The sequence below is a fragment of the Corapipo altera genome, unplaced genomic scaffold (genome assembly GCF_003945725.1).
Source record: "Corapipo altera isolate COAL_440 unplaced genomic scaffold, ASM394572v1 61286, whole genome shotgun sequence".
NCBI classification, from domain to species: Eukaryota; Metazoa; Chordata; class Aves; order Passeriformes; family Pipridae; genus Corapipo; species Corapipo altera.
In genome coordinates, this window is record NW_020884907.1 from 2,887,707 (window position 1) to 2,938,302 (window position 50,596).

The 50,596-nt window shown below is 39.3% G+C and overlaps 1 protein-coding gene across 4 annotated transcripts; it reads left to right on the forward strand.

Annotated features, from left to right (window-relative positions):
• Window positions 1-14,865: 14,865 nt before the first annotated feature.
• LOC113951550 (zinc finger protein 474) lies at window positions 14,866-35,484 on the forward strand. Of its 4 annotated transcripts, XM_027652638.1 has the most exons (6): window positions 14,866-14,941; window positions 15,043-15,126; window positions 23,515-23,520; window positions 25,044-25,167; window positions 31,781-31,961; window positions 35,136-35,484. In XM_027652638.1, exons 1-6 carry the CDS (start codon window positions 14,892-14,894, stop codon window positions 35,285-35,287), a joined length of 597 nt encoding a protein of 198 aa, XP_027508439.1. In that variant the 5' UTR covers window positions 14,866-14,891; the 3' UTR covers window positions 35,288-35,484. The 4 variants fall into 4 exon arrangements, with proteins under 4 accessions (XP_027508439.1, XP_027508436.1, XP_027508438.1 ...); XM_027652635.1 differs by lacking the exon at window positions 23,515-23,520 and having other exon boundaries at window positions 14,913-14,941; window positions 24,290-25,167; XM_027652637.1 differs by lacking the exon at window positions 14,866-14,941 and having other exon boundaries at window positions 14,948-15,126.
• The last annotated feature ends 15,112 nt before the right edge of the window (window positions 35,485-50,596 follow it).

Sequence of the window (50,596 nt, forward strand, 5' to 3'; positions counted from 1 at the left end):
AATTTGTTCATCCACTTTGGTAACGATCTGTGTTTAATCTGGTGAAAAAGAAAACAAGCTAAGATATCTTATGCTGCTCATCTTTATGACAGGTGTATCAGCATGAGCAGTTTATTTTTTTTTTTTTCAGGTGTATTTATTGTTTCAGAGATATCCCTGCTGCGTACTAATGCCCTATTTTCATGTGAGGTTGCAAGCTCATTACACCAGGATGTTTTTCTTAGCTATTCTTGTGACAGTAAAAGCACCTACAGCTCAGTTTAAACATGCAAAATATTATTCATCTGAGTAGTGGCAAGAAGTGTTGCTTTAATATTTCACAATAAAAAAGTAAAAAATGCACAATGAAATATATGTAAAATCTTTTTGTTTACCCAGCTGGACAAGGCCTTTGTTAAAAATTGTTTGAAGTGGATGGGCACTGATGTAATTTTGGAAAATGCATTAAACAGGGAAAAAATGTTTTTCTTTTATTATAAGTCAATACCAGGAGGGAAGGAAATACAGTAAAATTTGCCGCAAGCAGTCTCTCAGGGGAACAACAAAAACTGACTGTTTAATGGACATGGCCTTTTAATAAATTCAGACAAGAATTTATTGGATTTTTTAGAGATATGCAGAACCTTGTTTGTAGACAAAGCTGTCTGATGAAGTTAGTATTTTTTGTGTAGATCTTATGTGTAATTTTATATAAGGAGAATGTTTAGTCATAAAAGAAGTCTCTCTCTTAATAGTCAACATTTTGATTTAGTAATTGTTCTGTAAGAAAAAAAATTGTACAGAGCAACATGTTGAAATATGTGGTTTCCCATATGATATTACTGTTTTCTAAATATATTTGTTATTAAAACTTCAGTATATTTTTTCTTGAGTACTCTTTTCACAGTGAGACTGCTTGAAGATGTTACTAGGGTCTCTGCTTGTACTTTGAATAGACAAGTTTTCCAAAACAGAAAAAATGTTTTATTAAGCAATACTGAGGTCAGACATAAAATGGCAGTGGCTTCTGACTGACTGGCTTTACGTGGTTGAGGAAATCTGGACCCTATTCTTGATGAGAAGATACAGAGATAACCTACACAAAAGTTTTCCTTGAGGAGTATTGCCAGGAACTATCATGCTGCGCTGTGTTGGATAAATGAGTCAAAGATACTGAGAATAATCAATCTTTTGATCTGTTTATAACATAGAGTATGCTTGTACGTAAAACTCTCCATAGTGACACTGTATATGCCAGGTTACCCCATGATGCCTGGGAAGATGAAACTTCTAGAGGACCTCTGATACATCAAAGTTACTCTGTATTCTCTGATTATAGGAGAGAGAAAACTTGTCCTGCCAAGTTCACAGTTCAGGTGTGTGATCAGGGACAAAAGGTATGAGTGGAGAATTCTCATCAGACAGAGTTGTTCTTAAAACCCCGTCTATTAGAGTGTGTGAGGATCACTGCTTTTATTGAAAAGCCAAATAACTTTTGAACCCAGGACTGTTGAATTTGGCCTTTGGTTCCCTATAGACCTGCAAAATGCTGAAGCAATAGGGAGAATGAAATGCTGGCATTTGGTTGACTTCACACCCAGTGAATCTGAGACTCTTACTTCCCCTACCGGCCAGCAAGGAGTGCTTGTCCACTCAGAAGGCAAATAAGAAGAGCTCAACACTGATACTGTGCTAGAGTTAAATCCCTCAATTTTTAAATTACACAGGGAACTCAACACATTGAGATAACAAAAATGACACTATCTAGACTGAGAAGTTATTTTCAAATTCTTGCCTCCAGCAAGGAGTCTCTGTGAAAGCAATGAAGATGGGGTTTGTGCAGCTTATTCTATTAGAAGGTTTTTGTACAACTTTTTCTATATGGAGGTCATCGGCTTAACATTTATCAAATGCGATGTTTAATGGCTTAACAGAGCTGCTTTATCTCAGAGGGTACATGAAAAGAGGAAAAGGGTAGACATCTAACAAGAGCTGATTGAGAATGAAGGAGGTAGGAGATAGCAAGTGGCAGGAAGTTATGGTCCAATGTTGCTTTAGATATAAATACAACATGTTCATTACATTGTTTTTGACTTCAAGCAAGTTTTTTTGTATGCATTCCATTATTCTATTTGTAACCATGCAGCTATAGGATTACATATAGGAAAGCCAGACTCTGAAAAGTTAGAAATCAACTGTGAAAAGATTGTGAAAACTGGATGTAATATAGAACTGAAATAACATGGGAAAGAAACTCTTAAGAAACTCCTATGAAAGCTGTAGTGTCATTAACTGCCTCCAGTGGAGTTGCAGTAGTTTGTCTTACTGAGGATATAGCCCATGACTTTTAACTTGGTAATTTCCCTTTAAGGATCAGATAAACAAAAATGTCAATGACCTTGGCAACATGACCTGAGTGTCTCAGTTTCACTAGGATGAACTGTTCTTGGAAAAAATTCTCCCCTGTCTGAGTCACAACCAGGTTTTTCCTTCTGGAGTAGGAATGTGTGCTGTTCTTCCTCTTCTCCCTTCCCAGTTAGCAACGCAGGCAAATTCCAGCTCACTAGTCTGGCATTTCAATTTCTGTAGGGTCTTCTCATGTTATGCCAGTGTAGAAGCTTTCACATTTTTTGTAACATTCTTTCAAAACAGAACTTCTCCAGAGGATCTTGCTAGAGTCCAGTGACTAAATTTTGAAAAGGATGAGGTTTTGTCTTTGTTCATAAAATGGATGAAAGTAAATTCCATTGATTGTGGCATTTTAGGGAGGCCTGTAAGCAATGATTGCAGAAGTTACTCTATGTAAGCTTAAGAATACGGCGGTAGAGATATTCATGTAAGAAACAAGATGACAGCTTACTATGACACCTAAACAATGATTAGGCTGTGAAAAATAGATATTTTTACCTTCTGATGAACAAAATAAATAAAAATATATGTATTTTTCAGACCAACTGCATTTAGTGACTTTTTTTGTTGTTGTTTCTTTCTTTCCACAGGTATATAAACTCCCTATAAAGGAAAGAAATCATGCAGGGGGTTCGTGTGTTTTTGAGACAGGGAATGCTGATAGCAGTACTTTTAATCATTATTGAAGTCTTCAGAGCAATTGGTGATATGGAGGATGTAGATCTGACACCTCCCTTCAGGTCACAGTAGTCATGGTTTGAACACTGAAGCAAAGAATATCTGCTGCTCAGGAGGGTAGGAAGTACTGAGATGGATCTGCTCTCAAATCCCTTGGCCTGACACTGCTTTGTCAGGGAAGATAATTAGGTTTACCACCAGGCTGGAAAGTCCTTCTTTCCCAATAGCTGTCAATGCATTTTGAACAGAGTAGGTTAAGGCTTTCCTTTAAACTTGCCTTCCCCAGTGCTAGAACACTGATGTGACAAGTAGGTAACAGTGTTCCAGTCCTTTTCCTGCATCAGGTTGATTTTTACAGGGGTTTCTGATCTCTTAGTCTGACCTTTAGTAACCATTTGCTCTAAACCAAAGGAACTATACTCTGGCATGAGCCCATTCTGCATTACACCTCTTTGAAATAGTTCTTAGCAGCAGTACTCTAGCCAAAAATAATTACAGCGAATTCTCCATTACCTGATGGAAAGAAACAAACATAGCAGAAAAAAATGGATGATGCAAGTACTGGGAGCAGTCATGGAACCAGTTCTCATAAGACTAGCCAGACCTAGGAGTACTGCTGCACTGCATCCCCCTGACACTCCAAACTGGAGGAGGACTTATTCAGACACAGCAGCCGACCTGAACTGCTCTCTGAGTGCACCACATTTCAACAGAGCTAACGAGCTTTCTAGGAATCCAGAGTGCTCTGCAGCATAGTAGGAGCCAGATCATGCTTGATATGACATGAATACAAGTACACTACTTTTTCATTTTGCCCCAAGGCAGCAATTCAAGGAGACTATATAGGTTCTTGCAGAGTCAGCACTGTCTTGTCTTCTGTGGCACAATTAAACAGCTGTACAGATCCATTACATGACAAGTAGCCATGTGAGGAAAATAATATGGAGAATGTGCTATGCTTATACCTCTTGGCTTCTTGATGTTCACTGTCTTGCCATCTACAAGGAGGATATGGGAGTCAAACAGCCCTGTGTTGTCCGTGAAACCTTGATACAATGTTGTCGCTCTCTTATTACCTTGTACAACCTACTCAAGCATTTTAAAGTCAAATCTGCAAGAGTCTGCCACTAGCAACCCATGCAAATAGAAATATGGGAGGTGAGAAGGGAAAACCAAATGTGAAAGGATGAGAAAAGTAATCTACCTTGAGCATATATCCCAAACTGCCCAATTTATTGGTCAAGTTCTCTGATGTTTTATTAATAGACTCTGTCATGGTTTGAGAGCCTCAAAATCCAATTCCCTAGTCCAGACTCCCTCCTGCATCTCAACCTGGTGTGATATGAGTTTTCCAGACAACCACACGACTCAAAATGGGGGAAAGGGAATATATTACAATGACTGTACAAATAATTACTACAATACATTATATACAATCTTAATTATCTCTACCATGACATAAGTATTTATAATGGATCAAATCTCTTCTCCTCTCCAAATAAAAGTCCAGGAGGGAAGAAGGAAAGATCCTTCTTCAGAGCAGCAATGTCTCTAAGGCAGCAGGTTCTCTTCTTCTACGCAGCATCTGGATCTCTGCCAGTACACACGAGGGGTATCCAAGCCCCCTCGGCCACTCGTTTCAAGCAAGGGTCTTCTTCTTTAGGCTGTGTTCACCAGGACAAGGGTCACTTCACTACATCATATCACGAAGCTCAGGGGTCTTCATGACGGTCCTTATCTTCAGGGGATTCAAGCCCCTTTGCAGAGCTCCTGTGCTCTGCCTCAAGCAGCAGGGGGGCCAAGGTCACCTCCCTCCACATTCTTTCTCTGAGCTTTTTAGCTCCTCTCTGCAGTGCTGCTGCAGTTGTAGGACTTCATTCAGTAGGAGTCCATCCTTTCCACTTAAGAAAGATCACAAAAGGAGTTTGGGGTTTTAGTTTCAGTTCTTACCCCAACTTCCTCTCTCTCCGCTGGCTCTCTCTCGGCTCTCTCAGACAACTCTGTCTTCCTTGCTCAGCTGCATGCTGTTTCTGCTGCTTCTCCTGTTCAGTTCTTATCTGTTGACTTTTAGCCATAGCCTCTGTTCACTGCTGCCTCTGCCGCTGCTCCGTTTGCCCACTCACGGTGGAGAAAACTTCTTTAGCTTTCAGCCACAGGCACTTAGCCCAGCTTTATGCTCTTCCAAGTCCCTGCAGCCCCAGCTGGGGGCTGGGGGGCCCAGAGGCCCCAAGGGGCTCCGAGTCCCTTCCTCGTGGCATTCACAACATGGCTACCTTCTAACGCCAAACTACAACTACCTTCTCTTCCGTTCTGGTTGTGATATGTTTATATTTCACAGAAACACTCATTGGCTAAAACTTCAAAACTTCAAGGGTCACTACCCCCTGGGATTTTACCATTTTATAACTTCAGAGGTAAAACTGTTTCCTCCCACCACAGACTCAAAACTTTTCATCATGGTATTGCACTGATAATATAACTGATGTCAAGCCAATAAGAACATGAGCCCCACTCTTACTGCTAAAAAATACTGAAGCTGAAAATGCAAATGTGTCATAGTATTTTTACAGTTGACATCTACCTATTGCAAGGTGGCTGTTAATATTTCTGTTATTTGTAGTACAAGCAACATCAAGGAGATGTAATAATACTGAGTTAGAGTGAGATCTGAGCTACACTGCAAGTTTCTTCATTAACACAATTAAAAAATAAACAAATGGAGCATATGCCAATAAAAGCAATAAACAAACAAACAAGCAAACAAAACCACTATGGAGATAGGATCTGTAAAATTTTCAGTGGGATTCTAAACATTGTAGAGCAAACCTTTCTAAACTATCTGGCCATGCAAAGTTCTTTAAAAATAAACTCATATGCCCTGTTTAATTTGTATTGACAGCATTCAAATCACAGTACAGAGTGAAATTAAAGTGAAATGGCTGAAAAAACCACTCATAGTCTCAGTTCCTAGAAAACAATAGCACAGTCTCAAATTATATCTCCTTTAAAAAATAAGTTTCCTGTATAGACAATATCTCTCTTTTTCTTTTCAAAACAGGTGACAAAAATTCCACTTTTCCAAAGGCTTGTGGAAGTGCTTGTTTAATTCTGGTAATACCAAAAAGTACTGTTCATACACAGTCAGAAGCAGAGCAAAGAAGTCTGCTGTAGAATTAAGGATGAGAAGAACAACAAGGGGATAAAGACATACAGAAACCTGCTGCCCATACCACTTGTGAACAATTCAACAAAAGGCAACTATAAATTCCTACCTGGAGTGTCTAAATAATACACAGGTACCCTCAGCCAAGTACAGAAAAAAAATCAGAGCAAGTAAACAAAATACCCAAACCGACTGCAAAATGAAGTGAAATACTGTTCTAAATCCTTTATTTTCTTGTTATTAATATTTCTGTTTGTGTCTCCTCCTCCAACAGTTCAGTGTTGGCAAACACTGAACTTAAAATATTTGGAAAAGTGTTTGGTTCTTCCCACTTCATCCGTGCCTTTTCTTAACTCTCGAAATCATTAAGCATTGTGGTGCTTACTGGAATTATGTTTACTAACATTGCTTTCTTACATGAGTAATTTCAAGCTTGCAAAGGAACTTTTTGTTCCTACAAAGTGGTCTCCTCATGCTGCAGCCAAGTTAGCCAAGGTGCTGATAGCCCCCTGCAGTGAAAGAACATGAGGAGAGAGGAAAACTGGGGAAACAGAGCAGCCTTTTCAACCGTCAACATTTATTTAAATGTAATCATGAAATTTGGCTGTTCCTTGGGCCATGTGGTGTCTGCCCATTCTGCAGGGTGGGGCTGGAATTACTGCTGGCATGAATTTGTTTGGCCTCCTATTTTCATAACCCTTCAGAGCCACACAAGGGGAAAACAAGAGGCCACATAAGTACATTTGAGGGCTAAATGTTTGTCTGGCATGCTTGCATCATACAGGACTTGGAAGGGCTGAGGAAATCCTCTGAGCTTAGGGAACGTGAAGTGAGCTGCTTAGTTGAATATGCAGACAGAAAGATGAGGAGGATAGAGAAAGAGAAAAATACTCAAGCAGGTATTGAAATGCATCAATATGTGGGGATCAACATCAGAGGAGAAAATGGGTAAAAGATTAACTCTGTTGTCTTCCACTATAATGGCTTTAAATCCACTTATCCACTGGTCAGATTATGTGACCAAATCTGTTCTAGAACAAGCAGCAGTCACAAGCATTGAGGCCATGTTGCTGAGAACACCGCTGCGTTGGGCAAGGCACGTCTCCAGGATGAAGGACCACTGCCTCCCTAAGATCTTGCTCTATGGTGAACTTGCCACTGGCTGCCGTATAAGAGGAGCCCTGAAGAGAATATACAAGGACTCCCTGAAAAAAACATCTCAGCCTTGGCCACACTGATCATCATAACCGGTCTACTCTGGCCTCCAATCGGGAGGTCTGGAGACACACCATCTATAAAGCTGCTGATGCTTTTGAGAACGCACACAGGATCACCCTTGAGGAGAAAAGACAACGCAGAAAGAATCGTGCCTTGCAGAATTTACCACCTAAGGAGTCTTTCTGCTGTACCTTTTGCAACCGGACGTGCCTGTCTCGTATTGGCCTTTTTAGCCACCAGCATGCTTGTGTCAAACATGGGTAGAGACCTTTCCCTAATCTTCGTTTGCAAAGCCCAGCCATGATATGATATGATATGATATGATATATGAAATCCACTTAATAGCAAGAAGATAAAAGGGGCTTCCCTTCCTTCAGGAAAGGGATAAGCCCCTTCATTTCAGTCAGGCCTCTGATTTCCAGAAGCCTTTTGTGGCCATTTTTATTCCTCCACAGACCCTCTGGTTTCTCCTGTAGTACCTTGGCCCCTACCTTCTCAGAAACCTTGTGGTATATCACTCACCTCATCTCTTTGCTGGTCCCCTCCTCGTGCTTAACCAGATTGTGGTGTTCCCCACTTTTCCTAATTAGGCTATAAAGAAGGGTGCAGCTGCTGCTCCTGCTTCTCACCAGACAGGATGACTTAAGCAAGTGATGGCAACTCGAAATGGCTCCTGTGGCAGTTTGAGCTACATTAGAAATCCAAAAATCCAATTTCCAAGCTTCCCCCACCCCTTCCCACAATTTATCCTAACACCGGAGAGAAACTTTCAGACCAGAGGCTTCTGTAGGGGAAGGAGGAAGTATATACATTTATTTACACAAATAAATATACTGTACAAACTAAAAGCAGATATATATATATATATATTACATTTCTATCAGTCAGTCCTTTCAAGTCCCTCCTTTAACTTTAGTCCAAGAGCAGTTTTTCAAGGCTGATACATAACACAGTCTTTTGCTGTGGGAGTGTTCTGGGCTCCTGAATGCTCCCCCCTCACCAAGTTCCAGTTGTTTGTTGCAGTCTCTCCTCCTCATGAAGTCCAAGAAGATAGCTTTGAGTCCTTGCTCTTCTGCTGCTGTGTGATTTGTCTCTCTTGGTGTCATACCTCGGTTCGTAGGCTGCTGCAGTGTAGTTCAGCTTATCAAGCATCCACGTCCTGGAATGCTGATTTCTCCTCCGGTTTTTGGTTGTCCTGCATTTTAGTTCATGGCAGAGACATCCTCCAGGCCCCACTCTCTCTCTCTGGGGTCCGTCTCCAATTTCGCCTGGGATTCCTTTCCCAAGCGCCGAGCTGATTTATCAGCCTGTCCACTGGGCTCTGCTTAAATGCTGAGCCTCACATCCACTCACTAAACAGCGAGAGGGAAAACCAGCCCTCCTCTGCAGCTTGGCTGCAAAGGTGGGGGGGAAGGAAGAAGAAGGCCTCTCTCCCACTTACCAGTTGTTTCTGAGTCGCAATCCTCACAAACATGCACTCAATCCAATGCTGTCTCTAACTCTGGCCTAGGCAGAGTTAGGGGGGCCACAGGGCTCCCCTCTTCCCCCAAGAGGGGGAGAGGGAGCCCAGCCACCCCCTGGCCTTCTTCACCTACACGCAGCAGACACCAACAGCAAAACAACCAAGACAGAACTGCCAACAGCTTCCAGTGCTGTGATATATGATTGTGAGCAGAAGTGAACAACAGGGAACACTGTGCTGGCACCCAATCACCTCTGAGCCCCCTCAGCCTCTCAGGGGGGCCAATTTCAAACTATGACAGCTCTCATGCTATGTTTTCGATTCCTCAATTCCTGCTTCTCTCCAGCAGCAAAAACTGTGTACAAAATAATGAGGAGGATGGAAAATCCTAGAGAACTTGTGGGCTGTGGTGGTATCTAGAAAGGCTGAGAGAAATCTAGAAGATGACTGAGAGGAAGTAGCAGAAATACTGAAGGACAACTAGGAGTGTTTTTCATGTGGGTGAGTTAGGAGATCAACAAAGTGCTCCCAGTTACAGGTTACTCACACATATTGAATAGTAAATGGATATGGGCCAGAAGAAAACAGGTGTCTAAAAGAGTATCCTTGACAAAGATGGATGGCAGGTGTAGATGTTTGGGGACATGAACATATGACTGAAATAGGCAAGTGGATAGAAAGGAGAAAAAAACTGCTCAAACAGTACAGCTGGACCATGAACACAAAATGGTGAGCATGCTGAAAAGTGAAATGAGAGGGAAAGCAAACTGTGGGAAGACAGAAAAGAGGATGAAGAAGGAAGCTGGCACTGACAGGTATGCCACAGAAGAGAACATTAGAAAAGTCAAGTGTTAGGAGGATATAGAGTACAAAAATAAAAATAAGTAAGAGACAAGGAAAGATTGCAAAATGGGAAAGGAAAGAGGAGGCAGAGAGAAGAAAGAGAGATACTGAACAATGTGACAGTGACAGATACTTTCATTCATTATTAATTCAAAGGGACTGCTGATCTTGCAAAGTGGACACTCTCTGCTTCTCACACAAAGACTTTGTTAGTCCTGTTTCAGAATATAAATCCAGGTTCTCAGGAAAGACCTCGTTGGTTGTTTTACATATTTGGCATATGCGTACTCTGATACCTTGACAGATTGAACATTGGAGGGCCTTCAAGTGTTTTCAAACCCATCTGAAGACTGGAGAATCTCTGACTTTCTCCACTATTTGTTTGAGTGCAGAGAGATTTTAGAGTCCATGTTACATTTATAATATGCAGCTGTTGTTTTAGTGACATCTTGGCTTAGAAGTATGGGATAAAAACTTGTCTAAGTGCAGTTCTTGACTTTTTTTGGCTGTAATTAAATTCTGGATCTTACTTGTGAGGGATTTTTAAGGAAGATCTGGAAATCAATCCTTTCTGCTGGCATTATTCCTGGCTTATTTATTTCCAATGAAGTTAATGAATGGAAAAAGAAAGAGGATAGGATATCACTTGTAGCTATTCTGCTTGTAGACCCATTTTCACAGGGTACTGTGAAGAAATAGGAAGAGAAAGGCCGATAGATTAAAAATAAAAATCTTTAGCATGTAATTGCAGAAAGAAGTGGTAGGGATTTAAGTCACAGAGGCTCAAATCCCTTGGGGACCACTTAAGAAGAATTACTGGACTCATAGATTTTAGAGCCAGAAGGGATCAACAGATTGTTAGTTTGACCTACTGGGTAACATGCTCCATAGTAATTCATCCAGCTAATTTTGCTGCTAGCCTAGAGCTTGTCTTTCCTGAAGTCAGGTGAGCTTCATGTGGAGGTTTAAGGTGATGAAGAACTCAATGCATGTTAACAGTTTGTCCTCTGGTAGTTCCTTCCCTGTTGCTCAAAATATGTTGATTCTATATTTAACTGCACTTTATATAGTTTCAGCCTCCTTTTTCTTTTTGTTGTCATTGCTGTTTTGTTAAGCTTTTTCTACTCTATTAGAAGCCTTCGTTACCTATTATTTTCATGATGTGAAAGATGCTTATGAACTGAAGAGTGTATGCTAGGTACAAAAGATGGATGAAACAAAGGGCATACTTCCAGACGGCAGTAATATGAGTGACTGGAAAGAACATCTGTTGTCAAGAAAATTGCCTCATTCTAAAGTAATCTGTGCGTAGCTGGGCTTCTCTGCAGCTGATGGATTGCTGTTTCAGTTTGCCTGTAGGTATTGGTGCCAGTATGCCAAGGGCACTGGCTCCCCTGTGGCTCAACACTGCAATATCAGGGTAAAGAGGTCTGCCCTGGAGGCAAGGTGATTCCAGCTCTTGGGACAGCTTTTGGCAATGGTGGCTGCCTATTTGGGATGTGATGCAAAGGGAGAAGGAATGAACATCAGACTGTGTGAGGCTGCAGTGAGTCAACCCCTCCGAGAGGGCTGGAAGAAATGTATAGTCTGTATAGAGGAACATTGGGCTGCCCTGAGCAGGAGGCGAGGAGTTCAGTTTTCTGCAAATCCAATTCATCTGAAGATCTTGGCAGTCAGGGGAGGAAACTTGCAGCAGAGTGCTCTGGTGTGTGTGGAGTGATGACTGTCAGGCTGCCTTCTGGGAAGGCAGGCCAATAAATGTGGTTACCATGTCCTGCAACAACAGTCCTGAAGAGGGAGCATAAACTAATCCTAGCATTCAGGGCAATATAAACTGCCTCCTTTGTGATGGAGTGAGCAGTGTAAGACTAATGGCTGAAGTATTGCACAACCATTGACAGAAAAAAATTTATATATAGGTGTCTTTAATAACCAGTGATTTTATCCCTTTTTGCCAAGAGAGAGAAATTTGATGCATCAATTAAAATTGTTCTTTCTGCAAGATTTTTTTGAGAAGTTCATCATCTTACAATCTTCGTGCTGCTATTTATTCTTCTGTTACTTCTTCTAAATACTGGATTTGTTCTTTTTGTGTCCAAGAACAAGGATCCTTCCTGTCTCTTACTGCATTTTGTAGTTTCAAAATTCTTTCTCAGAATTTCTCTTCCTGTTGTTAATGATATTAATTCAGAGGATCTGACATTTCTCACACAAGTCTCTGTTACTGAGAAGTATTATCAGAGGTATCATAGGATAAATATGGTAAATATGGTTTTGCAGAAAAACAGCACAAGGTATTTTCAAGTGGTCACACAGAGGAATGTCATTAGCACTGTGTAATTTGCTTGGAATAGTCCTGCCTTGGAATGTGTGGCAGTATTTCACTGAATGAAAAATGATTGTTGCTTCAGCTGCAGCCATATCTATCTTCCCGGAAAACTTCCAGCTTCAAAGGGAAATCTGGTTGTACAAGTTTGAACTGTGTTTTTAGCTGCAACATCTTTTCTGTCTTCTGGTTATCCACTGGAAATGGTAATGAAAACATGGCACATGGTCCTTTCAGTGTAACCTTTCTGTTTTTCAGGAAAGAAAAGTTCCTGAACCCGGAGGGTAATTCATTTCCTAATACCTTTTCAGATGTCAGTTGAAGGTATGCTTTGATGCATGCTAATCTGTAGAGTAAAGCAAAAGGATGGCACCTACCAGGGCAATGTCAAAAAATAAATACACTTGTCTCCTAAGTAATGCCTTCACAACAACTGAATCATATGAAGCACAGACTGATTTAATGGGTTGAATAGTCAAGTTCTTAAATTTTTAGTTAACAAAACATGTTGTCATAGGAAAATCTTCAGTGAACCTAACATTGCTGCTTTACACATAGTAGAAAAAAAAGACTGGTAATGGGAAAGACATATAACAAACATTTCCAAACTTTCAGAAAAGCAAGCCGGAAAGTAAAAAAAATGTATAACAAAATGGACTTTCCTAATTTGTTTTTTCTTCATGGGCAAATGAGCTATAATAAACAGTGAAAATAAAGAAGTCCTAGCAATCGATGACCTCTCACCTTCACCCCATCAAAGCTGCTCTTTAAGGCATTTTTCATACTCAGTTTGTTTATTGTTCCTCTGCTGCTTCCAAGTTGACTTTCAGGATCCCACTCAGAGTTTTGCAGGAAAAAAAATAGGGCAACAGAAGCAAAAGAGTTATTAATTTAAATGATGATTACAAAAATATGTGCAAAGTAATTATATCAGAGCTGTTCCTGTCTTGCTGAGATACAAATATTTTTATTGATGTTTTCCTCAGACCCTTTGGGAAATTATCAGACACATTGATATCTTTTGATAAGTTTCCCATGGCTTCTGAATTACCCTCCCAGTGTTCCAGGATGCCCTAATTAAATATGGAGATTAAATGTAAATTATTTCATATAATAAAGCCTTTTCCAGGAGCATCTCATCCACTATGTGATTGAGTTTGGCTTGAAGAAGATACGCAATGGAAAACAATTCACTTATGCTGTTTTATTTCCTCTGGTAAAAGTAATTCCTGTGTCTGTTGTTTGTATTCTATCTAGACAGCGAGAGTTGACAATGGAGTACTGAAAAGATACAAACAGAAAGAGATTAAAGGCAATTTTGTACCATAAGTGAATGTAGGTGTTTACAAAATGCAAGCATACTTATATTTCTGTTCATAAACTTTCTATTAGATCTATGAGGCAAAGGGTAACTTTAATCTTCCTGGATTTCAATTCTGTAGCTACACTATTCTTTATGATTTATTTACCTGTCACATACAATGATCACAGTTTTGTATACCTCAAGTAACTTGAAGCCAACAGTCTTCGGTGATAGCATCAGTGCCAGAGGTGAAATAATTTTTTCATGTATTTTTCCTGGCATCAAAGCATTCTGCAAAGACTGGTAAAAAGACCATCTGCATTTTAATTGTGTTAAACGGTGTGAGCTCTGTGTCATGCTAACAACAAATTTTGTGCAATACAAATTTTGTTTAACCCCTAAGGCCAAGTGGAGGTTAAATGGCATTTGCTTTTGATCCAAGTGCTAGTCATTTGATAAACACCTTTTGCCATACATGGCATAAAGGTGAATTAACTGTTGATCTTACTGGCATTGCAGTGTCAGAAGGCCTAGACTGCTATCACTTTCCTCCTTTGCATACTGGTTTTTTGCAGTGTAACTCATTCTGACCAGACAACATGATTTTACTTCTCTGAAAGCCTTCTGTAATTTTCCTTTTTGTGTCTCCAGCCTTGGAATTCACATGGTTGAAGGATGCAATGTTGTAGAAGCCCATTTGACAGGTTTGCTTCACATCTGCTTTAGCAGCATACCTGCCACACCAAAAGTTTCAGTCTGAAACAGGTACTAAAATTTGTTTGCAGTAGATCTCCATTGCTTAGCAGAACACACGACACTGCTCTTGCCAAGACTGTAAGCAAATGATGCATGTTCTGCATTTTAAGGGTTTCAGTGACAACTGAAGTTTGTTAAGCAGAAAGGGGTAGCATGGAAACAGCACTGTTGGCTTGCTCTTAGAACCGCCATCAGAGAACACTTGCCATGGGAATGTTTGAACCAGTGGTGTTTTCTTGTAGCAATTATTTATCATTGTTTCTGTAGAATTAATTTCCATGGAAAATATGGGTCGTGCAAAAGTTAAATTTCAAAAAACGTGAAAGAGTCTGACCAAAAACTGAATTTTTGCATGAGTAATTTTGCTTCTGTCGAAGATGGAGTTCGGGCTCCTTATTCTCTTATTTTTCTCTGTTGCCTGAGCTTCGCAGCGATGCCATCTGTCTCTTCTCACCTCGTCAAGAGCAGAAAAGGTTTGAGAGAGAGGACCCCGCTCATGGATGCAGAGCTTGGCTGGGGACCCTTCCCACGGAACAGCTCGCAGGTGTTCGGTCGATCAGACTTTCCCTACACACATACTCCTGCTTCTCTGGCAGGAAAAGCCCCATTTCCCCCAAAGCCGAGAGCTGCACGCATCCCTCCAGAAAGACGCCGAGGAGCGGGCGGCAGGATCCGAGGGCGGGGCCACCCCCCCGCCAGTGAGCGACAGCCGCGCGGGCCAATCAACGGCGGCGCATCCGGCATATATTTGCATATGTTTGCGCGTTGCCGTGGGAACGGCACGGGCGCGGTTCCGGGGTGCGGGTACGGCGGGGCCAGGGGTGGGTGTGGGGACCCTAAATGTGCCCCGCGCCGGGAAACGTGTGCCCGACTGTGCTGCTCAACTCTCTTCTTCCTTCCGTAAGGGGCAAACTGAGCCAAAGCATAACATCAGAGAAGCCCGGGTCTTGGGGACATGAGGGAATTTTGACCCGCCCTTTGGAGCGAAGGTAATGGGAGTTTAGGAGGACACTAAAAATGCGATGCCTTCCACGGTCTCCTGCGCGTTGGATCTGAATATGCCTGTGGACTTTTTTCATGCAGGGCAGTGGAGCAATGGTTGGGTGAGGAGGCACTGTGGTTTTCCTTCTCTCCTGAAGTTCAAGCACCTCTTGTCCCTGGCAAGTAGACACGGGCGGATCCTTGGGATCCTTAGCTCACAACCCAGTTCTGCTAGCTTTCACCTCATTTCCCTGTGAAACTGTGGTGATGGTACTGGTAACAGTCCTGGCCTGAAGGTCAGTCAGCCAAGGCTCAAATAGTGCAGTCCTGTGTGTTGCCCTCATCCCACTGTACCAGTGCCTGCTCTTAATGCCAGATGACTGAAGTCCCACAGAGATAAAGAACCCAGTTATAAATAACTAGGTCTATCAGCAACGATTTGGGTGACTTTCAACCCTCAGACCAGCCAGCTGGTAATAAATGCATGTGTAACAGCGCTTTCTGCAAGGATAGTGCATTTATTCTCTGGATTTTTTTTTTTCCTGCAGAAGTTTGCCTGGCAAAAAGAGTGTGTGAGCATTTACCAGGTCAGATGTTCTGGCTACCTAGTTCTGCACTTCTCCAGGGAAGTGGATGGAGTTAATTTATAGATGTGTTTTAAGGACAGGAGAATACAACTGGAATAATCATGGCCAACCATTCGGATATTGAGAGCTAGAAATGTTATCTTTGTAAAAGGTAACTCTACCTGACACATAATTACTGATTCTCCAGTATAACGGAAGTTATCTCTTCCAGTTCTATTCCTGGAAAATATGTGATGCTCAACAGTAATGAAAAGGTTTACTAAAAAGCCAATTTGTTTTGCTTTGTTTTGCTTTAGTTTGTTTTGTTTGGAAAGTGCAAGTGAAACAGAAAACTTTACTGTCATTTCCAAATGGTCTATCTTAAAGCTTATTACAAAATTTATTTGTGAGGTACTGTCAGTGAACTGATTGCTCAAGTTACAAATTAACACCATTGCCTTCATAACAAATTTATACACTTTACTTAAATTTACTTTTCTATTTACCAAATTCCTTAGGACATTGATCTATTATCGGATACACTGGTTTCTAACCAGGTGAAATTATGGTTACTTAGTAAGGACCTCAGACATACATATCACTTCCTTTAAGCCACATTATCGGAGGATATTTCAGGCTTATATTCCATATGTATTTCTATTGGCTCATGAAATTTAGTTCTGTTAACTAAAGATTTATAAAACAGAAAGCAGGACTATATGGACAGATGTGTAGATAACAGCTGCAAAATACAAAGTGGGAAAAAGATCATCATTAAACATAACAAATATATAATCATCAGGACCGAGGGGTACCAGGTAAAACTTGACATTTTTCCACCATGTCCTCTCACACCAATTATAAATTACTATTGATTTAATCTGGAGAGAAGAACAATAATGTAAAAGAGTGATGTTTTTTGAGATTTGTTACGAATAAGAACCTTACAAATGAGTGCTATAATGCTGTCAGGTATCTTGCTGGACATGATGGATGTTTTGATAACACTCCTAGCATGCTGTTGTCTCTAACAGATTCAGTATGTGGCCATTTCTTTTTTGTAACGCTGTGTCATGACTGTTCTGCAATGTTTTAAGATGTGCTGTACTGTTCATGCAGAATACAATGAGCAAAATAATGTCTTGTTAGGTGTACCAACATTTCACAAAATAATTGGGTTGTCCAGAGTTTTGTTTTTCTAGACCTTTTCCACTTTGGATCGCTTCATCTGCTTGTGTAGATTCCCTCTGATTCTTTTCTGCTGTTGTGGTTTTCTGTTCATCATTTAAATTTCATATTTTAATAGCTGGTGTATCTTGCTGGGGATACTAATTGTCATGGTAATCAGATTATCTGTTTGAATATCCTGTTCATAACAAAAGTAGCAAAAGCCTTAGTTACAGAGTCATTTATCAGCTGGAGCACTTTCTTTCTATTCAAAAATTATTAAGGTTGATTTACACCATAAAAGATGAGAACATTTACCCTTACTATTTTCTCCTGTATAATGCAACTGTGTTACTGCAGATAATTGAAAAAAGTGTCTTTCCAATACTGAATCACTTTACACTTCAAGTGATAGGCTCTCAGCACATGTGCAGTGTCATCCTTCTGCTGATTTCCACTGACTTGTGTCAATTTGTACAAGCTGACATGCCTGGCTTCTATTCTTTTGTTTCAAACAGGCTGAGAACCAATTATGAATTTATCCATCCACCTATTTTTTCTCCCTAACAATTAGCATACTTTCTTGAAGTAGTTGCATAGTCATCATCAAAATCACTGGGAACCAGCCTGATTCTGTACATATAAGTTCCATAAATGGAAATGTTGAACAGAGACATGAGCTAGAAAGTACAGGTACTTTGAGCTGTGTAAACTTACTTGCTTCAATGCCTGCTTTTTCTCATACTCCTGTGCTGTGTGCAGGTTGAACATACCCAATCTATTCATTGTTTGATGCATATCCAATATGCCGTTTATGATTTCCAGGGTGTTAAGTATCACAGATATACCTCATTAATTGAAGATTGTTAAGAATATGATGCGTAAGTATCCCTAGTGTCACACATATTGGGAATATGTCTGTGCTGAGTTTCACACAAGAGCAAGTGTGAAGGCAGAGTAACATTTGTTTAAAATATGAGATGTGTGTTAAAGAATTATGAGTCAAACAAAGGTAATCCTTGTCGTGATGAGTTGTGATGCATCACTAAGTAAAATACAAAAAGCAACAACTTTATTTGTAGAGCATAAAGGAGATCTGAGAGAGAATGGTGTTATTGGAGCAGGTCCAGGATTTTGAATGTTGAAAGTCTGAAAAATTACATTTTTTTACTAAAAATGTGTCACTTTTCCCATATATTTTAATTAGTAGGAATCATAATTCCTTTATGTAAAGGATTTCAGTCAAATCAAAGGAATTATTTCTTATGTTTGGGCAGAAGACATAGTAACATGAAAGAACTTATGTGTCACTAGAAAAAGTCTCCAGCTTTCTCTGGTAACAGTGTCATCAACTGAAATCAAATAGAGCTAATTAAATAAAATAAATTTAATTACTGCATAATTATGCATAAGGCCTTCTTAAATACCAAGTATACAATGACTGCTGTTGATGTGATTTTTTGATTGATCCATAAAGTTCTAGGTAGGAAGATTATCAGATCCAAAGAAAGACATGGTCATTTTCATAGGTCAGAGGAAAATTACAAAAAACTTTGACTAGAATGATTGTCTCATCACAAAAATCACCTTAAATATTTCTATAGAAAACCTCTGGGGTTTATATTTTCCTTTTCTTACATTGTAATGAACCCACAGCTCACAGACACAAACAAACAGACTTCTCTCTTGTGTACTTCGTAGAGGTACATCTTTGAAGAAAGTTTCAGTTTTGTCTAACCAACACTTCGAACAATGGGAAAAATGTTCACTAGAAAATTCCCAGGCAGTTCTAGCCTGTTTGTATATGGCAGAAAATAGTGGCTTTTTAGCCTGGTATATTTGGGGTTGGGTGTTCTTGCCTTGTCCTTGTAGCTGGCTGCATCCATGTTTAACGAAGGCGTAACCACCAGCCTCTGGGCTGCAGATGGTATGGGGGAAAAGGTATTGCTATATGTGCAGCTGATCCCCTAATGGAACAAGCTCCACACTTGGATGTTTCTGAGTGTACATTACTCATAAGACATTTAAACCAGGTTGCTGCAATGTTAGATTTTACAGACTTACAAAGTCTTGAAGCTGCCAGAAGTGGGGGTGCGTGCCAATACTTGTATGTTCAGAGATTGCAAATAGTTTTTTAAGATAGGAGGATGCATAAAAGTATGGATCATGCTCAGCTGTGACAAGATGAAGCATCCTGACGTAAAAAACTATGGATTTCCTGCATCTCAGGGGTATTTATTTAAGTTCAATCAAATAATAGATTATTCTTTTCACATGACTGAAGGAAATGATTAGTCTCTAGGACTAATCAAAGGAGACTCCTCCAGCCAGAAACTGTGGAGAAAATGCAGTGCTGAGCTGGAAAAATGTGAGGTTTTTAATGTGTGGTTAATTTGCTAAAAATATTGTTGGAAACATGAGAATGTTTTTTTTCCTTTTATCTTTCAGTGAAAAACAGATCCAGCAGTAAGATGCTACAAATTGTCCAATATTTTAGTCCAGCTTATGTTTGAGTACTGTGTCTTAACAGATTTCTAAGATGATTTATAATTGAGCAATACAAAACAATATTTAGTACAAGAAAAGGTAAAGCTTAAGATGTTGGTTTAATTTAATTTGTTTTCCCTTAGAGAATAACAGGAAGCCTCATAGAAGACATTTTATTTGGAAAGAGCCTGAAGCAAGGCTTTTTGGCACTCAACAAAGGATGTCAGTTTGGTCCTTTCTGACACCTCTTTTATATGTAAATATAATGAAAACCCAGTAGAGTGGAGAAAAAAGACTTACCTTCATCTTGACTGTAAAGTTAGGAATCAGCCTTAGAAAATCCTGTGATTGGCCTGATTTAGTATTGGGGTGCTAGAAAATCTAGATTAATTTCCTTCTTTTTCGGACTTGCTCTGTTTTACTTAGCAGATCACTTACTTCATCTCTCTCTTTCTGTATCTTTCATCCTGAGTTGTTGTTTAGACTGAGTTGTCGTTCTCCTTTGTCTTTATAGACAGTCCAGCCCAGACTGGGAAACCAGGATATGTGGGTACTATTGTAGTGCGGGAAGTTTTGTTTATTGCTTCTTATATAAAGCTATTTGACATATTTCAAACTTATGTAACAGTGAAGTTAGGTATTACAACTGAAAAACTTTTCCTTTAGAATACTTGCAGATTTAGTCCAATATATATGAATCATCCTTATTAATTGACCCACATAACAACAACTGTGATGTCACAAACAGAAAGCTTATGGCTCCAAGCAAGGCATGATGAACAGGCAGAATGAGTATACAACCCTGAGTGTAGTATTGAAGAAAGGGAAAACAAAGGGAGAACTCAGAGTGAAGTGGGGCTTTGCTTAAACAAGGGTTTACACAGCCAAGAACTCTTGAATCTGAGGTACTGAATTAACCAGTAATTTTTGGCAAGCTAAAATTAGTTTCTTCTTTTTTTTGGCACTGACAGCGTGATCTATAGCTAGGCTTCCACCAGGCTGTTGTACTCAGATGGCACCATTTTGGAGCATTACATTTTCCACTTCATTTAATGTATTCTTATGGCTTTCATACTCTTCCTCAGGCAGATCAGCCAATGCTGACCTTCTCATAACTCTGTTACAGGAGTTCTGATTTTGTAAGTACTCTCTAACTATAGATGAACTCTTCAAAGAGCCTCATGGATTTAAGCCACTGTAACCTCAAGCAAGTACTTCATATAAATCCTTTTCATAGCTTTTTTGAGAACTGTTTTTAAAAAAGTAGTAAAGGAATCAGTTGTTCCCAGTTTTTATTTTGCTTGTTTATGGTCTTCTCTGGAAATTGTCTCTGCTTTTGGATGGAGTCAAACATAGTTAAGAGGGGTTTTGGGTTTGTTTTGGTTTGGTTTTTGACGTGTATAAGCTTGAAAGCTGTGTGACCTTTGTTTTAGCTCTATTTTTATTTGGTGCAAGGATTTATCTCATCCCTTTCTGTGCTGGCAGATGAGAACAATGACAGTAGACCAGCCATATAGTTTAAAGAGAGTTTACAGTCTGTTACAGCTACACATGGAAAGTCTGTGATATCAGTCAGCATCCATAAACTGTACAAAATTGTCACAACTGTTCTTTTATTTTGTCCATTTAATAAGCATGGTTATGTCCTGGTAGTAGGAGGCTTCATACAATGTGTTCTTCCATAAGGTAAGCTCTGTTTTTTTCAGCTGAGAGGTCTCAATGTGGAATTCTAGCTAAGTCAAAAGCAGTAGTGTTGAGAACTCATTGGAAACAGCCAGTTTAATTCCCCAGCTAACACAAGTATGTTTTCTTCAATTCAGTCAAGGAATCCAGGCTTATAAAATGACCTTATAATGGGTTTTGAGGAATTGTTTACATGAGAGAATCAAGATAGATGAAAAACAGAGAGGGTCGCTCTTCAGAAATGGGCTGCATACAGGAAATAGGAAACGTATGTGTCAACTTTGCTTCCAAGTTCCAACACTGACATAAAAGAAGACATAAAGAAGGCCATTTCAGGGAAGAAGTTTCCACTTACTTGTATAGGTTGAATCACACATGGCAGCTAAGAGCAGGCAGCATTAGTGAAGCATGGATAATAATGCTATTGCAATTTCTGGTTAGATGAAGCTTAAAAACAATGTGCAAGAGTTCCAGTTCCCTCTTCAGGACAAGAAGATTAGAGATGAACTGAGATATTTGCACTCTTGTCATTCTGTTCTATTTTGGTTCTCAGCCTGGTGCTGGACTAGCCATAGTATTTCACTTGTTTTTAATTAAATTTAACTTCACTAATTGTAAATGACCTATCACTGCAGTTCATGAGATTGTTTTTAAGTATTGTCCTCAGTGGAACTGCAGAGGAGAGAAACGTTTTCCCACAGCTATATGCAGTGATCAACTGTACCTTCCCACTTTATTGAAAAACATATTGCAACATTTTTAAAAGGAAAACATAGGGAAGTTTTATGTTTTGAAATGTAAAATCACAGTCTGATTTACTTCCACAACTTTACCACTGATCTCAAGAGAAAATTTGCACTGCTCATATTCCTTTTCATTTCACACTGAATTTATAGGAAGTTTCCAAATAATAACAGTCAACTTGGCAGGAATAAATGTAGACCAAATGGTGTAATCCCCACAAGGAAACATAATTCTCTTATGAAGTATTTACAATAGCAAGCTTGGAAATCCAACAATAAGATATATTGTTAATAGATTGTTTATAGCATCTTTTATTGACTGATTCATTCCTAATGGCAACAGATTTAGTCACCTAACATTCTTCATGTGGCAGGCAGTTCAATTTTCACTGTTGCTTTAAGAATCCTCTCAGGTAGCAGAAAGTTTCAGTCTGACATAAATCAATAAATAGGACATAAATAGGACCTTACAAAGTTCAGAAGTTCCCTGAAATGTAACTGAACTTTCTGATGCTCTCTTCCTGTGACCCACCAATAACCCTTATCTCCCCTGCCTTCATGACCCTTTAATGTTTCCCTGGCTCTCCATTCCCTTCATCCTCCTAAAGAGCTTGGCTACTTCCCAACTTGGATTCATCCAACAGGCCACCCTCTTTGGAAACTGTCCCAGTCTTTGAAACAGCATTGCAGTACAGTAGCCTCAATACTAGTTTGCAGATTTAAATTTCGCATACTGCTGAACCTGTTATTTTGATATCTGAACTAAAAATTCCAGCGCTACAGTTTTGTGTAACCTTCAACATACATTGTATGTGTACCTGATAGCTTGAGACATCAGAGGATACTAAATCCTTGTACGTTACCATATTTTTCCACAAACTGCAGTTATCTAATAGAGTTTTAGATGAGGTGTTAACTTTGAGTGCGAAGTCCCTCAAGAATTTTATTTTTAACAGCTAAGTGCAACATATTTATTCACAGAGATTCGTTCCAGTACAAATCACACATTGGGTCTGATGGTCTTCACATTTTCCAATTTGCCTACAAATAAATCTGAGCTTCACAGAAGATTTTTTTTTTTTAAGTAAGAAAGTATCCCAGGAGTATGTAGCTTTGTGAGTATTTAAGCAAGCAGTGTCAATGCAGCAATCTAAACACTTTATGTGCCTGGCAAGAGGATGACTATGTACATGAACCTGTGTGACGACTTTTTTCACTATTACCCATGTCCTTAAGACATCCCCTAGAACATTTATGAGAGACTAGAATGAGGTGAGTGTGTCTCTGTGGCACAGATAAAGTTTAAGTTTGTCATCTGAAAAACTGCGTCATTTCCCTTCTGGATAGTAAAATTCAGCCCATGGGTTCAGAGGTGGGAGTGATAAGGGTGAAAAGGCTGTTGAGTGGAAACAAAGTCTTCCATGGTAACATAACAATACAGCAGTAAAGAGCAGATCCAGGTTGGTTGGTTGCAGCTGAGAAAGTGAACCGAGACAGGTCAATGGAATCTCTGGATAAGTCTGTGCGTTAGAAATCCCCTAAAAATTTGGAAGGAATGAGATGAAGTTTGGAATAGTTGGTAAGGGCAAGGTGACCATTTAGCCAACCGTTTCTTCTATTACAGAAAACATAGGCTGTCCTTGGCAGTTGCCTACCTGTGCAACATGCTACCTACTTTTTTTCTTGCAATAAAGCAGTAGCCTCTACCATACATGCGTATGGTCTGAATTTTATTTTCTGATCCTTAGAGGACCAGGTTAAAATATTATAAGAATGAACTTTTGAGGGATACAGCATGGATTTATCTGTATACAGGGATAAACTGCACAGTGAAAAATTGAAATATATTTAGTACTGTGTTGAGACTAAACAAATGCAGTGGCCTTACCTTCTCCTCATATTGCATGTGCTTCAGCCCCCAAAGCATGTCACTAGCTCTTACTAATAAACCTGCTCAATTTTATTAGTAGCTCTCCTGTACTGGGAGAATCAAGATTGGTTACAGAATTTGAACCACCACCTCACAAGTGCTGAATAAAGGGACCTAATAATTTCCTTCAACATACAGACTGGAAACACTTTGCTTTCTGACAGTCCCTTTGTAGATTAGAAACTAACATCCCTCAGCTAAGGGACTTTTTCTTATTTCTCTGGAGAAAGGGAAATTATGTTTATCAACATAAAAAGCTTATTTTTATAAAATTAAGGACTGTGCTAGAAATACCAGTTCTGTCAATAACTCAAAATAAATCCTACTGAGTATACTCCAAACCACTTGCATTTCATCAGCTTCACTTTGTGCAAATTCATCTTCTTTCATATCCTTCACGACTTTCTGTCCTCTGAGGCTAGAATTTTAGATTTACATTGTTCAACTGCTCATTAAGGGTAAGGATATATTTTATGTTATTTATCTGCTATTTAAAAGTACAAGAGTATTAAGGTTCCTTGTGATAAACCACTGGTTGGTAAGCTTAACAAGGAAGAAGACATTTATTAATATGTACTAATTTCATTTGTTTCAGGATCATGTAAGAACAAAAGACAAACGGAACACACACAGAAACCCCCCTTCTCTACTGAAACAGCTATTAGGTGTAGCGTTCCAGCTTTGAAGTCCCTAATATATGTTGGCTCATGAAAATGGATTAAGAAGATGTAGAATCATTTTGAATAACAGACTTTCCCAAGACCTTTATGTGCAGGAGAGCACATACATTTCCCAAAATGGTATACCCTTCATGGAAACAAATACCAGGAAAAAGAATGTGAACAAAACTTGTAGTGCTCTGTCAGGTCCTGGAGAAGCCCCTAGTAGTATCTCTAGTACCTTGCCCTCAGAGCATCATCTGGCACCATCTAACGTGCAGATCCTCCCAGAAATTTTCCCAAAGTAGTACATCTAGAAGCTGGACCCCAGTAAAGGTGACCAGGCACTGGATTAGCATCAACACTGTCAGATTTTTCAAACATGTCTCAAACGCCCTTCCCACCAAGGAGACCTGGCTTGAAGGTATGCTATATCTGTGGCAGAGAATTTGGATCACAGTCTATTTCTATACATGAATCCCAGTGCCTAAAGAAGTGGCATATTGAAAACAATCAACTACCAAAGCACCTTAGAAGACCAGAGCCCAGGAAACCTGAGGTCCTTCCTGGTGGTTCCTATACACTTACAGATGAAAATGAGGCGGCTTATCAGAGTGCTCAAGCTCAGCTCGTGCCCTGTGGAAACTGTGGCAGAACCTTTTTTCCTGAGCGTCTTCCTGTGCATGAAAGGTGTTGCAGAGGAGGTAGCAGCGCTCATAAATCCGGTAAAGGACCAAGATCTGGAGCTGGCTCAGAAAGATATGATCAATCTGAGAACCATCAAGGAATGAGTGGGGCTGCATCAACTGCACAGGTAAATTGCTAAGCATGTGCTGTATGAAAGGGTGTGGATGCATCTCGATGCTTGGATCTCCAGGGGAGACTGGTTTCCCATCAAATTTAAAATCACTTCCCTTCCGAAAGACCTTTTGGCTCCATGAAAAAGTTTATCTGCTGAATAGTAGAAAAAGAAAAGTGGAATACTGGGTGCATGGGGAAACTACTTATTCTTATTTGTTTCAACTTTCTTTTTGAAAGGGAGTAGTTGGGTTCTCCTTCTTTGTGGTCCTGTGAGAGTTATGCCCTAAGAGGGACCATTGTTTGCTATAGCTCCCTAGACAATTCTATTGAGTAGCTTAGGCAAGGTTTGGATGTTATATGTTTTAGCAGATATTAGGTATTTTTATTTAGTTAACATGAAAAGCAATGTTTCATTGTCCCGTAAGCACTCCAAAATGATTTTCATATTTTACCATTTTTCTTAACCTTGGCATGGAACATGAGTTTACTGAGGACTGCATGTTCAAAGGCAGCAGCTCTGGGTTTAACAACAACAAAATAAGTAGGACTGCACATTTCTTTCCACTGAATTTGATTCAAGATCCAAGAATAAAGAAGCTGATTCACATTATCCAAAAACTATACAGAGTTTTGGAAAATGGCTTATTTTTTTCTGCTATTTTTTCTGCACAAGCTGTCTTTTGGCCAGGAGTTTTGTAAGATAGTTGTCTAAATTTAGGCCCAGTGTCTAAATTAAACAACTTTTTTTATTTATTTTTTTTAAATGGGGTTTGGAATCCTGTTTGCCTACCTTGCTTTTGAAAATGAGATTTAGCTCTTTCAGTCACCAAAGGAATGCAATGGTATGCAGAGCATTTCTAAAGATGCTTTAGAAATCAAAGGGTGTTTACCTGTTAGTTTACCAGCTGCTGAATAAAATAAAGATAATAGCATTACCCTAACTCACATGAGACTAAGACAACAGGAACTATTTTTTTATTATGCTATATGAGGCCACTAACTGATAGATACTGGCAAATAAAGGTTCACTCCTTAGGTCTTCTATCAGCAAATTTAAAATAATTCCAAGGAGTTCAAAGTGCTGCACAGCTGCATCTATAGCTGTAGGAAGGGTGATGTTCTTGTTTTACACTACAATGTACCCTTTACCAAAGAACTGGCTTTGCTCTAAAGGTGATTGTTCAATGAAAGGCATGGGTGTGAAACAGAGAGTTTAATCCATCGCACGTAATTCTGTAGTTTAACAAAAAAAGGGGCGTGGGGGAATTGGCTATAGTTATAATGCCATTAAAAAGAAAAAAAAGAAAAAAGTTTAGAATGTGGTTTGGCATTGACAGTGATTCTGTAAAAACGTTACCCTCTTGCACAACATATCTGCTCCCTGTGTGGATTCAGTCACATCTGCTGACTTGTTGAACAACAACATTATTACCACTTTTTAGTTCTGTGAGCTCTGCAGAGCCAGAGTGAAATCTGTTCAAATCTGTTCTTCCTTCTGTGTGAACGACAGGTTTCCTCATTTACTTCCAAGCAGTTACAGTTCATCAGTTGCAACAGAACTAATGAGGCTGTACAGCTTGCAGTTTGTAATAGACTCTAAGCAACTTTATTATTAACAATGACTTTCAAGAAGGGGTGATGGATTTTACCTCTCTGAGGTCTTTCATTTTAATATTTTTAGAGCTGTTCTTTTGTACAGAGGCTCACCTTAAAGGCAGAACAGAAAGACTGAAAGAAACATCCTGTGATCCAAATGGTTCTTCAGGACTGGCAGACAGCTTATAGGAAGTGGTCAAAGGAAGCCTCTTTTCCATAGGTTTAAATTCTCTGCATGAGGCTCTCTATTTATGGTTGAAAATTTTGAAAGGTCCACAGATGGAAGGATGTGGAAAAGCACTAAGCTTATGGAAGAACTGCAGATTTGCTATGAACAGGGACAAGGTCTGTGTCCCCTTTACAGTCTTCATCTTTTTCCAGCGTATGTTTTTAGTTTTGTTCACCTTACCAGCTCCTCAGCTACTTATTAGTTCTGTTAAAAAATAGTACTCCATTAGTGCTGGAGTGAAATGGCAATATATTTTGGTCCTGTCTGGAAAGCATTTGGGGCATCTATTGTCTCATTTAACAGACTTACTTGCTGTGATCATGAATTGTTTAAGTACTTATTTTAAGTCCTGATTCAGCAAAACATCAGAGGAAAAGACTAGCTCAAAAAAAATCCAACCCTTGTATAAGTGTATTTAAGAGAAGTAATGCTGCAGTCAAATTAATTTATGCAATGAAAGATACCCTAAATGAAAAAGCTGAATTTTCTTCATTTGCAAAATAAAAGTTTTGACTGATTTGGTAGTACAGCATGTGAAGAGCATTTTAACTTTACAACTGCAAGCACTTCTGTCTGTGTGCCTCTGTCCTGGAGCTCCCTCCCCTTTAGCAAGTGAAGGGCCAACTAGACCAGTATCATTACTGACAAACTCTTTCACAATTCTGCGCTAAATGTCTTTAGAACTGGAGGCACAACAGCCTCTGTAAGCCATCTCTTCCACTTACTGCCCTTGCTCTCAGAATCAGTGAACACATCTGAGTTGATCGTGTGTGGCTTTGTAAACCAAACCACTGCCTATGCTTAAAGACTCAGAAATTCTGCTGTGATACCCCCAAAAATAGAAGTGATGTCTGGAGCTACTGAAACTGAGACTTGCACTAAAACAGAGTCTATGTTTTATTCTTTCATAGAAAAAAATGTGTGGTATGTGTAAGTGAGCACCAGTGACTTGCTGTGTGTATGAGTTACAGGTTTTTTGACAATAGATAACGCTGATCTTGGAAGCCTATTGATGTATCGCTAGCATCTGGTGCTGCCATCTGCTGTTTTCTTATCAGGTGAACTACCTAAAAAGATTTCACTAATCTTCCTTTGCTGTATTGCAGTGCATTTTAACACAGCATAAACCTTGAAAATTCATGTAGCAACAATGTTGATGCTGTATTTTGCTCTAGCATAAAACCATCTAGGCATTTGGTAAAAGGAAGACTCCTTCAGATACTGTGTAATTCTAACGAAGGTGGAAAGTCAATGAAAAGCTTTGCGTACCTTGATTGCAGTGGTTTTGAACACCTTTTTAGGAGAATACTGACAAACAAGTTTTCAAATATGGAAAGTTAGTTGAGAATGGAGAGTGAACAGATGGTTCGAATGAAACTTATCATTGGGAATGATTGAGTTTCTTGCCTTTCTTTTTGTACACAAAAGCCATGTTCATTATGCTGATGTATTTCAATTAAAATAAAATACATCAGGAGCAAAATGGGATATTCTAGTGCTCCCAGCATAGTAATATCTTTAATTACCAGCATCATCTGGCAAAATTACCTTGCTTTTCAAAGAAATTTTATGCACAGGCATATAGGACACCAGTCCTAACATTTGAGCTGTTGTGTTGTGGCTGAAAGTGCTCCAGTGGGGTGTGAAATGCAACTTTGGATAGTCATGAGACCCATGCCACAGCTTGTCCCTGTCCCTTATGCAAAACGCTTTCTATTTTCCAGAGAGGAGTGTATGAAAAGGGCTGCTTTCATACAACAGAATGGTGCTTCTAAGTGTTTGCATCAGTCTTGTCTTGAGCCTCTGTTCCCTGGGCAATTCAAGTCTATGATGAGAGCTCTGTCCTAGAGAAAGATGCTTCCCCTCTTCCCATTAAAATACGTGGATAACTAAACAAATAGGAGAGGCAGAGGTGTGTGCAGTCCTGGATGATAAATATTTATGTAGTGGAGTTTGGGAGACAGTCTTATTGTGTGTACTTAAGAAGAAATTAAAAGCTTTGTGCAGTATGGAAGGATTTGACCTCATGTAACACCATAACAGCAGCCTGGGGCTAACCTCAAGTAATGTCAGGTCTATTGAAAATACATAGTTGCATAGCCCTCTGAGCTAAATAACTTCATTCATGGTCACGCAGACATACTTAGCAGTCTAGGAGAAAAAAAGAAAATACTGAGACACCAGAGGAAAGCCTAACTACACTGTTAGGTATTTGTAGGTATTTTTATAATAACACATATCCTCAGGAACAGACCTTCCCTACAACCCTTTTTAAAAGTTAAAAACAAAGCAGTGAGCAGACAGCCTAGCCACTGGCCTGTGAGTAGTTTGGGTTGGAAAATTGTGGTGTTTCCAAAAATAGTTTCATTTCAAACTGCAGGCCTCCAGATGTGACATTTGGGATAAGCACACTCTGAAGAGAAAAAGAAATGAAGGGTAAATATCATCAGCTGTAGAAATTCCAAGTAAAGCTTATCATATCTTGGATTCCACAGTTAAAAAATGAAAAACCTGTTACTACCAATTGTAAGGCTAATCTCCTTCAGGTTTTATTTTTCAGGTTTTTAACATGTGTGCAGAAAAGGATTTGGGAGTATAATTTTATGTGTGGTGATGATTCAAACTCACTATTTCTCTGGAAAAAAAATAATTCTATCCTTAGAGTGACCTGATTCCTTTTAATTAATTCTGGTCTCTGCTATTGTTTCTGTACAGTTTTTAATTGTGGAAGTTACAAAAGACAGACGTATCTACTTGAACAGAGTTCTACAACATTTGTACCAGGATTCCTTTTTCGCTTTCTGGTGGTATATAAAGAGTACCTACAGACCGAATACAAATCAAATTGCTCTTTCCTAGTTTTCAGCCAATAAATAACCTATTTTAGTGAATGGCAGGAACCTAGCTAATGAAACTAGTGAGGAAAATGTGTTCCCTGTGATTTTACACATAGCATTTTTTAAGGAAACCATTTCTAAAATGCTGTAACATGCCCAAAACAGGAATGCACACTGAATTGAGTCCCCTGACCTCAAGAATTCAGATTATAGTATCCTCATCTAAACCTCTCCAGAGCCTACAAATAAGCATATAGTCAAACAACTCCATCTGGACCCAGGGTCTTATCTCCAAATCAGACAAGATTTAGCTCAAGACTTGAAGCAAAGAAGTAGATGAAAATTGATAGTGAAAAATCAGAAGGTGTTCTTACAACAGCTGTTGATATATTCACCTACAAATAGGAGAAGGGTATGTTTTTATATTTATTAGAAAATATACATGTATAAATACTGTGTAATCAAAGGTAGCTAAGGAAATTCCATTTGAAAGTCAAGAGCCTGAATATCTCCTTGGAGAGACTGTCTTTGGATGTTGTATTTCAAGTCACTGTGAGAAATTTCTAGATTAAGTCCACCTTTTCCCGGCAAAAATATACTTTATAGAGTAGTATTTCTTCTTGTAATTGAGATTACATGTGTGATACAGGAAAGCAAGCTTATGCAGATTGTTCACTAATGACATTTTCAGACTGTAACGTAAATCCGAGAAGAAATGCCCAGAATTTCTTGAACACACTGATGGGCTGACAGAGTTATAAATACTGGAACAGGTTACTCTTTGTCTTAAACAGCAGCAGAGGAAAAAATTAAATCCCCACCTCCCTTGTTTGAGTGAGAAAGGCTTCCCATGTTTGGTCTGGCATGGCTGTCCTCTATGTTTAGGAGGGCAGGGGATAGCTCATCTCTTACTGGTATTCTGCAGTCAGAAGTGTAGGAAGTGCTGGCAGTTGTGAGACCCATTTGTGTGCCTCCAAGTTCTGTCTCTACAGTGTGTTTTTACTCTACTTCCTGGAACAGGGCTGGTATTGACACCACACCTAGTCCAGGACACACCTAAGGACACAGCTGAGTCCATAATCTGCCGTACCACGGTAATTATACATTTTTCAGCCTTAGAATATGTATTTGTGAGGTCTGGGGCTGAGGAATCTTTTTCTTCCATTGTTGGGCTGGTTTTTTTCTGAGAACAATAGCATATTTGAAGTGTGAAAACAATAACTTGCTTAGAGTCCAGTTCTGCACTCGCTACAGTCACTGGCAAAGTTCACACTGAGGCCTTCGGGATAAACAAACAGCAATTCCTATTTTGCCCCTCATCCTGAAATATCCTGGGTTGATTTTAATCCTTAAAGGCCAAGAATTCCATCAACTAACTGACCTGTGGCGAAGGTAACATAGGGTAAGGGACCACAGTCACTGCTTGGGACAGCTGCCCTCATTGTCCAACTTTAGAGAGACACTAAAGCTGGACACAGTGGTTTGAGCTGTGTTCTGCCAGAAGATGGAGTCTTTCTGTTACTGCAGCTGTGTTCAGCTGAGGAAGATTTTGTTGCTGCTTTACATGTTACTTCTGCTTGGTCCATAAAAAAGGGCTTCAACCATTTAAGATGGATGCTGCTCCTCAACAACTTGATGAAGCAGAGCTGTTTCTGCATGTGAAGACTGAGCATTTCCATGACCTTGAAGGTGTGAAAATAGGAGATGAAGCTTACATAGCTAAGTATTAGTCACACACATGAATTTTCAGTCCAGTATCTGCAGAATGAACCCACCTGTTAGAGGCGATATCTCTTACAAGCTTCAAGACTGAATCCAAACAAAATGAAATTGATAGAAACAGTTACACTGATTTCACAAGTATCAGGTTCCTTATCTACATGACTGTTTTCATCCACAGTCATTCTGATTCAAAATGAATGTTGGAAATAGTATTTATTCTTCTTCACCATTGTTACTTGCAGGCAAAAGTGATAAAACGACCACCAACAGTGATTTGTTACATATGTGGTCGTGAGTATGGAACAAAATCTATTAGTATTCATGAACCACAATGCCTGAAAAAATGGCACCAGGAGAATGACAACCTACCCAAGCACTTGAGAAGGCCAGAACCTAAAAAGCCTGAAGTCAGAATTGTGCAAGGTAAGATACATACTAAATTAAGATATGGGACGAAGAAAGTGGGAGGAACAGGAAAAAAAAAAGAAGAGGTAATTTAAAGTAGTAGATAAACTGTTTGCAAGAACTTCTTTCTTCAGTTTACTTGTTTTAAGCTTTTTATTAAGTATCCAGTTATTCTGTAAAGCATCCGTGAGCAGTAAGAGTAGTCCCTGACTCTGGAACATGGCTCCTGGGGCAGTCCCCTTTATGTGTCAGTATATTCTGAATCAAAACACTGCATCACTACTTTTTGACTCCTTTCAACACTGTAGATAGGTATGTTTTGAAATAAGCAGAAACATCCAAGAATAATGTGCAGACTTGACACATACAGTCATTAAAATAAAATACCCTCAGGCAACATAGGTATAGATGCTTCAGCTATGTTCTTCTACAGTCAACATCCAGTGGATGTTATTGATCCCTTTTATTTAAAAGTATTAGAAGCTTTCATTGTGAGATATTATAATATAAACACGGTGGAGAAGAAATACAGGTAGTAAAAAAAAAAAAAAATTAATTCTGCCAATTTGGCATGTTTGTGTTGTGGATTCTGTTTTGTAAGATTCCACTTCTTTGAATCAACAAACACTGATGATCCCCAGCACCCACAGAGATAGGCTCTGGTGTGTATTCCAGGGGGGATGTGCTCACTGTAGGACCAAAAACAAAGCCTTATCTGCGCGTTGCCCAGAAGCTGTTCCCAGGACTTCCCTATTCCCATGTAAAGTTATTTCACCTTTTCTTCTGGATGCTTTCCCTGGCCCTCCCAGCTGGTCTGAGCTACTTTGGGCCAAGTTTGGACCACTTCCTCACAGGCGTTTAATCCACACATGTTTTTTTTTATATTCCCCATAATTTCCCTCAGCTTCCCCTAATGTCTGGAAAAGTAGACAAAGTCTGCTACAACTCACTGTGAAGGAGTCATACACTAGGTCAGTTTACAGCAGTATAAAGAAATATGTCCTCAGAAGACACACAGAGGAGAGCAGGATCACGGAGAACACTAAACAGCTGTTCAAAATAATAATCAAAGATCAAATAATATCAAATCAGAACTTGGTTAACAGATGCCAAGTGGCAGAGTTGAATCTGTAGTAAAAGATATGTTCAAAAGATGTTTTCATTGTATTTGCTCATTTAGATGTTAAACACTTTTTAGTTATTACACATTTTGGGGTAAAACAGATTGGAGAAAATGAGAATTCCATGTGAAAGAGAAGGATGCAAAAGGACAAATCTGGGGTTTTTTTAAAACCACTGTTCTTATTTTGAAGGAGTGGAAGCAGAAAGACAGCAATTCTTTGAGAAAACAGTCTAGCAGAAAGCTCCCAGATATGAATCAGAAAGTTGTCTTATGCAGTGAGTCATATCAGGCGCCTCTCATCTCCTGTGAAGTGTTGTGTGCCCATGGTTCCCCAGGGGACATTGACCTGCTTCCAGCATATGTCCCCAAATGCCTGCTGATGCAAGCCTGATCAGTTCTGTACCTTGAGCTAAAATTTTTGTTCCCCCTGCAGTTGCCTCATACTTCTGGCCTCAAGAAAATAATCTCAGTGTCGTTCTTTTTCCGTAAGAGTTACTCTCGATCATCTGGTAAATGCTATAACTGACCTTGAGACCACATGCATGTACTGCATGTCTCACAGTTTCTCAGCTCAGGGAGAAGGGATTACCCCTGTTGTTGAATGAAACAAATGTTGAATGTTCAAAAAAAGCTCAGAAATATTAACTGCTTACATAAAACTTTTTATAACTTACATAAATCTTTTTCTGAAAACTCAAGTGTCACGGGAAGACAACCACTGCCCTCATTACACAGTGTTTTGTTTATGGAATGCCTAACACATGCCTGCAAGGAGAAAGTCATCTCTCTTTCTCCCCCCCCTTTTTTTTTGTATTCCATAAACTCACCAAAGTACAGAAAATACACATTCATTTCCTGCAAGCAAAGGGGATATTTGTCTCAGCCAAGAAAAGAAACACTACTTGGTTGCTCTTCTAACAAAAAGAACATTAGGAACAGGCATATTAAGAGATCTAAGGCTTATTGTGGTTATGTGAACCATTGGATATGAATCATATTAAAATTGTATGGGCCTTTAATGAAGGGCTCTATCATGTGCCAGTGACAGAAACCATGGAATTTTTTTTAAATGCACAAATGCCTTTCTTTTAAAAATTGAGCACTGCTAAAAGTTCAAAGAAAAAAACAGATTTTAAAATCTTTCTCTGTATTGTCATACTATTTGAGAAGGGTGAAGCAAGTACATCTTCAAGCCATGTGGATTTTTTTCTGCATGTACTTCAAATGAAAACTCTAAAGAACTAAATCCAGGTATTAAGCAACCTGCCTGGCCTTTTTGCAAATCAGTTTGAGACAATAGTATGTGAAAAGAAAAGTCAATTTCAAGATGAAAGTAAACAAGATTTTTTTTATACCCAAATAAAATCTTGAAAATACATCTGAGTGTTTGAAGAATGCTCCCGTGTTTTCGAAGCAGTCATTCTTCCCACAGTGGAAAATAACTGAGGGCAAGACTGGATTAGTGTTTAGATCACAATAGATGCATCAGTGCAATGACCTCACAGGAAGCTGTGGCTTAAAAGTACTGTAGGTTTTGTCTGTAAGGTTTTGGGCTTATCTAAGATTTACTCCAATTTTTAGCAAAACTTGCATAAACTTCAGTGGGAAGAAAATTGAACCCCTTGTCCAGAGCAGTGCAAAGAGCATATTCTCAAGTATGATACGTTCCCGCCCATAGCCATGGTCAGATAACACATGCTCATTAAACAGAACTTGAAATGAAGCCAAAAAGTGAATTTGCTGATAATAGTATGTGTGTAAAGATGTTAGTAATTAACTTAGAATGCACATCATAACACACAGCATGATGTTTTCTCTGTACTCTCATACAATACAAAATTATTCAGTTTGAAGTTAATTTAATTCAACCCCTGGGACAAAAAACAGAGTCTTTTTTATGTATTTTTTACTCTTTTGCTTCTTTCTTTTCTTTTTCATTTGCAAAAGCAATATGGTTTGGTTAAACTGAAAGGCTCAGTCAACAGGTATTTCCTGAAAATATTTTCCATAAAGAGTTGAATGTGGGTCTCCAGAATGAAAGCTGATACTTTCTTTTTCTAATTTTCCAGCCAAAGGTTTCTATGATCTTGATTCTTTAAATGAGGCAGCCTGGAGCAGCGCCCAGACCCAGCTAGTTCCATGTGATATTTGTGGGCGTACTTTTCTTCCAGACAGACTGATCGTCCACCAGAGGTCCTGTAAACCAAAACCTGCAAAGTGAAGTGGATGTAACACACATACATACAAATACACGCCTGCTAACACACGAACACACATGTTTATCCCAAGCTCAATAAAATGTGTGTGTGTCTGTGTGTGTGTGTGTGTGTGTGTGTGTGAAGGCACACACATGCACCCATACCTTTCAGACAAACCATCAGAGAAATAAAATTCAGCTGAGAGGCACGGCCATCAAAACTGTAGTGTGTAATCATATCATGTGCTCCAGAAGTCTCTAGAGTAAAAATCAGCAGTTGCTACCAAAGGATAAGGTCAAATACAGAAAATTATTTCCTTGATAATTTTGTTTCCCCTCTACCAAAGACTTTCTGGTTAGTGTAAGGAACTGTAGCTGAACTTGACTAATCGGAGAAACCAAGTAGCTCCTTTAATTAAGTTTGTTCATTTTTGTTAAAGTTTTGGGGGTTTTATGGGAGGGAGGTGGTGTCTTTGTCCATTTTCAGCACAAGACTATTCAAGGATTCCCACTCAGAACTTAAATCCAAGGAACACTCCAGGGTTCATATCCTTGTGTGACAGTGCATCATGAAGACCTTGACTGCTACAAGTGAAACATTCCCATATAAAGAGACCCAGTCATGGGCCATAGAAGCAGAAATTGGCTACTTCTAGAAAAGACCCCAGAAGTGCCCTCTTCTTGGAGCATTTTGTGCTTAAGAATGATGCTGACCATTTGATTTATCCTCAGCTCAGTAAACTGATCATGCCAAAAATATTATAAGTCAGAGAAGCATATCTTTGTCATGAACTTTGTAAAAGGAAACATATTTTTATGTCAAGATAAAACATGCATAGTGTCTCAGATGGTTGGCATAAAATACCACCCTGCCCTCTGTACCAAATGTGGCCATAACAGTGCCAGTATTGGCAAGAAGGGTAAGTATACTACAATAAAGTGGTGGTGGTGCTATTTTGTTATGTAGAAGAATCAGTGCCAAAACACATCAGTGAATAGGCTAAAAACATAGAGGAAGTAATACTCACTTTTACAAGGTACAGCAGAGAGCAATTATTATTATTTTACTTACTCTGTAGCATTTTATTAAGTGGAGAGGTTATTCAAAAGGTATGACAAAATCCAGTACAAGTTGTGGAACAGCAATCTATGCTTCCTGATATTATGAAAGAAACTGTATATCATGTATGTTTTTGTCTGCGGGCTTAAGGCCCATAATTGTCTGTTATGTATTGTGTGATCAATGTGACTTTTCTCAGAGCATTCACACTTACTACTGTACTTAAAAATCAGATGAAGTGGATGCCTTCATAGACACTAAAATGAAATATGGGTACCAGCAACTTTTCCAAGATATCAAGCTGTGTGATTTGTGGAATAAGTGAAATAAGAAGTAATATCATTGTTCTGTTATTAGAGAAATGCTCCTGGCTCCAGCCCTGGCGGTCTGTTAATTCAGACTGGAGTGGTACCAGCATTCTTTGGTGAAAATAATTTCCAAAACAATCAATGGTACCTCGGCAGCCCTTTCATCTTCAGAATGAGGATTGTATAGTCTGAAGATAGATATCTTCAGGAGTCAAAGGTTCAGTTTCTGTTCTACAGAACAAAGCTGTATAAACCCTGCAGATCTGTCCTTGCTAGTGTCTCCAACCATGAGAGGTGCTGGCAGAGCTGGGCCAGTGCCATCCCTCCTCCTTTTGACTCGAAGAAGGCATGTGGCCTGAGGAAAGAAGAACTAGGGCACTGGTTTGTGATTGTTAAACTGGCTACTCGGAGCTGTTGGCAGGCAACATACACTGTGAGACCTTGAGGCTGTTCTAAGTCACACCAACTGCTGGCGGGCTGACAAGTGGTTTGGTAATTGGAGGATTATGGGCGTCATACAATCTCACCTTTATGTCCCCTCTTCCACTTCTTGGAACCCACTTTCATTTCTCAGACATGATAAGCATTTTTTGGCTACATCTCCCTCAGTGGGTCATCAAAGTTCACTAAAGTCACTTCAAGAGAAAAAGCATGTTTTAAAGAAACTAAGCCTTTGTAGAGTCACTGCAGTCCTTGGCATTAAAAATTTAGCCCTTCCTTTTGGTGGGATTCAGATGTCAAAGTCTGTGTCATTCTAAAAGGTAGACTCAGTGATGATTTTAAATCTGTCAGAAATTTCACCCAGAACAGTTTTTCTGTGTTTCATTGTCAGCTCTACATGTGTATATTTTTTATTTTCTAGAATTTTATCCCAGAAAGTGATAAAATCTGCCTGATGAGCTGAGCTGAATGTTTATAAACAACAGAGAAAGTACCAATATTAACTGTACTTTTAATGCGCTGTTGTTACCCAGAAATACCACTGTATGGGAGCTTCTGAAACCATAAGTCTGGACTATGGTTTCCAGGTCAGCTTTTACAAAAGCCAAATGAGGAATTGGTAAATTAAGAGCTGTCTCTGCTAATACGTGATTGCTGCTGAGCTCTGAATTTAACGTGGGATTTGAGAAATGGTGAGTCAAGTCAGCACTGGGCTGTGAGGGCTGATGGTGAGACAGGAGCATGCAGAAACTCAGGAGGAGGCAACAGCCCTCAAAAGGATCTCAAAGATTGTACAGTCCCCTTCCTTCCACAAGTTTGTGGGTACAATGATTTCCAAAATATGTAGAAATATAAAAAGCACTGACATAGAAGTGCATATTGTTCCATTTCAAAGACTCTCACTCACATCCCCAGGTTACTCTGTCACAAGCTTCTCTGCTGAGCTCACCAGCCCCAGTGTTAGTTTGTGCCAATGGTGATGGTGAGTTCTATTGCAAACTTTGTTCACTGGGAGAAGCACTGATAGTACCTTCATGGTTTGCTCTCAACATAGTTAAAATGAGATCTTTTGAGCATTTTTCATTATTGCTTGGCATGTATCATTCGGACTTTTTTGCAGGAGAGGAAAAGGAAATGAGAAATTGAGCTATGTTGCCTCCTTTGTTTCTGTACTTGAGTGATTTGTCACTTTAACCTTATCTCATCCACTGTTGGCTCAATGTTATTTCCAGCTGAATCCCATGTTTCCTACTGCCACAACACATTTAAAGAGCTGAAAAATGTCTTCCGGTACTTCAAAACCAATGACATTCCATCTAGTTTGCCACAAATGTGCTGATAGCAGCCAGAACTATTCCTGGACAAAATATACAGAAAGTGAGAACGTGGATTGACAAGAAAAGTTCGATCACATTAAACAAATGAGCATGCAGTTTCAGATTATAAATAAAAGCCTTAACTCATCTTTTAGTTCAGCCATTTGAACCTACCAGTTCCAAATAAAAAATGGGATATTTTATAAAAGCAATTCTGAAGATTGTAGTAAGTTTAACTGTAGACATCAAAGAACCCGTAACTGCAGAAAAGTATTATGTCTAAAGTTGAAAGTCACAGTCCTTTAGTTACCATACAAACTTCAAAAAGTCCTCCATCTTTAAGGGTGATGCCTGAAGCCCCTAATGGGTTTTTATTTTTCTAATATTTGTAAGCCTTATAAGTTTTACAAGTAGATTTTAAAAGCAACAACCCTCACTCCCTTGTCCCTTTCCCTGTAGCACCCTGTAGCACCCTTAGTTTAGACATTCCTTAACCCTCTTACCCCATTCTATGTACCAATCATTCCTGCTCCTGAATTCAGTGGCAATGTTTAGTCTCTTGTCAAGGCAAGGCCCAGATTGTTTGCAGAACAGCATATCAGGGCCTGAATGACAAAATGAAGTCAAGAACTGGGTGAATATGTACACTCTGTGCCCCGAAGAAGATGAAGATAGATGAAGAGAGGGTCCCAAAAAGCCCCCAGCCCCAAATCCCAGGGGGTGGACCTGGGGTGGTCCAGAGCAAAGGCCACAGGGTGGACGCATTTGGGATTGGATGGATGGTATTATAAAATGTAACATCTCAGGCACGGCCTTCGCGCGTCTTGTAACATCTTTTGCCTTGGCGCAATAAACCCTTTCTTATCTCACACCTAATTAACTACTCCAGAGATTTTTTAGTACCAGCCGAGCAGGCATCAAGGGCAGTAGCAAAAAATGCCTGGTAGGCCTTAGCAAAAAAGTTTCTTGAACCGTTTTTCTTAAGGGCTACCAGTACTTAGTAGACTACAGCTTGAGGAAAAAAAATTTGTAAATGCAATGTCAGTTTCTGTCTAAAAGACAGTGAGAACCTACATGTATCTGTGAATTCTCTCTGCATGGCACAGACCTGGAAAGCATATAGCACCATATAGAAATTATGTTTTTGGCATTGCCTCTTGACCAATGATAATTTAAATGCTTAAGCTTTAGTTCAGAAATTGTAAACATAATTTGATTCTGTACTCACTGAAGCCAAATTCTGCAGTAGCAGATGGGTACAGGATGGAGCCAGAAAATCTAAGAGATTAATCAGATGTTGACACGTATATGTCTTAATCAAATTAAGTCCTGCAGTTTTTTATGATGGCGCACAAGCTTTCGTAGCCTATGTTCGTTTAACAATAGAATTTCATAGTTGAGAATTTTGGTTTTAATACCCAGGGAGGTGGTCTATACAGAGAAATTCTAGGTGGCCTTTTGTGTAAATCAGTATTTGCTTTGAGGGTCCTGTCTGCCCAAGTGATTAGTTTGGCTTCACTGTTGAAGGTTTCTGAATTCTGTATTTCTGAGCTGTGTTCAGTGGGTTCAAATGAGTTTGCTCTGCCTGGAGACATGCCACCCTCAGCTACACAGTGGTTACATCATGCAAAGGCAGGATTCAGCAGAGGCATGAAGTACACCAAAAAACAAAACCTACTGGCCTAGAAAACCCTCCAAGAAGTTGCCTGATGGACCATCTAAATTCTTGCATGCTGTTACGCATTTATTCCTTGGTCAATGTCATAAGAGACATATCCAGAGTATTGTTGACTCTGGAACATGCAAGGGTAAGGGACTCATCCTAAATCTATATTTATTAAAAAACTTCTGGCATTCAAAAAAAAAAATTATAATTTTCATAGAATTCAGAAGAAAGAGTTGACAACAGAACTGGAAAATTTACCTGAAAAGTTAGACTCCAGGAGCCCAGACTGTTTAACTTTTCCAAAAAAAAAGATGAAGTGCCTCACTGATAGCCTGTACATATCCAGATTACAGAGCCTTCTTTCCAGAAGAAAAGATTAAATAATTTCCAAAGTAGGAATTTGTTGCTAGTCAAACTCAGAAGTAAGAAACTCAGATCATTAAAACAGTGGAGCAGTTTACTGAGATTTTTGGGGGATTGTCTATGACATGATTTTTACAAACATGAACTTCTTTTTAAAAAAATAATGCATAGGCATAGGTCTAATATGAATAAATTTTGGCCAGCCTTGTATTACAGTACAGTCTGTAGGACATTGGACTAGAAGACTCTAAAATATTATAATGAGATATAATTGACACATAATTTTCAAGATAAAAAATTGCTTTAAAAAGTTATGAAAAATATTGCAAGTAGCCAGTGCTATCTCTGAATTAGGTACTTCAAAGGTAGCAGTTAAAAGGAAGAAACTGAAAGATGCATATTTTTTAAAAGTAGTCCCATCTCTCCAAGAATGTGGGTCTAATAAAACAAATAAGTAACAACAGTAAACTGCTTCTTAAGGTAAGAGTATTTGACTTGGGTTATGATCTGTACCTGTATTTGGAAGTTGAATCAGATGCCAAGTCAGGTTGTAATAATGAGATCTTTGGAGCGGCAGTGAGAGATCTCTTGACAAAAAAATTTTGAGATACAGTCTCAAATGGAATATAAGTTGCCAGTCTCATCAGAAAGAGGAGATTGATTTCAAAACAAGTGCGGGGTTTGCCTTTTTTGCTTTCTCTGGTACCTTAAGGGGAAAAAGATTTACCTAGGTTAGCTCATAGGGCTTGTAAATCTAAATGGTTAGGAAACTGGCTGTTCATGTTTCACACTTTATTTTTGTAATACATCCAATTGAAAACGAGTTATACTCACTGCTGTCTATTTAAAGGCTGTTTAAAGGCTGGAAAAAAGTAAAACAAAGGTCATGCCAAATATAGCTTTTGATAAAAGCAGATATCCAAGATCTCCTTCTCCAGTCTACTCCCTCCTTGCACAAGTGCTGGTTTGTTAACCACTATAGCCTTCCCTGTAGTTCTTTTCCTCCCTGTGTCCCCTTCTCCACCATTTAGCTTTTTCTGATGCATTTGGACAGAGGTATCTTCTCTAAATACCTCTTGGAGAAGTTACACTTCTCAGTATATGGCCATGACACTGCAAAATATGTGCAGCATGGAAGAAGCTCGAGTCAGAAACATGGATCACACTGCACACTCCCCGTTACAAAGTGATAACCTGGATGCACTCAAATAATATAGCAGAGCCACATGGAGGGTTTTTAATCCCCTTATATGTAATAGTTACATTGTATCACTGAGAAGATAAGATGTAAAAGGAATACATTTCTTGAAAAACATACTTGTGGCTGTGAGAATAAAGAGACTGTTCAGATCTTTGGTCTGTCATGCATGCCATGAATTTTCAAAAAACAAACCAAGTTCAAGGGTGGAAATGAGTATTTACAGAATTTCAGTTCTGCATGCTTAACTTTGACATGCCCAGGATCTTGTGCATGTTTTACAAACTTATCTCAATTAGGTAACATAGCAGACTAGATACCAAAGTCCTCATTCATGTGGCATTAAAAATACCCAGTACAGTTTCCAGAATATCTGCTTTAGCAAAATTTAGATTTCTAAAAAGACAAGGCAGGACACTCAGGTCAGCTTATCTCAGCTCTTCTGAAAAAGTCAGTAAAAAGTACCTGCAGGTCCTTTAGTTTTCCATGCAGTATGGTCTGTGAAGTTGACCTGAATGCCAGAGAGACTAGACCGTTGTCAGAAATGTGACTATGGTAAAGAGTGGTCTGGTCAGGCAATTTCTTTTCAAGAGGACTTTCTGCTTCCCCTGTGAGTCTGTGGTCAAAGGAGTTAGGTGCTTTCCTACCTCAAGAGATCCAGCTGTGTTAACTAGAGAACTGTAAGCTGCCTAAATGGTGGAACAAGCTGTTGGCTTGCGCAGAAGTTTGGCAAGTGTTAGGAAGGATCTGAAGAAGATCTGTGGGCTTGATGATGAATACATGACAAGTATAATGTTAGGCAGCATAGTATTTCTAAGACTGAAGAATGAAGAGAGCTCTATCGAGTAGAGTTCCAGCAACAATATATATGTGTTAAAAATGTCTTGAGGTTTTTTATTAGAACTAAGAGGTTTCTGGAGCATTATCAGATCTATAGTTTGATTTCTTCCTGAATGTGATCCTCTCAAATATTGGTAGACTCTGCTATTCCAAGGAAAAACCTGTGTGTGGAGAAGAGGAGGTGGTAGCATACATCCCAAGGTCCTTGATAAGTGACCCCAGACTAACTAACTTCCAAGTGTAGGGTGCACACAATGTCAGCATGTTCCAGGCAAGCCTGGGAGTTTCACGGCTTAACACTCATGGTTTTGTTGGGTTTTTTTTCTCTGTAACTCTATTGGTTCATTGAAATGATTGACGGCCCCATATCTGCAAGAGGCATTTGAAAAACCACGCGTTTGTGGAAGACCTTGCTGATCTGCCTTGTATGCTCGAGAAGCGATGAAGCCCAGCAGGTGGCAATATAAGCACTTCTCGTAATTTGAAATCCTTAAACTCTTGTCATCCAATAGCATTATGATGATTTAGTAATTTATAGCTCTGACTTGCATGGAAAATAAGCCTCAACACTGATAGTGATTTTATTCACTAAAATAATGCAAATTCCATGTGTGACAGTCTGGCATTCTTTCCATCTCTGGATCCTTCTCATGTCTTTGGTATTACCACATACTATTGCATTCATCTGAGGTGGAACAATGCTGTTCTAAGCAGGTTTTACATATGAGTCACATAAAGTAAAAGTTCTCATCTGATTAAGGTTTCAAAAGGTTTGCTCTATCTGCAATTGAGCAGTTTCCTTCAAAACTATGAATCCTTCCTCAGTATGACTTCAAGATTACATCTCCTGGTAGGCAACTGATTTCCAGCTACATTTGTATATGAATGTATATTGTTTAGGGAGGAGTGAAAATACTTGAGATTGGATTAGGACTCAGGAGTCCTAAGGAAAGAGAGGAAAGAGACTCAAACAAAGAGCTTATGGGAAAAGGCATGTGTAGGTTGCAAAGGCTATATTTAAAGAAGATGTTTCTAGCTTTAAACTACTTTCCTGAAGAGTCCTGAATATCAGTATATGCTTAGAGAAATATATTGAGAAAGTGAGTCTAGTGGACATCCAGTTTTCTTCTGGGTACTGAAATAACTGGAAAGTTCCCCAGGGTGAAATTAGGAACTGTAAGTACTGGAGAGCCTCTAAGAACTCTACACGGACTGCTAAGGGTTCTGACAGACTCTAATAACTGCAATACTTTGCACGTCTACTGCATCTTCCATTCAGAGCTCTCCAAGTACTTTAAAACCAGTCAGTAGTTAAGGCTTACAGCCTTTGCTGGGCAAGGCTCATTAGCACCATTTTAAAGTTGGTGAACTGATTGCCAGAGTCCAACGTTACAAATCACTCCTGTTTTCCTCTGCCCGCCGTGACCTCCAAAAAGTGGTCCCTGACTCTGTTGTTTGCTAGGAACCTGAGGTTTGCCAAGAAGCCTGATCTTCTGAACTATAGCAGTCAATCTAGAAGTTAAAATTAATCTTTAATATTGCAAACCAGTTTTAGAATGTCAGATGCAGATAGATCAATCTGTCTACATAAAATCTTTGGCATTTTCTGAGGGGAAACAGATCTTTGCAAATGCAGTCCCAAACAGGGATTATGGAGAACAGAACTTGTTGCTTCTGCTCACAGAAGCAGAGCTTCTGCTCACAGTACAGTTGCTTGATAAATCTGTTGAGTAACCTGCTCAGTGAGAGGTCCTTTATTCCTCAGTTATACTTATGTAATATCTGCTACTTACACTCATGTCATGCATCTGGAGGAAAGATGCCTGCACCACAGACCAGCAATGTATGAATGAGAGGCTAGTTCACTGCAAGCTTTCCTCGAGATGCCCCTACATCTCAAGAAGGAATCTTTCAGTAATTTTCCAAACTGTGATGTGCCAGGGAAGCCTGGAGCTTATACAGCTACCCTTATGCTGTATGAGAACAGTTCCAAGGATGCTTGGCATAAACACACTCAGCATTTTCTTAACATTTAGACACTTAGCTTTCTGGTATGATATTTGATCTTTTGGGTCAAATTATGGATATTTTTTTCCCTCTTTTGCTCTTTCATTAAAAAAAAAAAAATAAAAAAAAAGAGGGGGAAGGAAAAGCAGAATATAAACACCCCCCCCCCCCCCCCCCCCCAGAAAAGGTGCACTTTCAGACCCAGTCACAGTCCTAATCACACATGAGGTTCAGAGGAGATCACTGTCTGCCTTCTTGCCAGGCTATATCAGGAGAGGAATAATGGTTTTCTAGTTAAGAGTTCTTTCTAGAGGCAGCACCAGGAACCTTAGCAGGTTGCTTCTGCTGGTTGTGACAAGAGCTCAGGCCCTGTCAGTGAGCAAGATGAAGAGCTAAGTCAGACTGTCTGATAGGTCTCTCATGAGAAGAAACCACAGTCTGACAAGTCAGAATCTCCTGCCAGCACTTTGTCATAATGCTACTCGTGGCCTGTGACACCCTGGCCTTGGGGCCTGGCCTTCAGAGGCAGACCCATATGGAAGAAAAGCAGCAGGACATCTGGGTTTGATGAAAACAACTTGGAGGCAAGGCCACCCATTAAGCTCTGGGCATGGGCACCACCCTTTCCCCAGTTATTCAACACTACATCGACCCTCAGCTGGCAGGGCAGGAGCCCCATGCCAGGCAGGATGCAGCTTGGCTGGCATTTTTCAGCGTGGGGAAAGAGAGGTGGGAGATGCCTGGGAGAAGGAGCGCATTTGGGGGTTGCTGGGTGGAATATGGGAATATGTCAGCAGCTTCCAGAGGAAGCACAGAGGAGCTTGCTGGCTCAGTGGCAGCTCTCCATGCCCAGACCTGCCACCACTGTGTCACCACTTGGCTGCCCCAGCCCTGAGTAATGCGCACAGGGACTGTGGTGATTTCCATTGTATGCAGGTCTCCCTGACATTCCTGACAGTTGTCCACAGCCTGACACAGACTGGACACCACTCCTACACTCAGGAGATTGCACAGTGAGCAGTCACGAGGGGTTGGATGAGCATCTCTAAGAGAGATTTGGATTCCCAAGTTTTGAAATATATTGAAGGATTACAAAGTCCATAGATCACTTTTCCAAAGAAGGGGAAATGCTCATCAGGCATGTCAGTAAGGCTCAAATCTATTGATGCCCAACCTACATTTGTTTAGAAACCTGTATGTCTGTATAAAAAATAAGACATACAAGTAATGCAGGCAAGGAGGTGAAGCTTTTGCATTCTAGTAGGTATTGATTTTATCTTCTTGCCACATTCTTTGAGCCCTTTCTGTTTCATCTTTTCTTTCCTCCCTTCTATTTTCATTTATTATCTGTGTATCTGACCATGTCTTTGTTATTCTGCTGTAAGTTTCAGCAGGCATACTTTAAATGTTGCCAAATCTTGATGAAGAGAGTTTCATTGTGTATGCTCCACTACAGACTTGGAATGTTTGTGATCAGAAACTTGGTGGAATATCATATTTTGAAAAAAAAAAAAAATAAAAAGAAACTGAAGCCTGAACCTTGGTCTTGCTTACATCAGAGAATACAGTGAAATTATTTTTGATTTCTGTGTGTGTAACTGAGATCAGACTTTGGCTATAGCCATGTATTCTGTCAAAGGCAGAAGACCACAGTCACCTTTGGGATAATGATTAATTATAACCACCGGGCTGTCCTTCCTGTGCAGGTGGTGCAATGTCATATTACGTGTTTGTTCTCTCCAAGTATCCAGTTTACTAGATCTGCAAACTTCACAGTCTGTGAATGTTCTGTAGTGAGGAAGAAATTAATGGTCAAAATCAGCAATGAGCCACAGAGCTCAAGTCCAGACTGGACCATTGTTAGATTTGGGGCAGAGCAGGATGGTATGGTTATAAGCTTTCAGCTCATCAAATTACTATGGAGAAGAAATGGATTGGAGGAAGGTGTTTGGCACCTGCAGGTGTCTGCAGGTGCTCAGCACTGATTTAGGTAGGGCCCAGAGTGAGTACCCACAAGTGTGAAAAAGAAATTGGAATATTCCCTACACATGCACGCAGGATTACAGAGAACAGCAGGAATAGCGTTTACAGAATCCTCCTGACCTTGAATTCACCTCATCCTTTTTCAGTACATAAACTACTGTAAATATCAGATATGACATACTGCAGTTTGATGCAACCCAGTACAAAATTGAATTTAAAGAAATATGTCCTCTTTTAGCAACTGGATAGAATCAAAGATGACCCCATTTCCACTGTTTCTTGCATGCACCAGCTATTTGCTTCTACAAGGTCTCAGTTACTACTAGAAAAAAGCATATTTTTTGTAGTAATGACAGAGAAGAAAATGTTTGCATTGTACTGAAGCACAGAGGTGGTTAATTTTTATCCTGGTAATACAGTTCACCTCAATACCTACGGGAAACCTGAAGCTGAATATTATTTTAAGGGGTTGTGCAAGCTACATTTAAAGGTAAAAGGCAGCCTTCCTGATTTCTGCCCCATTTCCTTACTGAAGAAAGGAGTGGAAGATGTGGTTCCTGTGGTGTATAGCAGGAAGGCAAGGCCCGTGAACATCCCCACTGACACTGCTTGCAAGTGTATAGACACAGACTTCTAAAAATGCTGAACACGTACAGTGAAACCCCTGAACCTGGCTTTGGAGAACATGCTAGATACTGGATGAATATCTAGATAGAATAAGTAACTGCTACAAAGTGCATTAGTTGTAATTCCCCAGAGTCATCCTGTATTTCCTTCCTGTGCAGTATCTCAGGATGCCAGGAAGAGCAGCTGCAGCTGTTGGAGGCAGGCGTGCGATAACCAGGTTCCCTTCTGAGACCTGTCCCCAGTTTTCAACAGCAAGAACGGCCAGCCTCTCTCTCTGTGCCAGAGTCTCCTCTAGGGGGATAATATTTCTCTTATTCACCAGGTGTCCAAAGAACTAACACCTCCTTGATCTGCTGCATCAACCTTGTCCGCATGTTAAAACCAGTAGTCAGTTTCAGCTGTTTTGGGGGCTTTTTTCTCACCACACACATCAGTCAGGCTCTATCTCCCAACAGTCAGACACTCTCCATGTGCTCTTTTGCAGCACTGGAACAGAGCCTTTGGGTCAGATGTCTGAGTTGGAGACAAAAGAAAGGTCCATAAAATTTGAAAGTGATTCCAAAAAAAACCCCTAATAGATATTTTAATATAAGATGCATCCTCTTTCATCCTCAAGAATGTTGACTATATGTGACCTAACCAGTGAAAAATACATTTAAGAACCAAACTTATCCTCTCACAGGAGTTCCTGAAAAAAGAACATGTCCACAAATATAATGTGCAGTGTCAGGGTTTTACAAGTGATAACCAGTTAAATATTTTGCAAAGAATCAACCGAGAAGGAGACCGGATATTAAGAATACTGAATTACTGGTTAGCTTTTGCCAAATCATTGCCTTTTATCTTTGTCCATATCACAAGCTCTGAATTCCAGTCTCCATATCTATAAAATGTTCTAGGAACAATAATACTTTAAAAAGTGCAGGTACTGTGCATCACTAATGTAATTAATATCTGCCAGGCATATGGAAAACTTTACATGAGATGCTTTCAAATTTACAAAAGTATTATTTTCTGTTCTCTATCTCATGCCTGAAAAATATTTTTAATTTGCAGTTATACAATTTTTTCTGTAAAATATATATTTTTATTAATCAAATATTACTAAAAGCCAGTAAATATCTAAAAAGAAAATCAAGCAACTGCCAGATTTAATAGATATACCCCTGCAAACAAGTAAATACACAACAGTACTGTGCCTCTGTGTATTTGTGTAAGAAAATTCAGCAAAGAACAGGAAGAACCAAAGATTACTTTAGAAATTACTGTGGAGATGAAATATGTATGGTAGGCTTTTTTGTTTCAGCATCTTCAAAGTGATTTAACGTAAAGTTAATTTACTTCATTTTCACAAAGTAAGAAATGTGATCACAATTATGGGTGCAACACAAATGTGTCATTTTTTAAAAAGTTGATACTAAGTATCAGGAAACACCACAAGGCTGGATTTTACCAAAAAACAAGGACTGGGTGAATCTGGCAAGTTGAAAAGCATCAGTAGCCAAAAGATTATCATTCCCTGGTGGATTAATTTTTACAATACCAGCTCCATTTTATTTTTGCTCTGCTGGAACATGAGCTGTATGCTGTTGCTGGAAAAGGATACTCTAGTATAAACACAGGGACAAAATCTCCGTGACAAGCAGCAAAAGACTGTTTGTTGATGTTTGGAGCACTCCAGGAGAATCTGATCTCAGCTCCTTCACTGGTGTGCCATGTAAATTTACAGAGATGTAGTGCTTCAGTTTCTAATTGGGATATTGCTACTTAGCCTTCCTAGTGATGTTATTTCGCTGTCTCAGGCATGTCTTTTAATGAGGGGACTGCAGAAGTTCAGCTTACAGTGCTGCTGTTGTTAGTCACAAAGCATAACAAACTAAAGTCCAATGGTTTTCCAGTGCCAGTGAAACGACCTTTTCCATTCTTCAGGGCCTTGGACTTTATCTTTGTATCTGTTGTGCCTTTGTGTGAATTTGTTTAAAGTCTCTGTAGCAAAGAAACCCTAAAGCTAAAATCCTGACCCTGGAAGCCAATAAAAAAATTGCCATTGATTTTGTTGCAGGGAAAAGATTCTGGGGCATTTACCAAACGTAGTTCTTTAAATCGATTATCCTTTGATGGTTAAAATAATATTCTATGTTTCTATCAGGGAAGTAGCCATTATTTTCTTCTGTTGCATGGAGTTGCAAAACAGTCTTTGTTCATTACACCAAAGAAAATTTATGATGTGTTAGCAATAAATGCTTAAGTGAAGCAACTCTAGATTTGCAAAACAATACTCATAATCTGTGTTTTTGGAAGCTCAAATTCTGCTTTTTCCTGTAGACCCAAATTTCTCACCATATAATTTCAACAAGTTTTTTAAAAATTGGTGTATTTATATCACCTCTAAAAGTCAATTTATTTAAATTGGTGGATGGCTTGATATAAAATTTTTTTACTTAAGTGAATACTTTGTTCCTTTAAGCCACACATTCAAATCCTAGCAGCATCAATTCACCTACACTTTTCAAATCAAATGCAATTTCATGCCTTTTTCTTTGTTAGAAAATGATGACTTGCATTATTTATTCTCTGGCATTTTATGCAAGAGATTTTTCAGTACCATTGAGCACTCTTCATTTCTTCTCTTTATTGCCTAATGTATTTCGTGTGGATTAGTTTTCTCTCCTTCATGGCAGAGGAATAAAACAACTGGGGATGCTGCACAGTTATAATCCCTAAAGTGCTTTGTAATAAAACACAAATCAAAGAGTTACTGCTATGTGAAATTAATTTAAAATATTGGTCTGTATAAAAATTGTTTTGTGGCACAATAAGAAGCTTCAAAAAGAACATTTTTAAAAGGCAAAACAAGGAAGGAGGTGGTGAAGGATTATCTCATCATTCTTCCAATGCACTAGTGCCCTATATAACTCGTGCCAGCCTTTAAAATACAGTTCTGTTTTGATCCTTTTTATTAGGCTTTGTTATATTCCTAATTTACCAGTGCATATAGAAGCTGTATTCAAAGGCTTGGAAAAGAATAAGACTTGTTTTCTTTTCACGCTTATACAGTGTTTATGCTGTCCTGGAATGTTTCTCCAAAGCATACTTGTTTCTAAAGGATAATAACACTTAGCCTTTCCCTTAGTTAAGTGGGCAAGCTAAACAACATCATTTCTCAAGGAAGCAGCATAAAAAAACCCCAAACACAAAAACCCAAACCAAACCAAGCCAAAAACAACAACAAAAAACAAACAAACAAACAAACAAAAAACCCGACACACACAAAAAAACCAAAACCAAAACGAACCAAACAAAAAAAACCAAAACCAAACAAAAAAACAACCAACCAAGCAACCAAAAAACCAAATCAAAACCAAAACCAACCAAAAAACAAACAAACAAAACCAACCAAAAAACCCCAACAACAAAACAAAAACAAAACACCAAAATCCAAACAACCAAACCACAACGTTATGTGGAAATTACCTGATTTTTCTATTCAGCAATCCTGACTAAATATTTCTTCTGATTTGATG

What these genes read in the sequence shown, in the direction of transcription:
- LOC113951550 (XM_027652635.1), top strand. Translation starts at nt 24,736, where the DNA reads ATGTCTCAAACGCCCTTCCCACCAAGGAGACCTGGCTTGAAGGTATGC. An exon ending in GGGCTGCATCAACTGCACAG is followed by an intron (nt 25,168 to 31,780) that starts GTAAATTGCTAA and finishes TGTTACTTGCAG; the next exon opens with GCAAAAGTGATAAAACGACC. An exon ending in TGAAGTCAGAATTGTGCAAG is followed by an intron (nt 31,962 to 35,135) that starts GTAAGATACATA and finishes CTAATTTTCCAG; the next exon opens with CCAAAGGTTTCTATGATCTT.